The sequence below is a fragment of the Chiloscyllium plagiosum genome, unplaced genomic scaffold (genome assembly GCF_037043375.1).
Source record: "Chiloscyllium plagiosum isolate Xiang-an unplaced genomic scaffold, Cpla_swu_hap1 HiC_scaffold_16, whole genome shotgun sequence".
Taxonomy (NCBI): domain Eukaryota; kingdom Metazoa; phylum Chordata; class Chondrichthyes; order Orectolobiformes; family Hemiscylliidae; genus Chiloscyllium; species Chiloscyllium plagiosum.
The window spans coordinates 65,438,955-65,511,043 of NW_028270154.1; the positions used below are offsets into that span (position 1 = coordinate 65,438,955).

At 41.2% G+C, this 72,089-nt stretch overlaps 1 protein-coding gene across 1 annotated transcript; it reads right to left on the bottom strand.

The window, feature by feature from the left end:
• Nucleotides 1-12,874: 12,874 nt before the first annotated feature.
• Nucleotides 12,875-43,485, bottom strand: LOC122556761 (alpha-1A adrenergic receptor-like). The gene is made up of 2 exons (XM_043703888.2): nt 42,304-43,485; nt 12,875-13,555 (listed from the first exon to the last, which is right to left on the bottom strand). The coding sequence occupies exons 1-2, from the start codon at nt 43,262-43,264 to the stop codon at nt 12,996-12,998; spliced, it is 1,521 nt and encodes a 506-aa protein (XP_043559823.1). The 5' UTR covers nt 43,265-43,485; the 3' UTR covers nt 12,875-12,995.
• Between the last annotated feature and the right edge of the window lie 28,604 nt (nt 43,486-72,089).

The window sequence follows — 72,089 nt, forward strand, 5'->3', positions numbered from 1 at the left end:
CTGGTGGGGTGAAAAATGAGAACAAGGGGGACGTGATCACTCTGTTGGGAGTGATAGGAAGGAGCAAGGGCAGAAGCACAGTTAATAGTTTGGAAGCAGTTGAGGGCCCTGTCAACCACAGTAGGTGGGAAACCACGGTTATGGAATAAGGAAGCCAAGTCATCAGCGCTGTTCTGGAAGGTGGCATCGTACAAACCGATATGATGTAGGGGAAGGAACTGGGAGAATAGGATTTAATCCTTGCAGGATATGGGGTGGAAAGAGCTGTAGTGAAGGAAGCTATGGGAGTCAGAGGCTTTGTAGTGGATGGTGGTGGACAATTTATTCTCTGAAATGGAGACAGAGAGATCAAGGAAAGGAAGGGAAGTGTTGGAAATGGATGATGTGAAAGTCATAGTGGGGTGGAAATTGGAGGCAGTATGATAAAAAATTTTCAAGGTTGAGGCAGGAGCATGAAGCATCAACGAAACAGTCATCAATGTACCAAAGAAAGAGTTGTGGGAGGGGCCTACTGTAGGACTGGAAAAAGGATAATTCCACATACTTCATAAAGAGGCAGGTATGGGACTGAAGTGGCCATAGCCACTCCTTTGACTTGGCAGAGTGAGATGCATAAAAGTAGAAAATGTTCAGCGAGAGAACAAGTTCAGCCAAGTGGAGGAGAATGGTGGTGGATGGGGATTGTTCAGGTCTCTGTACGAGGAAGAAGCCAAGAGCCCTCAGACCATCTACTAGGGAATGGAAGTATAAAGAGATTGGACATCCATGGTGAACAGAAGACAGTTAGGGCCAGAGAACTGGAAACTGTCAATATGGTGGTGGGCATCAGTGGAATAGTTGATGTAGGTGGGCAGGGTCTGGACAAGTGGAGAGAGGATGGAATCACCTACTTAGCTTGCTTTCTCCACATAGACTCACTGGAATCTCCAGCACTTTTTGTTTTCAGCATGTAACCTCATGACCTGGCAGATTCGTACAGATTCATTCATACCTGGTCCATGCCAGTAGGTGACAAAGAGACGAAGATAGGTGAGGACTTGGAAACAATTATTTTTAAGGAAGAGTTAGTGTTGGGAACCTAATGGAGCTAAGGATAGATACCCCTCTTGGTCCTGATGGAATGCATCCCAGGGTACTAAAAGAATTGGAGGGAGAAATACCAGATGGACTGGTGGTAATTTTCCAAAATTCGCTGGATTCTGGGACAGTCTCAGCAGATTAGAAAATAGCAACTGTGATACCACTGCTTAAAAAGGGAAGTAGACAAAAGGTGGGGAATTAAAGACCAGTGAGTTCTATAATGGGGAAGATGTTTGAGTCTATTATCATGAAAGAAATAGCGCATCTCAAAATAAATTGTCCCATTGTGCAGATGCTGCTTGGGTTCATGAAGGGCAGGTCATGCTTCACAAATCTTTTGGAATTCTATGAAGACATTTCAAGCAAGGTGGACAACGGGGACCCTGTTGATGTGATGTACCTAGATTTCCAAAAGGCTTTTGACAAGGTGCCACACATGAGGCTGCTGCATAAGATACGGATGCATGGTGTTTGGGTAGAGTATTAGCGTGGATAGAGGATTGGTTGGCAGACAGGAAGCAAAGAGTGGAGATAAGTGAGTGCTATTCTGGCTGGCAATCAGTGACTCGTGGTGTGCCTCAGGGATTGGTGTTGGGACCACAATTAGTTCCAATTTATGTAGATGATTTGGAGTTGGGGACCACGTGTACAGTGTCAAAATTTGCCAATGACACTAAGATCAGTGGCAGAGCAAAGTGTGCAGAGGACTGTGAAACTTTGCGGAGGAACATAGATACATTGAGTGATGGGCAAGGGTCTGGCAGATGGAATACAATGTTAGTGAATGTGAAGTCATACATTTTGGTATAAGTAACCGCAAAATAGATAATTACTTGAATGGTAAAATGCTGCTATGCAGAGGGACCTGGGTGTCCTTGTACATGAATCACAGAAGGTTGGTCTGCAGGTACAACAAGTAATTAGGAAAACAAATGGAATTTTGTCCTTCATTGCTAAAGGGGTTGAGTTTAAAAGCAGAGAGGTAATGTTGCAGCTGTAAAAGTAGCTGGTGAGGCCACACCTAGAGTACTGTGTGCAGATTTGGTCTCCTTACTTGAGAAAGGATGTACTGGCACTGGAGGGGGTGCAGAGGAGGTTCACTAGGTTAACTCCAGAGTTGAGGGGGGTTCGCTTATGAGGACAGGCTGAGTAGATTGGAATTATACTCATTACAATTCAGAAGAATGTGGGGGGATCTTATAGAAACATTTAAAGCCATAAAGAAAATCAATAAAATAGAAATAGATTGGATATTTCCACTGGTAGGTGAGATGACGACAAGAGGACGTCAAGATTAGAGGAATCAGGTTTAGAACTGAACTGAGAAGGAACTTCGTCACCCAAAGGGTTATTAATCTATGGAATTCCCTGCCCAAGGAAATAGTTGACGTTACTTCAGTAATCGCTTTTAAAGCTAAGGTTGATACTTTTTTGAAAAATAAAGGAATTAAGGGATAAGGTGAAAGCACAGTAAGTGGAGCTGAGTCCACGAAAAGATTAGTCATGATGGTATTGAGTGGCAGATCAGGCATGAAGGGCTGAACAGCTTACCCTTGCTCCTAGTTCTTATGTTCTATTCCCCATTTAACCTTTACCATCAAGTATCAATGCTAGTTCAATAGAGAGTGCAGGAGGCCATGCCAAAAGCAGCACCAGGAATACCTGAGGTAATGAGGTGTCAACTTGGTGAAGCCACCAAACAGGACCACTTGCACGCCAAACAGCTTAAGCAATAAATGATAGACCAAATTATGTGATCCCATAATCAATGGATCAGATCTGGTATCCTGCAGTCCTACTACATCCAGCCATAAATGGTGGCGAATTAAACAACTCACTGGAGGAGCAGGCTCCACAAATACCCCCATCTTTAATGATGGAAGAGCTCAGCAGGTCAGTGCAAAAGACAAGGCTGAAGCTTTTGCAGCAATCTTTAGCCAGAAGTACCAATTGGATAATCCAACTTGGCCTCCTCCAGAAATACAGATGTCAGTCTGCAGCCAATTCGATTCACCCCACATAATATTAAGAAACAGTTGGACGCACTGACTACTGCAAAAACTCCATGGACCCTGGCAACATTTGGCAACAGTACTGAAGACATATACTCCAGAACGTGCTGCTCCTCTAGCCAAGCATCTCCCAGTACAGTTACAACTCTGGCATCTACCTGGCAATTGGAAAATTGCTCAGGTATGTCCCTTACATAAAAAGCAGGACAAATCCAATGCAGCCAATTACTGCCCCATTAGTCTACTCTTGATCATCAGTAAAATGATGGAAGATGTCATCAACAGTGCTATCAAGTAGCACCTGCTCAGCGACACTTAGTTTGGGTTCCGCCAGCACCACTCAGCTCCTGACCTCATTACAGCCTTGTTCAAACAGGGATAAAGGAACTAAATTCCAGAGGTGAGATGAGAGTGATAGCCCTTGACATCAAAGGTGAAATAATTATTCAGTTTCTCAGCCATTTCCTTATTCCCCACTACTATCTCTCCAGCATCATTTTCTTGTGGCTCTATTTCCACTTTTGCCTCTCTTTTATATATCTAAAGAAATTCTTAGTTATATTACTGGCTAGCTTACCCTTGTATTTAATTTCTCCCTCCTTATTTCTTTTTTTGTTGCCCTCTGTTGATCTTTATAAGTCTCCTAATCTTCTGGTTTCCCACTGCCCTTCACCACATTATATGCTTTCTCTTTGCTTTTATGCTATCCTTGAATTCCCTCGTCAGCCATTGTTTCCTCAGCCTCCCTATATTATGCTTCTCTTTTCTCGGGATGAATCTCTGTTGTGTCTCCTGAATTATTCCCAGAAACTCCTGCTATTATAGTTCCACTGTCTTTCCTGCTAGGCTCCTCTCCCAGTCAATTCTACCCAGCTCCTCCCTCATGCCTCTGTGGTTGCCTTTATTCAGCTATAATACTGTTACCTCTGATTCCATCTTCTCACTCTCAAATTGCAGAGTAAGTTCAATCATATTGCAAAGACTGCCCCATAAGTTTTCTTTCGCCTTAAGCTCCCTTATCAAGTCTGCCTCATTGCATAACATAAATCCAGCATTGTCTGTTCCCTAGTGGGGTCCATCACAAATTTCTCCAAAAAGCCATTTCGTAGACATGCCACAAATTTCTTTTCTTGCAATCCACTACCAACCTAATTTTCCCACTCCGCCTGCATATTGAAAGCCCCCATGATTACTGTAACTTTGCCTTTCGTATTCATCTTTTCTATCTCCTGGTGTATCTTGCACCCCAGTTCCTGACTACTGTTTGGAGGCCATAACTCCACTTATGGTCTTTTTTTACCATTGTGGTTCCTCAATTCTACCCTCACAGATTCTACACCATCTGACCCTACTTTGTTTCTTACCACTGATTTAATTTCATTTCTTACTAATAAGGCAATCCCACCCCTCTGCCCACCTGCCAATCTTTTCGATAGGATGTATATCCTTGAATATTCAGCTCCCAATCCTGATCCCTTTTGCAGCCATGTCTCCATGATGCCCACCACATCATACTTGCCAATTTTGATTTGTGCCACAAGCTCATTTACCTTATTCCTTATACTGTGTGCACTCAGAGATAAAACCTTCAGTCCTGCATTAACTTTCCCTCTTCTCATTGCTTAAAGCTTGATTGCTAACACTTTTCATACACTCAGTTCTATTTCTGTCGGTGCTGGAGATTTTAATTACCTCTCCTGAGTTCTACACTCTTACCTCCTCTTTTAAGTTTGGTTTTCTAATTTCCCCTACAACTGAGCCCTACACCCACCCCCCCCCCACCCCCTCCCACATTTAGTTTAAAGCCTTGTCTATAGCCATAGTTATGCGATTTGCTTGGACTCTCATCCGAGCGCAGTTTAGTTGAAGACCATCCTTCAGAACATGTCCCTTCTTCCCCTGTACTGGTGCCAATGTCCCATGAATTCAAGCCCATTTCTCCCACACCAATCTTTGAGCCACACATTTACCTGCTTAATCTTATCAACTCTGTGCCAGCCCCAACAGGACTTGCCTGGTCCTCAGCTTTCACCCCACTAACCTCCGGATACAGTGCATCATCCTCCGCCATTTTCACCACCTCCAACGGACCCCACTACTAGAGATATATTTTCCTCCCCACCCCTAACTGCATTCCGTAAAGCCCACTCCTTCGCGGCTCTCTTGTCAGGTCCACAGCCCGTCACCAACCCACCCTCCTCTCCCGGCATTTTCCCCTCCCACTGCAAGAATTACAAAACCTCCAACCACATCTCCCCCCTTATCTCTGTCCAAGGTCCCAAATAAGCCTTCCACCTTCATCAGAGATTTGCTTGCACTTCCACAGATATCATTTACTGTATCCATTGCTCCTGATGCAGTTTCCTCTACATTGTGGATACAGGATGCCTACTTGCAGAACGCTTCAGAGAACATCTCCAGCAACCCCACCGCCCTGTGGCCAAACACTTTAACTCCTCCTGCCACTCTGCCAAGGACATGCAGGTGCTGGGCCTCCTCCATCGCCAAACCCTAACCACCCTATGCCTGGAGGAAGAACACCTCATCTTCCGCCTTGGGACCCTCCAACCTCATAGGATTAATGTGGACTTTACCAGTATCCTCATTTCTCGTCCCCCCACCTTATCCCAGGTCCAACCTTCCAACTCAGCACCACCCTCATGATCTGTCCTATCTGTCCATCTTCCTTCCCACCTATCCGCTCCACCCTCCTTTTCGACCCATCACCATTACCTTCATCTACCTATTGTACTTTGAGCTACCTTCCCCCCAGCCCCACCCTCCTCCCATTTACCTCTCTACCCCCTTGGCTCACAGCCTCATTACTGATGAAAGGCTTATGCCCGATTCTCCTGCTCCTCGAATGCTGCCTGACCTGTTTTGCTTTTCCAACAACATATTCTCGACTCTGAATAGATTTGTAATGAAGTAGTCCCTTTTGACTTTCATTCAACAATATTAAGACTGTATCAACTGAATGCACACATTGCTTGGTGTTATGTACTTTTATACATTATATTTTTTGAAATATTTTGGGCACACTCCGCATGGTTTGTGATATTACTTTACATCGTAATCTTTTGAATTTGTTTTCTATTGTATAGTTTTAAGGTCATGAATATTTATTATTTGTTAAAAAGTAACTTATCCCAATATCTATAGCCAGTAGTAAAAAATATACTTGCTAACAGATGGCTTTTAAAACCAAATAGTCACTGATAAGGTGTTTGATTTAATCAGGGATTCTCACCAATTAAGTAAATTGAAGACAGTGACCTCAGAGTATCAGTCATGAGAACATGATGACATGCATCCTGCTATTCTGAAATAATGACTAAGAATATATTGTAAACTATGAGAAAAAGATAATGAATGGAAATAAGCCATGATGAAGAGGACTATGGACTAAAAGGATAAGAGGGTAATGTTCAAGACCAGGTGCTGAGGGGTGCACTAAAGTTTGGGCGCAGCTGCTGTCAAGGCACAGTATGGAAAAACTGCCATATCGGGTCTTTTTTGCCAAAGTATAACAAGGGCCCATTAACTTGTCAGACCCTCTCGGTGTCACAAATGAACATAGTGTCCTGTGTAAGGAGAAAATGCCTTTATTTTGCAATCAAAGCAAAGCTCAAGTGTCAAAATTCTAATATTTAGTTTCTTTTCTCCTGCAAAAACTGCACAGAATGGATTTAGAACATCTGTTTGGAGTTATAGCTGATTTCTGAATAAAGCATACTTTTGAAATAAAAAAATCTATTTCCTTGTTTTAAAACATGTAATAAACTTGTGAAATTTACGAAAACAGACATGCATCTGAAACGGTTCTTGTGATTAATCAGAACCAATCAACCTTTACTGTGGCTGTCTTAACTCAGTCTATGATTGTAGTTGATTTGAATCTCACAATTAGAGTCAATCCCAAAATTTTATACCTACAGAACTGCATGCCTTCAGCGCCTTGAGAATAGCTATGGGGAAGGGTACAAGGGGATCTATTTAAGGTAATCTTGGACAATAAACAAGAACGAATCCGGAAATAATACCTATTCCCCACATTTTGACATAGACATATTTAACTAAAATCTAACTAATGCCATTGCTACTAAGCCAATCGGTCTCTAACATTTCCATTCCAGTTTTGTGGTAATCATCAATATGCATTTCCATTTGATCTCAAGAGGTACTATGGCCAGGAGCAACACCTTCATTTCTGCTCACTCCCTTCCTGATGTTCTCCTGAGAGTCCTATTTCCATGGTAACATTAATTTTTCAGTATCCCCCCACTTTTCCATGAGCTCTGTGACTGCAGACAGCTGTTTCATTGACTCCTCCCTAGACGAGCTTTGTCCTAGTCTTTGGTTCTTGAATTCTTGGTTTCTAATTGGAATTATATTGTCCCCTTATTTTGAAGACGCTTTATGTCTTGGCATCCTGCAGTTTGGCACTGTCTCTTAGTACCCATCAGGTTTGGGGATTATCTCCCTCCTATTTCCAGGTGACTATTCCTGCTCCTATTGTTCTTTCTTGCCTGGTTGTTCCAAATTCATCATATTTTTCTTTTACAGGATCTGAAATGCTTTCATACATTAATGTGTCATTCCTACCATTTCATCCCCTGTCCTTGAAATTAAGGTCCTCCATTTCCTGGATCTCACTACCCCTTTTGACTGATTTCAACCCGGTTCTCCACAGTTCTGAGCTGCAACTGAAGCAAAATGTTCTAGTAACCTCTTTAAGGGGTGAATTTTATCAGGGGACATACTCAGCCTTCTGCAATCCCTTCCACCCCACTCTTATGAACAAGTGCTCATAGCAGCAATACACTGGGGATGGCCTTAAAGAGATTTGAAGGGACAGAAAGTGCTACCCTCAACAGCAACTGGGCAATCCATTTCTGTTCCTGCTCATCACCTACAATCAATGATAGAGCTCTCAATTATCTTAGTCCCTGTAATGTTTATAAATCCTTTACATTTCTATTTCTCCCTTCTCCTCCAAAGTCCTTTCTCTTCTTCCATACCTTTAGTCTCTCACCCCAACTTGTCTGCTTTATTGTTTTTCACATCTGTAAAATACTTTGGAATATCTTCACACATAGAAATGTTGTTTGAATGCCACTTGTTTCGTACAGGTCTATTTAAAGGATAGCTGTCTGAAGGATTCAACAGTTCAAGTTACTCATAAATTTGCATCTGCTGCCATTGGAAGAAGAAAATCTAGAAGGAAAATTATAAAGATGATTACAATTCTGAAAGTCTTTTATAAGGTTGATGAAAGTTAGGAACTTAATAGTTAGACTATTGTTAAGATTTTACCAAAGGGCAAAAGAAGTAGCTGCAGTATAATGTCAGGGAGCTGCAAAGAAAATGCTCCCTGCCTTTGCTGGACCATTTTAACAGCAGGAGGAACAGCCATGACTTGGTCACCCGCTGAACACAAGCCAGAAAGCCTTATAAAGAACCATTTTTGGGGTTTATTAACCAGACCATGAGCAAAAAACAAATGGTATGCAACCTGCCCTCAACTCATGAGAAGGCCATTTACCAGACACAGCCTTCCAGTGACTTCTCAGTATCCACAGGGAGGGTGTATGACCTTTGTTTTCAAGGTCCAAGAAGGGAGCCCTAGGTCACAAAACATGGTTAGCAGCATTGATGCCATTGCTGGAGAGATTTCCCTCTAATTGCTAGGACCACCTACTAGCCAAGACACAGAAAATAATCTGTGGGATTCGATGACCTAGTGATATTATTGTTGATCCAGAAACTCACCGAATGTTCTGGGTGCCCAGGTTCAAATCCTACCGAGGCAGATGGTGGAATTTGAATTCAATATAAATCTGGAATTAAGAATCTAATGATGATCATGAATTGATTGCTGGAAAAACTCATCTGGCTTACTTACTTCCTTTAGGGAAGGAAACTTTGTCTGATTTACATGTGACTCCAGGCCCACAGCAATGTAGTTGACTTTCAACTGCCCTCTAGGCAATTGGGAACAGGCAATAAATGCTGGCCTAGCCAATAACGTTTCCATCTCATGAATGAATAAAAAAAAGAGAACTGAACAGATTAAGCTGTCAGCATGGAGGACCCAATAATGGACGTTTAGCTATTCCTGGTCTGGAACCCACATTTCATTGTAGGAACTTGCCTTGTATTGGCAAAGTTCTAGCCTATGATTATAAAATGGACATTGCAAGTACAAAAAGGGGATCTGAATTGAATTGAGAAAACAATTCACGTAATTGTTACAGAAGAGGCAGAAAATGATAAATCAATCAGTTCCTTTGGAAAAAAGCTGGACAAATATGTAACTCACCTCTTGATTCCCCAAAGCCTGTCCACAGTCTCTAAAATGCAAATCTAGAGTGTGATGAAATACCCTCTGCTGATTTGGAGTAATGCAGTCTCCACAAAACTAAAGACGCTCAACAGTCTCCAGGACAATACAGAGATGAAGGGCTTTTGACCGAAATGTCGATTTTCCTGCTCCTCGGATGCTGCCTGACCTGCTGTGCCTTTCCAGCATGAGTCTGATATAAACTCCAGGACAATACAGCTCAGTGGAGCTCATCCATTATCTTAAATCTTCACTTTGTCCCCCCAACAGTGTATAGTGACTGCTCTGTGTACTTTATACAAGAAGTACCACAACAACTTGTCACATTTCCTATAACAGCACCATCAAGCCAGAAACGTTTAGCATATAGAAAGACAAGGGCAGCAGATCCATTGAACACTACCAAGGGTGATTTGATTGACTTCATTGTTCACAAACCTCTGCCTGGAGTTATTGAGCACATGGTCATCCAGAGGGACTGCTCTAAGATAACACCTAGCTTATATACAAAAAATACATTTGCATGCTGTATGTGGATTTTCCAAACATCTTGTGGCTTATAAAACAGAATTTTTTTGTTCACTTACTTCTTTCTCCATTAATGAGATAACGAGAGTCCAGAGAAAGTATATTCCTGTTAGGGTGAAAGGAAAGGCTGATAGGTATAGGGAATGTTGGGCGACTAAAGAAATTGAGAGTTTGGTTAAGAAAAAGAGGGAAGCATATGTCAGGTATAGACAGGATAGATCGAGTGAATTCTTAGAAGAGTATAAAGACAGTAGGAGGATACTTAAGAGAGATATCAGGAGGGCAGAAAGGGGACATGAAAGAGTTTTGGCAAGTAGAGTTAAGGAGAATCCAAAGGGGTATTATAAATGCATTAAGGACAAAAGGTTAACTAGGGAGAGAATAGGGCCCCTCAAAGATTGGCAAGGCAGCCTTTGTGTGGAGCTGCAGAAAATGGGGGAGATACTAAACGAGTAGTTTTGATAGTATCTACTGTGGAAAAGGACATGGAAGATATAGAATGTGGGGAAATAGATGGTGACATCTTGAAAAATGTCCATATTCCAGAGGAGAAAGTGCTGGATGTCTTGAAACACATAAAAGTGGATAAATCCCCAGGACCTGATCAGGTGTACCCTAGAACTCTGTGGAAAGCTAGGGAAGTGATTGCTGGGCCTCTTGCTGAAATATTTGTATCATTGATAATCACAGCTGAGGTGCCGGAAGACTGGAGGTTGGCGAACATGGTGCCATTGTTCATGAAGGGTGGTAAGGACAAGCCAGGGAACTATAGAAAAGTGAGCCTGACATCAGTGGTGGGCAAGTTGTTGGAGGGAATCCTGAGGGACAGGATGTATATGTATTTGGAAAGATAAGGACTGATTAGGGATAGTCAACATGACTTTATGCATGGGAAATCATTTCTCGCAAACTTGATTGAGTTTTTTGAAGAAATGACAAAGGGGATTGATGAGGGCAGAGTGGTAGACATGATCTATATTGGACTTCAGTAAGGCGTTCGACAAGGTTCCCCATGGGAGACTGATTAGCAAGGTTAGATCGCATGGAATACAGGGAGAACTAGCCATTTGGAAACAGAACTGGCTCAAAGGTAGAAGACAGAGAGTAGTGGTGGAGGGTTATTTCTCAGACTGGAGGCCTGTAACCAGTGGAGTGCCACAAGGATCAGTGCTGGATCCACGACTTTTCATCATTTACATAAATGAATTGGATGTGAGCATAAGAGGTAGAGTTAGTAAGCTTGCAAATGACACCAAAATTGGAGGTGTAGTGGACAGCAAAGAAGGTTACCTCAGATTACAACAGGATCTTGATCAGATGGGCCAATGGGTTGAGAAGTGGCAGATGGAGTTTAATTCAAATAAATGCGAGGTGCTGTATTTTGGGAAAGCAAATATTGGCAGAACTTATACACTTATTGGTAACATCCTAGGAAGTGTTGCTGAACAAAGAGACCTTGGAGTGCAGGTTCATAGCTCCTTGGAAGTGGAGTCGCAGGTAGATAGGATAGTGAAGAAGGCATTTGGTGTGCTTTCTTTTATTGGCCAGAGTATTGAGTACAGGAGTTGGGAAGTCATGCTGTAGCTGTACAGGACATTGATTAGGCCAGTGTTGGAATATAGCAAGCAATTCTGGTCTCCTTCCTATCGGAAAGATGTTGTGAAACTTGAAAGGGCTCAGAAAAGATTTACAAGGATGTTGCCAGGTTTGAAGGATTTGAGCCTGAACAGGCTGGGGCTATTTTCCCTGGAACATCATAGGCTGAGGGGTGACCTTATAGAGGTTTACAAAATCAAGAAGGGCATGGATAGGGTAAATCGGCAAAGTCTTTTCCCTGGGGTGGGGGAGTCCAGAACCAGAGGACATTGGTTTACTGTGAGAGGGGAAAGATATAAAAGAGACTTAAGGGGCAACTTTTTAAGTAGAGGGTGGTATGTATATGGAATGTAACTTTTAAAAGGCATTTGGATAGTTACATGAATTGGAAGGGTTTGAAGGGATATGGGCCGGATGTTGGCAGGTGGGACTAGATTGGGTTGGGATATCTGGTTGACATGGACGGGTTGGACCGAAGGATCTGTTTCTGTGCTATACATATCTATGACTCTATGACTCTAATCTTGCTATCTCAACTATTATATAGTAGAGTCAGTGCCAGTGCAGTCTACTTCAATGAACCCAAATCAAAACAAAACTGATCATTCATTTTGGAGAAGTTTTTTTTAAAAAAAGTTGTTTAATGATTTTCACAGAAAAACATGATGCATCATAAGCTTGCCAGATTTTATGAAGACGAAAAGTCTGTCAGATCGATGTTTAACAACCTTTGTTCATTGTTATTCTCATTTTAAAGCTATATTGAATTGTCCCTCCTGTTCATTCTTGACTCTGATTAAAATGTACAGATGACCTGCCTCTTCTCTCCAGCCTCTACCATTAACAATCAATAGCCAACTACAGGCAATGGTGCGCAAGGTGATTCAATGTCTGTCTATTTCTTTCTGGCCTGGTCTCCATTCATCACTCTCTGTAACAACACACAATATGGCTTCTTGTGAAATTCAAATTGATTTGGTGAAAGGAGGAATTGTGAAAACAAAACATTATGATCTAACACCAGTCGTTCTACAGACATATTTTTCTCAAGTATATCATATTTTGGTCATCTGCAAAAGTCCTTGTTTCAACCCAATTCTCCAATAATGTCCATTTCCAATTTTCTAGGGGACACTCTTTATTCAACATGGCCTTTAATACATAGACTGAAATATAGACTAAATCACTGACCTAATACAAACAAAACACTTTAGTTCAAATGCAAACTATGCATTGTAGGCAATAAGCATCTTCCTGAGGATATAAGGCTTCCATGGTAATATACATCTGAAATAATAAATAAGTACACATATCGAACTGAGAATAAAACGTTTATGTAGGAATTATATTACGTGTATTTATACCACTGTAAACAATATAACATACAGCAACACAGCATTATCACAAGTCATTACAAATGGAAATGTTGGCTTTTGTTAAATATCTGTTATATCATGACTCTGAACATTCTGTTGAAATTCTTCCGCTATTGCTTGTTGTCCAAAATTCATGTTTTGCGTTGAAAGTGTAGTTGAAGTAGCACAGACTCCGTACTCTCCATTGATTATATTTCTGGGTGAATCATATTGTTCTTTTGGTCCATTGGCCTGCAAGGAAGAATGGCCAAAGGTAGGGAACAGCCTCCAGTCCCTAAGGTTCCACATCTCTAAGCTCTGTGCCTTACCCTTATCACTGAAGCAGGGATTGGAATTCAATGATGACCTTCTGTCATTGCCATTGAAAATAACAGAGCCACCATCCACTGAGTCTTTCCTTTGCTGATCAAGAGAATTAATCTTCCAGTTGTAATTGTAAACCCTCCAAGCTGGTCGCCTCCTGCGATGACACTGGCATTTCAGAATCCGGATAAAAGCACGTTTAAATTCTTTACTATTACAAGAGTAAATAATAGGGTTTACGCAACTGTTCGAGTAACCCAGCCAAAATACTACTTTGAAGACAGTTTCAGTTGGCCTCAAGGACGGAAAGAATGAACCTACAAGAAAAAAAGTAGATAGAAGTTATATTCCCATAATAGTAAATAAGCAAATTAATAATTAATACTGGATAGTCAACTTTTAAAGTTAAACTAGAGTTATATAGCACTTAAGTTGCAACCTGAAATTGCATTCCCTTTTTAGCTTACTTACTTTTCTCATCATGAAATTTGTTAAATGTATTCATCTTTGATATTCATGAGTTGAAACATTTTGTGTTCTGCATTAATTTTGTCCTATCTTAGGGTGGGGACTTACAAATCTCTTTAAACATCCAAAGGTAAATAGAGTCATAGAGTGATAGAAATGTACAGCACAGAAACAGACCCTTCAGTCCAACTTGTCCATGCCGACCAGATATCCTAAATTAATCTAGTCTCATTTGCCACTCTTGGCCCATATCCCTGTAAACCCTTCCTATTCATATACCCATCCAGATGTCCTTTAAATGTTGTAATTGTATTAGCCTCCACCACTTCCTCTGGCAACTCACTCCATACACGCACCATTCTTTGTGTGAAAAATCTGCCCCTTAGGTCCCTTTTAAATCTTTCCCCTCACCCTAAACTTATGACCTGTAGTTCTGGACTCCTCCAACCCATGTCCTTCATGATTTTATAAACCTCTATAACGTCACTCCTCAGCTTCTGATGCTCCAGGAAAAACAGCCCCAGCCTATTCAGCCTCTGCCTATATCGCAAACCCTCCAATCCTGGCACCATGCTTGTAAATCTTTTCTGAACCCTTTTAAGTTTCCTAACGGAGGAAGACAGACTTTCATTCCTAATGAAGGACTTTTGCCTGAAACATCGATCCTCCTGCTCCTCGGATGCTGCCTGACCTGCTGTGCTTTTCCAGCACCACACTCTCAACTCTGATCTCCAACATCTGCAGTCCTCACTTTCTCCCAGACCAGACTTGCACACAATATTCCAAAAGCGGCCTAACCAATGTCCTGTACAGCTGCAACATGACCTCCCAATTCCTATACTCAATGTTCTGACCAATAAAGGAAAGTATACCAAATGCCTTCGTCACTATCCTATCTACTTGAGACACCATTTCAAGGAACTATGAACCTGTACTCCAAGATCTCCTTGTTCAGCAACAGTCCCAGGACCTTATCATTAAGTATATAAATCCTGCTCAGATTTGCCTTTCCAAAATGCAGCACCTCACATTTATCTAAATTAAAATCCATCCGACACTTCTCAGCCCATTGGCCCATCTGATCAAGATCCAGGTTGTACTCTGAGGTAACCTTCTTTGCTTTCCACTACACCTCCAATTTTGGTGTCATCTGCAAACTTACTAACTATACTTCCTATGTTCATATTCAAATCATTTATATTAATGATGAAAAGCAGTGGACCCAGCAATGATCCTTGTGACACATCACTGGTCACAGGCCTCCAGTCTGAAAAGCAACCATTCATTACCAAATTCTGTCTTCAAGCCAGTTCTGTAACCAAATAGCTAGTTCTCCCTGTATTCCATGTGATCTAACCTTGTTAACCAGTCGAATCTTGTCGAATACCTTACTGAAATCCATATAGACCATGTCCACTGCTCTGACCTCATAAATCCTCTTTGTTACCTTTTCAAAAAGCTCAATCAAGTTTGTGAGACATGGTTTCCCACATACAAAGCCATGTTGACTATCTCTAATCAGTCCTTCCCTTTCCAAATACATGTAAATGCTGTCTCTCAGGATTCCCTGAGGGGAATGCTTTGAAACTTTCTATATCTGACTCTTGTTGATGGTAAGAACATGTTTTTGCAGTGGGAACATGTATCTGTTGTACTTGTAGGTGGCATGGTAATGGGCATTTACAGTGTTAAATAACTGTCAAAGTAATGAAAAGCTGGTATGATGCTTTGGGTCTGGGAATCAGCCTTGCAATTTGAGATTAGAGCCATTAGGTGTCAGCACATATATATATGTGAGTGTATAATTGAGACTGTGATTATCATTTACCATTAACATAGAGCTGAAAAAATAATATTACAAAAAGAAATGAAATCTAAATATGCGTGGCTGAAATGAGTCTCTATTCAGTAACATTATTTAAAAGCTGATCTGTTTATTAATCAGCTCTGATAATTTCACCCTGTGACATTTTCCATAGTTGGTCAGCCTGAAACTCAGCAATCTTCCAGGCCAAGTATACTCACCTGGCAGGGGCCAAAGACTAGATTTGCTGTGGAAATTATTGATTGAAGATCCCTCTTTACCAAAAATATGGTCACAAAGAAATGGTTTTGGGCCATTCTTCATCATAACTGTTTGGAGATTCCTCTCCCATTTCTCATGTGAGATCTTACTATGGAAAATCAGCTCCTCCTACTGATCCCACTCTCCTGAATCATGCCAATTTTAATATTGCATTCACTGAAAGGTGTAATTTAGGATCCTGAGAATTGCTTATCCCTGAGTTGGCCACCAAAAATTTTCATGAATTTTAGTTTTCCTGAACATCACTACTCCAACTTCCCCAGCTTTGCCAGCCCACCCCCAAACACATTACCATCTCAATTATAACCTGAATTAGCATGAAATTTGTTCATGCTTATCAAAACATATACCTTTCTAATCAGTAGAGATAATGAAATATGCAAAATAGCTCACTGACTGACATGTAAAATCAAACCAAGGAGCCTCAGAACCATATGCTTCACGACTTTCATAATTTGATTACATTCCATACCCAATCACTCACAAAGAAACTTTAAGATTGACAACAAAGACTGGCAGCACGGTGGCACAGTGGTTAGCACTGCTGCCTCACAGCGCCAGAGACCCAGGTTCAATTCCCGCCTCAGGCGACTGACTGTGTGGAGTTTGCACATTCTCCCCGTGTCTGCGTGGGTTTCCTCCGGATGCTCCGGTTTCCTCCCACAGTCCAAAGATGTGCAGGTCAGGTGAATTGGCTATGCTAAATTGTCCGTAGTGTTAGGTAAGGGGTATATGTAGGGGTATGGGTGGTTTGCGGCTCGGTGTGAGCTTGTTGGGCCGAAGGGCCTGTTTCCACACTGTAAAGTAATCTAATCTAATCTGCAGTCTGACACAAATCAAAGATTTTCCATTCAGTAATGTTGGAGCTTGACATATGAAGTTATGTGATAACATCAGTGTTAAAATTACCCACTGACTGTCATACTGAATATGTACGCTAAAACAGGATTTTAAAAAATGTATGGTGCCTCTGTATTGTTTTTAGGTGTACTCAGAATGTATGTCTAAAGGAGCTATTGCACCACAATTTAAAGCTGACATTTATGCTGCACATTGAATTTTGAGAAAAACGTATGCTGAGATAAATTAGATTTCGCGTTTAGTCCACTGATTTGTCCTTGAGTTTATTGTAAATGCCTTGTGTTTATGCTGACAGCTGGTTGCTGTGTTCTGTTGGAATTTGGAGCAGCTGTTTACAGTCACAATGTATCCAAATAATAGCATAGAGAGCAGCACAAAAGCATGTAGGCAATCAAAATGAAAGTCAAGTGGAAATTGTTAAACAATGCAATTGTAATCTCTGGTTTCACGTGAGTTAAATGCTGTTAGAATATTAGATTTTGAAGATAATGCATCCAGAAATAGATGGGTGAGGGAATCAAATCTTCTATCAGGATTCATTAGTGGTCAACTTTAATTCATAGCTCTGCCCTTGTATTGGTTAACACATAAGCATTTCAAATAATGTAACAATAAATTTTAAACATGATCATCTGTGACTGGATGACTGCATGATGCCATATACTCGATTTCCTTGATTGGTCCAGTCAATTCAGGCATATTTAAAATGTAATAATTTCCAGTGGAGGGTGCTATTGCTTCAAATAGCCAGATCTCTTAAATTATCAGTGAGCTACAGCTATCGGAAACAATACTGTACCCATTTCTGATACTGATGCCTTTAGTTATTCCCTATAAGGAGATCTACTGACATGATATGTCTGTATGTTCTTATGCTTTGCACCATCTTCACACAATCACTGCAGATTGTTTGTAATTGTTCTGCGGCTTCAGTCAAATCGATCAACTCCTCTTTATGCTGATTTCTACCTTGTCTTCTGGAAGAGATCTCTGCAGCTTTTTAGCTCTGATCAAATAGCCAAATACTGACATTTCTTTTCTCAGTGTGATGTTTTAAAAGTTATTTTTGTGCTTGCATTTTTGAGTAATTTTTAATTTGTGTTGTGTTTGTATGTGTAACTTTTAGCATACATCATAACATTTATATTTCAAAAGCGTCTGCTTTCTTTATAGATCCTTACGTTAAATCCTAATGAATAGGATTTACATGTACTTGGATATGTACATGTACATTCCTGAAGAAGGGCTTATGCCCGAAACGTCGATTCTCCTGCTCCTTGGATGCTGCCTGACCTGCTGCGCTTTTCCAGCAACACATTCTTCAGCTCTGATCTCCAGAATCTGCAGTCCTCACTTTCTCCTATGTACTTGGATAGGCAAGGACTGATTAGAGGTAGTTAACATGGCTTTGTGCATGGGAAATCATGTCTCACAAACTTGATTGAGTTTCTTAAAGAAACAATGAAGAGGATTGATGAGTGCATGTGGATGTTATCTATATGGACTTCAATGAGGATTCGACAAGGTAGACTGATTAGCAAGATTAGATAACATGGAATACAGGGAGAACTAGCTATTTGGTTACAGAACTGGCTCAAAAGTAGAAGATAGAAGGTGGTAATGAAAGGTTGCTTTTCAGACTGGAGGCCTGTGGCCGGTGGTGTGCCTCAAGGATTGGTGCTGGGTCCACTGCTTTTTGTCATTTATATAAATGATTTGAATGTGAACATAGGAGGTATAGCTAGTAAGTTTGCAGTTGACACCAAAATTGGAGGTGTAGTGGACAGTGAAGAAGGTTACCTCAGAGTACAAAGGGATCTTGATCAGGTGAGCTAATGGGTTGAGGAGTGGCAGATGGATTTTAATTTAGAAAAATTTTGGAAAGGCAAATCTGGACAAGACTTATATACTTAATGGTAAGGTCCTGGGGAGTGTTGCTGAACAAAGAGACTTTGGAGTGCAGGTTCATAGTTCCTTAAAATGGAGTATCAGGTAGATAGGATAGTGAAGAAGGCATTTGGTATGCTTTCATTTATTGGTCAGAACATTGAGTATAGGAGTTGGGAGGTAATGTTGCAGCTATATAGGACATTAGTTAGGCTACTTTTGGAACATTGTGCCCAATTCTGGTCTCCCTCCTATATGAAGGATGTTGTGAAACTTGAAAGGGTTCAGAAAAGATTTGCAAGGATTTTGCAAGGGTTTTGCAAGGGTTAGAGATGCTGAATAAGCTGTTTTCCCTGGAGCGTCAGAGGCTGAGGGGTGACCTTATAGAAGTTTATAAAATCATGTTGGGCATGGATAGGTTAAATAGACAAGGTCTCTTCCCTGGCATGGGGGAGTCCGGAACTAGAGGGCATAGGTTTAGGGTGAGAGTGGAAAGACTTATAAGGGACCAAAGGGGCAACGTTTTCATGCAAAGGGTGGTGCGTGTATGGAATGAGCTGCCAGAGGAAGTGAATGAGGCTGGTACAATACAATATTTAAAAGATATCTCGATGGGTATATGAATAGGAAGGGCCAAGGATATGGGCCAAGTGCTGGCAAATGGGACTAGATTAATTTAGGTATCTGGTTGGCATGGATGAGTTGGATCAAAGGGTCTGTTTCTGTGCTGTACACCTCTAAAACTCTTTGACAAAGTGTCAGTTAGACTCGAAACGTCAGCTCTTTTCTCTCCTTACAGATGCTGCTAGACCTGCTGAGATTTTCCAGCATTTTCTCTTTTGGGTTCTAAAACTCTATGACTCTATCTTTATTTTTTGTTCAGGTTTCTGAGGCATACAGAATGTATAGAGATAGAATGTAAAATGTTTTGTGGTTATATCCCTTGTTGTTTGTTTGAGTTTTCTTGTTAGCACTATTTATTTTCATAAAATTACTATCGGTTATCTCTATCCTTTTTCTAACTTCTGTATTACATCTATCACTTCCTGTAATTACATGTCATACATATGATGTCGAGCATGAACACTACCAACTGCTAGCTCAAAGTGGAGAGAATCTCCAAGAAGATCGCACACATCAACTAGCTCCTTGATGAAGGAGCAGCTTGTACTACCTGTTAGATGATAACCTGGAGAAAATGATGACTGTAACCTGGTGTAACTATGTGCTAGATAGACTAAGTTTTTGACTTGTTTCAGTGTGATGCCATCCACTTTAATCTTCATTCTATTTTTGTCTAATGCACTTTTCCTGACTACCATTAATTTGGCTTACTGGTGTTGATTCTCAACCCATATGCAAAACTTTTAAGTTTTACTTGATCTGTGACATATCAGACCTGTGCCACCTACAGCATTATGGCAAGGTTACCTATTATTATTTTGAAGTCACATACTAATGTTTTAACTACTGCTATGATATTTCATTTCTGTGAGGATATTATGCACTAAGAACAAAATATTGAACCTTTGGAGGAATAATCATAAAATTATTGAATTGTTTGGCAGAGGAGGCTAGTTAGCTCATTTTCCAATACTGGCTCTCTGAAAGAGTTGTCCAAATAGTTCAACTCTGCTGTTCTCTCCCCATAGTTCTGCAAATCTTTATATATATATATATAATATATATATTCAGTTTTCTTTTAAAACTTTCTTTTAATTTCTTTATACATACATAAAACCCTGGCATACTGTTCTATATTTGTAAGATCCACCCTACTATCCTTTTTTGACACCATCACCTTGATAACTTGTTATGATCTCTCTACCTTCATTAGTTTGTACAGATTTGGATTACTTGCTACTTTGATTACAGGAGGTCTGCAGATGCTGGAGATCAGAGCTGAAAATGTGTTGCTGGAACAGCGCAGCAGGTCAGGCAGCATCCAGGGAACAGGAGAATCGACGTTTCGGGCATAAGCCCTTCTTCAGGAGAAGGGCTTATGCCCGAAACATCGATTCTCCTGTTTCCTGGATGCTGCCTGACCTGCTGCGCTGTTCCAGCAACACATTTTCAGCTACTTTGATTACACCCTTGGAATGCGACTGTTACACGTATCTTGTTATTCCAGCCATTTGGTTTGTCTTCAGCACCATCTTATTTTAAATATTTTGTAATCATCTCTATGCCTCAATTCATGTGACCATAGGTCATCCCATCACTTGCTATTCAGCTGTTGATACTTTACTCACACCATCTGACACTTTCGGTCACCTGCAGAGACTTGTTATTAAGCCTGTACACTCCACTCACACCATTCATATGATCTTCTGATCTCTCTGCCTATATATGCTGTGCCTGTATGCTTCTCTTTACCTGACAAACAGGCAGTCCTCCAAAAGCTTGTGGTTTCAAATAAACTTGTTGAACTTTAACTTGGTGTCGTGTGACTTCTGACCTACAATTCTTCCATATGATCTAGCTACTTGCTACATTAAAACTCTCCTCATCTTGCCTCTGATTATTTTATCAATTATTTAAATCTATGTCATCTTATTATCAATTCTCTTGCCAATGGAAAGAGTTCCTTCCTGTTCACTCTACTGAAAGTGTTCATAACTTTATAATTTAAAACATCTTTATTAAATCTCCCTATAACTCTTTATGTTTTGAGAGAACAATCTCAGTTTCTCAAGTCTCTCCCTATAACTGCTATCCATCATCTCAAGTACCAGTCTAGTAAACTTAACCTGCACCATCTCTAAGGCCTAATGTTGAACAGAGGCACAACATTTTGTTCAAGATTACTAACACATGGAATGTCCAATCTCAGATTCATTGCCAACATCATTGGAGTTATTACTATTTATTAGTCCAAACTCAGTTGAGGACAAGAGGAACAGAGAGAATTGTGCAAATCATGGCATGGGTTGGGATATCTTTCCATCATAAAGCAAAAAGGTAAATGAGATACAAGGGACTTGTATTTCAAATTAAAGTATGTCAAAACAAAGTTTTCACGTCTTGTTAACCTTTTCCAAAATTTCCAGACTGCATGCTCTCAAATCATAGTATTAAATTACAATACTAATATCAAACATTGGTTGGAAAAATGTTGTAATTTCCAGCAACATGTATTACATCTTTGCAATAATTTAGAAACTGAACAAAAATAAACAGATATTAGACAATGTGATTAATTGTAAGATAAAACATATAATCAAATGAGAACAAACAGCTACCATACAAGCAAATGCCAGGCAACAGGAGGAGGAACAACAGATCCAACAGGAAAGAGGCAATTATGGTTCTGGGCGCTCATTTAATGAACCTAGTAATGGAAATGTGCCAAATCTTCATTCACAATGGGTATCTACTTGCACGGAATTATTCATAATTTTGGTTTTTAAATGAGACACTTAAATGATCTGAACAGTAACTAAATCAGAACATTTGAAAATTAATTGTGTGCCTGTTATCTTTGTGTGAACAGAAGTAAGACAATGAAAAGCATCCAAAGAAACTTAAAACAGAACTGTTTTACCACCACATTTTCCATTTTTGACATGTACAGCAGCTATTTGCCGACTTTGTAATTCACGCCTTCACTGACACTCAGCAGCCTAGGTAGATTGACTCAAGATGTTATTGATTGTCGAGATAGCGAATTGACACTGCGCAAAAGACAATGCACAGGAAAGCCAAATAATGAGGTACTGCAAATGGATAATGAAACTCTGATTTGGAACATCAGTATGTATTTGAATATTGAATGCTAGTGTCAAGGGTTCTGAAAAGAAAAGCAAATTGAAGAGGGCAGAGAAGCAAATGAAATGTAAAGACTCTTCAGAAGATTTGTAACTGGTAGAACAGAGGAATTCAAAATAATTACAATGAGAGAAGATTATAGGTGAAATTTAAAAAACTAAAAGTTGATAAATTTCTAAAAACGTGCTGGCTTACATCCTAAAAATATAGCTGAAGAGGTATTGAATACTCTGGTTTTGATTTTCTATAATTCCATAGTTTTAGGAATGACTCCAGTAGGTTGGAAGAAAGTAAATGTAATGCTGCTAATTGAGAAAGAATCAGAAGTCACATGACACCAGATTATGTTTATTTGAAATCACAGGTTTATTTGAAATCACAAACTTTCGGAGCGCTGCTCCTTCGTCATGTGGAGTGAAGAGAAGCACATAGGCACATAATTTATTTAGCTAAAGAGATCAAAAGATCATACAAATGGTGTGAGTGGAGTGTTGACAGGCTGAATAATAAGTCTCTGCAGGTAACAAAAAGTGCCTGTTTCAAGAGGGCCAACATCATCCCTGTGCCTAAGAAGGCTCATGAGCATGTCTCAATGACTACCGCCCAGTGGCCTTAACTTTGGTAAGTACTTTGAAAGTACTTTGAAAGACTGGTCATGGCATTAATCAAATCCAGCCTCTCCACTACTCTTGACCCACTCCAATTTGCCTATCGGACTAACAGATCAACGTCAGATGCCATATCACTTGCCCTTCACTCCTCCCTAGAACATCTTGACAACAAGAACAGCGATGTAAGAATCCTACTTATTGACTACAATTCAGCCTTCAACACTATTATCCCCTCGAAACTGATTAATAAGCTTAGTGATCTCGGACTAAGCCCTTACTCTCTGCAACTAGATCCTCAGTTTCCTGACCCACAGGCCACAATCAGTGAAGATTGGGGACAACATTTCATCCTCACTAACACTCAACACTGGACCCTCCCAGGGGTGCGTACACAGCGCCCTCCTGTATTCACTGTATATTCATGACTGCGTCACCAAATACCAGACTAATTCCATTTACAAGTTCTCTGATGACACCAACATAAATGGTCGAATCTCAGATGGCGACGAAACAGACTACAGATGGGAGGTGGAAGACCTGGGAAAATGGTGCACTCAATGCTGGCAAAACTAAGGAACTCCTTTTTGATTTTTGGCAGGATGTTATTCATGCTCTCCTACACATTAACAGCACAGAGGTGGAACGAGTGGAGACTGTTAAGCTCCTGGGAGCGGTCATCCACAACAAGCTTTCTTGGACTCTTTATGCGGATGCACTGGTTACAAAATCCCAACAATGCTTCTTCTTCCTCAGGCAGCTGAGGAAATTTGGCATGATGACAGATACTCTTGCCAACTTTTATAGGTGCACCATCAGGATTTTCTGTCTGGATGTATCACTATCTGGTATAGCAACTGTACCATTCAAGATCAGACACGGTTACAGAGAGTGGTGAACTTGTCCTGAACAATCACAAAGGCCAACCTCCCATCTATAGACTTTGTCTACCAGGTCCATTGTCAAGGGAAGGTCGCCAACAATCTCAAAGACCATCCCACCCTGGCAATGTTTTTCTACAGCCTCTACCATCAGGGAGAAGGTACAGAAGCCTAAACACATGCACCAGCTAGTTTCAAAACAATCTCTACCCTCTTGTTGTTAGAATACTGAATGGACTCACAAACTCTTAACATTCACCTGTACCTGTGTTTTTGTTTTTGCTGCTGTTCCCTTTTATTTACTTATTTATGCTACTTAACGCTGTGATCTGCCTGTATTGTTCGCAAGACAAAGCTTTTCACTGTGCCTCGGTACAAGTGACAATAAATTCAATTCAATTCAATTTAGTGTCAGTGTGAATAAAGTGTAGTGCTGACTAGCAAGTGTAGTGATGATGCATAATCTGATTAATTGAGGCAGAGAGATACTTATAAAACATTAAAAAAAGGTGGTGCTGGATGTAAACTGAACAGCTGGAATAACATGATAGGTACATGCCATTGGTCTAACCATTTGAGAAAGGAGGGAGAGATAAAACAGAAGTACAGGTCATTTTAATCTATATCGATCATTTTAAAATATTAGAATATATGGATGTAGGTTTGCTTGCTGAGCTGGAAGGTTCATTTCCAGACGTTATGTCACCCTACTAGGTAACATCTTCAGTGGGCCTCAGGGCAAAGCACTGCTGATAATTCCTGTTTTCTATTTATATGTTTGGGTTTCTTTGGTTGGTGATGTCATTTCCTGTAGTGACATCATTTTCTGTTCTTTTTCTTAGGGGGTGGTAGATTGGGACTGACTCGATTTGTTTGTTGATAGAGATCTGGTTGGAATGCCATGCTTCTAGGAATTCTCATGCATGTCTCTGATTGACTTGTCCTCAGATGGATTTGCTGTGCCAGTTGAAGTGGTGTCCTTCCTTATCTGTATGTAAGGATACTAGGCTCTCACTGTCCACCCAATCTGATTATCTTGTAAGCCTTAATTAAGTCATTTGTCAACCTTCTTCTCTCTGACGAAAACAGTCTCAAGTCTCTCAACCTTTCTTTGTAAGACTTTCCCTACATACTAGGCAACATCCTTATAAATTTCCTCTGAACCCTTTCCAAAGCTTCCACATCTTTCCTATAATATGGTGACCAGAACCGTATGCAATATTCCACGTGTGGCTGCACCAAAGTTTTGTACAGCTGTGGCATGACCTCATGGTTCCAAATCCCAAACCCTCTACCAATAATAGCTAACACATCATATGCCTTCTTAACAGCTCTATTAACCTGGGTGGCAACTTTGAGGGATCTATGTACATGAATGCTGAGGTCTCTCTTCTCTGCTTACCAAAAATCTTACCATTAGCCCAGTACGCTGCATCTCTGTTACTCCTTCCAAAGTGAATCACCTCACACTTTTCTGCATTACATTTCATTTGCCACCTCTCAGCCCAGCTCTGCAGTTTATCTATAACCCTCTGTAACCCACAACATCCTTCGGCACCATCCACAACTGTACCGATCTAAGTGTGAGCTGCAAATTTACTAACCCATCCTTTTACATCCTCATCCAAGTAGTTTAAAGAAATAACAAACAGCAGTGAACACAAAACAGATCCTTGCAATACACCACTAGTAGCTGGACTCCAGGATGAACATTTCCCATCAAACACCACCCTCTGGCTTCTTTCAGCCAGACAATCTCTGATCCAAACCATTAAATCGCCCTCAATCTCATGCTTCTATATTTTGTACAGTAACCTACCATGGGGAACCTTATCAAATGCCTTACTGAAATCCATATACACCACATCAATGGCTTTATCCTCATCCACCTGTTTGGTCACCTTCTCAAAGTACTCAATAACGTTTGTGAGGCCAACCAACCGTTCGCAAAACCGTGCTGACTATTCTTAATCAACTAATTCTTATTGAAATGATTATAAATCTTATTTCTTACAACCTTTTCCAACACTTTACCCACAACAGAGTAAGACTCACTGGTCTATAATTACCAGTATTGTCTCTACTCCCCCTCTTGAACAAGGGAACAACATTTGCTAACCTCCGGTCTTCTAGTGCTATTCCTGCAGACAATGATGACATAAAGATCAAAGCCAAAAGGCTCAGTATCTCCTCCCTGGCTTCCCAGAGAATTCTAGCTTCCAGCCAAGGGGATTTATCTATTTTCACACTTTCCAGAATTTCTAACACCTCCTCCTTGTGAACTTCAATCCCATCTTGTCTAATAGTCTGTGATTTGGAACATGAACTGCAAAGATTCACAACTGAAGATTTTTCACTTGAGTGAAACATAAAAATGCAAATAGCACTCCAGAAATTCACTGCCATCCAGGACAAAGCAGTGTCCATGATTGGTACCCAAGCATATACTTAAAAATTAACTTTCTTCATCACTGATTCATCACAGTTATACACCTTTACTCATGTTTGCACATAGTTATTCTAACTTTGTCAGTGCAACAGATAGTCATAGAGTCATAGAGATGTGCAGCATGGAAACAGACCCTTCGATCCAAATCGTCCATGCCGATCAGATATCCCAACCCAATCTAGTCACACCCGCCAGCACCCAGCCCATATCCCTCCAAACCCTTCCTATTCATATACCCTTCCAGATACCTTTTAAATGTTGCAATTGCATGAGCCTCCACCATTTCCTCTGGCAGCTCATTCCATACCCGTATCACCCTCTGTGTAAAAAAGCTGTCCCTTAAATCTCTATTATATCTTTCCCCTCTCACCCGAAACCTATACCTTCTAGTTCTGGACTCCCCCACCCCAGGGAAAAGGCTTTGTTTATTTATCCTAACGATGCTCCTCATGATTTTATAAATCTCTATATGGTCATCCCTCAGCCTCTGACACTCCAGTAAAGGAAAGCATATTAAACACCTTCTTCACTCTACCTTCAAAGAGCTATGAACCTACACTCCCAGGTCTCTTTGTTCAGCAACACTCCCTAGAAACTTACCATTAAGTGTGTAAGTCCTGCTCTGATTTGCGTTCCTAAATTGCAGCACATCACATTTATCTAAATTAAACTCCATCTGCCACTGCTCAGCTCATTTGCCCATCTGATCAAGATCCTGTTTTCCTCTGGTGTATCCTTCTTTGCTGTCCACTACCCTTCCAATTTGATGCCATCCGCAAACTTACTACTCTCTTATGCTCACATCCAAATAATTTGTAAATGACGAAAAGTAATGGACCCAGCACCCATCGTTGTGGCACTCCACTAGTCACAGGCCTCCAGTCTGAAAGGCAATCTTCCACCACCACCCTCTGTCTTCTACCTTTGAGCCAGTTCTGTATCCAAGTGGCTAGTTCTCCTCGTATTCCATGAGATCTAACTTTGTTAACAAGTCTCTCATGGGGAACCTTGTCGAATGCCTTACTGAAGTCTATATAGATCATGTCCACCGCTCTGCCCTCATCAATCCTCTTTGTTACTTCTTCAAAAACCTCAATCAAGTTTGTGAGACATGATTTCCCACACACAAAGCCATGTTGACTATATCTAATCAGTCCTTGCCTTTCCAAATACATGTACATATTGTCCCTCAGAATTCCCTCAACAGCTTGCCCAACACTGACATCAAGCTCGCTGGTCTATAATTCCTTGGCTTGACTTTACCACCTTTCTTAAACAGTGGCACCACATTAGCCAACCTCCAGTCTTCCAGCACCTCACCTGTGACTATCAATGATACAAATATATCAGCAAAAGACCCAGCAATCACTTCCCTAGTTTCCCACAGAGTTCTAGGGTACACCTGATCAGGCCCTGGGGATTTATCCACTTTTATGTGTTTGAAGACATCCAGCACTTCCTCCTCTGTAATATGGACATTTTTCAAGATTTCACCATCTATTTCCTAAATTCTATATCTTGCATGTCCTTTTCCACAGTAAACACTGATGCAAAATACTCAATGTCTCCAGTCTTAGGTGCAGATCTTTATTCACCCAAGCAATATCCCTTATCTTGTGCAGTAGTGTATACTATATGCAAGTTGGACTGCAGCAACTCATCAGAATTTCCTCAACAGTATCTTCCAAATCACAGACCTCTACCACTGGCAAGGGCAAGAGCAGCAAAAGGATGGGAACACTTTCACGTGAAAGTGTTATCTTCTAAGCTGCAAACCATTCTGACTTGGAACTATATCAATGTTCCTTTATTGTTGCTGGATCAAAATTGTGGAATTTCATTTCTATTGATACTCTGTGTGTACTTCAAGAAGTCAACTCACCACCAGGTGAAGGGCCGTTAGGGATGAACAACAAATTTTGGCCTTGTGAGCAATCTCCGTAATCCATAATAGAATTGTAGTTCATTTTAAGTGACTACCTCAAAGAGAGGAAAGGAGAAACAATGCAGACCAGATAAGACATTTCAAACATCGGAATGATTACCACAAAGATAGTGGAAATTAATCAAAAATCCTTGCAAAAGTAAGCAATATGTTTGTTAACAGCTCCATTGGCTAATTAAATATTCAACCAACAGATTACAACTAGAATTTAGTTGTCAAATGTTGGAGTTGTGAGTGAAAAATATTATCTGCTCAACACATTCACATTATTTTAGAGGATGACATTGCGTCTATTTAATGTTTAAGGAATATAGAACATAGAACAACATAGCACATTACACAGGCCTTTTGGCCCTCAATACTGTGCCAACCTTTTATCCTACTCTAAAATCAAATTAACCTGCATACGCTACATTTTGCTACCATCCATGTGCCTGTCCAAGAATTGCTTAAATATCCTAATGTCTCTGACTCTGCTCCCACTGCTGGTGATTCATTCCATGTATCCACCACTCTGTGTAAAGAATGAACCTCTGACATCTCCCCTAATCCTTCCTCCAATCACTTTCAAATTATGCCCCCTCTTGATAGCCAATTCTGCCCGGGGAAAATGTCTCTGGCAATGCATTCTATCTATGCCTCTCATCATCTTGTACACCTCTATCAAGTCACCTCTCATCCTTCTTTGCTCCAATGAGAAAAGCCCTAGTTCCCTCAACCTTTCTTCATAAGATATGTCCTCCAGTCCAGGCAGCATCCTTGCAAATTTTCTCTGCATCCTTTCTAAAGCTTCCACATCTTTCCTATAATGAGGCAACCAGAACTGAACACAATATTCCAAGTGTGGTCTAACCAGGGCTTTATAGAGCTGCAGAATAACTTCGCAGCTCTTAAACTCAATCCCCCTGCTAATGGAAGCCAACTTAACGTATGGGTGGCAACTTTGAGGGATCTATGGACATAGACACCAAGATTCCTCTCTTCCTCCACACTGCCAAGAATCCTGCCTTTAGCACTGTTTTCTGCATTCAAAGTCAACCTTCCAAAATGAATGGCTTCATACTTTTACAGATTGAACCCCATCTGCCACTTATCAGCCCAGTTCTGCATCCTGTAAATGTCTCATTGCAACCTACAACAGCTCTTCACACTATTCACAACTCCACCGACCCGTTGTGTCATCAACAAACTTACTAATCCACCCTTCCACTTCCTCATCCAAGTCATTTATAATAATCACAAAGAGCAGAGGACCCAGAACATATCCCTGCAGAACACGACTTGTCATTGAGCTCCAGACTAAATACCCATCTACCACCGCTCTCTGTCTTCTATGAGCCAGCCAATTTTGTATCCACACAGACAGGTTTACTGTATCCCATGCCTCCTTACTTTCTAAATGAGCCTACCACGGGGAACCTTATCAAATGCCTTACTAAAATCCATTTACACCACATCCACTGCTCAACCTTTATCAATGTGTTTTGAGGCCTCCTCAAAGAATTCAATAAGGTTTGTGAGGCACGACCTTCCCCTCACAAAACCATGCTGACTATCTAATGATTTTCGAAATCATCATAAATTTTGTCTCTCAGAATCCTCTCCAATACTTTGCCCACCACTAATGTAAGACTGACTGGTCTGTAATTCGCAGAATTATCCCTATACCCTTTCTTGAACAAGGGAATAACATTTGCTACCCACCCTACCACTCTAGTGGACATCGAGGATGCAAAGATCATTGGCAATGGCTTAGCAATCTCTTCCCTTGCTTCCTGTAGTAATCTAAGGTATATCCTGTCCACCCCAGTGGATTTATCTATAAATATGTTTTTCTAAATTTTGAGCACATCCTCCTTTGTAACATCAACCTGTTCCAGCATATCAGTCTGTTTCTCACTGACCTCAGAAATGTCAAGATCCCTTTTAGTGGTGAACACTGAAGCAAAGTACTCATTAAGGACCTCCCCTACCTACCCCGACTCCAGGCGCAAGATCCCTCCATTATCCCTGATCGGTCCGACCCTTACTCTGATCATCCTCTTGTTCCTAACATAAATGTAGAATGCCTTAGGGTTTTCCTTAATTCTACCCGCTAAAGCTCTTTCATGCCCCCTTCTAGCTCTCCTAAGTCCATTCTTCAGTTCCTTCCTGGCTACCTTGTAACCCTCTAAAGACCTGTCTGATCCTTGTTTCCTCAACCTAAAGTAAGCTTCCTTACCCCTCTTGACTAGATGTTCCACAACCCTTGTCACCCAAGGTTCTTTCACCCTACCATCTCTTCTTTGCCTCAGTGGGACAAACCTGTCTAGCACTATCAGCAGGTGGTTTCTAAACAACGTCCACATTTGTGTCATGCATTTCCCTGCGAACAGTTGTTCCCAATTTAGGCACTCCAGTTCCTACCTAACAGCATTGTAATTCCCCTTCCTCAAATTACATACTTTCCCATATCGTCTCTGCTCATATCCTTCTCCACGCATATGGTTAAAAGTCATGGAGTTGTGATCACTATCATCGAAATGTTCTCCCACCGAAAGGTTTGATATCTGGCATGGTGGCCGAATCCAATATGGCCTGCCCTGTATTTGGCCTAATTACATATTGCATCAGGAACCCTTCTGAAATAAACTGCTCTGTCCAAACTATTTACACTAAGTAGGTTCCAATCAATATTAAGGAAGTTAAAGTCTTATGGGCACATAACGGTTTTCACATACACTACTGAGGTTGTTACCATCTCCATTTACAGTGACTTCTAGGCAAAATCTCATAAAATTTAAATAACAGGGCAAAATGGAATTCATTTGCTGGTACCAGAAATTTCCAATGCTATTCACTCATGCTGTAATGTACATTTATCATTTATGCTCTCAGATCTTCTACTGTTGCAGTAAGCACATTAAAATGGGCTCATAACGGTTAAAGAAATACAACTATTCCATTGTTACGTTACACATATTATTATGAATTTTGATCACAAAGCATTAACAGTAAGGAAAAAGTGCAATTACTGTATATATCTGAGTAAAAGTTGATCTCAAATAACAGTTGACATCCTATTTTTGGCCAAATATTCTGGAATTTTCCATATATCTCATATAAACGTCGACACTAGTTCTTCACAGATAACAGATCAACATTTGTGAGTCAAGGTATTATCCTGAACATAAATGCTATGATGAGGAAATGTATTTTGTTGTGCTGTTGTGTATTTTGATATATAATTCACACCATTTGGCATGAAAGTTTAAGATGCATCAGGTCAGAGTAAGGTGACAACCTCCCTTTGTGTGCAGCTCAGCTGAGCTCAGTTCCCAGTGGAATACAATCATAAACCTAAATTAGGTTTTGAAATGTCTTCATCATTTTGTATAAAAATGCCCTCCAGATTATGAGGTTTATTCACAGCTGAAGATGTTTAACAGTGTGATTTTGCAGGAGTTTAATAAACATTTTGATATACTTAATTTAAGATGTGCCATCTAATTGTAATTTAATGCCATATTATATTTCTACTTCATTTTTTGTATGTATAAATAAAAACTTAGTAATTTCTTCTTGTTTCTATTGTCTTTATCTGGTAATTACTGTAATTTGTTGTGTTTTTTATTCATTTCATGATCAATTGGGCTTTTGCTAATGATACAGCATTGTGGACTGTAGTATGAAATTCAGCCCCTCAAAAGTAATAACCATGTAATTGTCAACCCCATAAATTTAACCTTAAAAAGTAGTTTAAAAAATTGATCTTTACACAAATATATATGATACTTTAAAATCTTTGGGGGATCTATTATTGTTTTTAAAATATTTGAAGAAGATTTTAAGTGTTCGTATCAATTATAAAGTTGGATGATAAGAAAAACTAGTCCACATGATCTGGGAACTCTTGGCCTGGAAGCAATGCCCAAAATAATAAAAAATAATTATGTGGAAGGTTGAGGTAATGCAGAAATACAGAGAAACTACTTAAGGATTTCTTCAAAGTTATTTCCTACCTCGGCTTCAATTATTTCAGCTCCGCCTAGGATGTTAAAAATCATCAGCCCATGTCACTAGTAAATCAATATGGGGGTGGGAGGCAGTCCTCTGATTTTCAGAGTTAAAGATCACACCAGGCTATGGTCCAACAGGTTTAATTTTTAACTCTGTCCACCCCAGTCCAACACCGGCATCTCCAAACTCTGATCTTTACTGATCTATGCATGATTGTGGGCTTGAATATGAAGCAGTGGGGTGAGAACTATTCCATGCTCATTCTGACCCCAGTGGTCCCTCTATTCCTCTGGTCTCCATCCTTTAAGAAAGTCAAACAAACACACCTGTTCCCTAGGTCACATTTCTATCTTGGGAATCTGGAGAATGTTGCACAAGAAGCAGCCAAAACCTCCTTGTAGCACTGCTGAGTGCTACAGCTGCCAGCTTCTGATTGGCCAGCAGATCCTGGTGTTCCTCAATAATTATCCTAAGCCTGTTTGAAAGCCAACCAGTGACCAGTTAAGTGCCTGATTTCTGGAAGATTCAGTCAGCTATCTGGGCATGGCTTTCTCCACACGAATGTCTCCCATTTTTGGATATATTTTTGAAAATGTGAAGAACAGCAATACATATTTTCATAATAATGGGTCTAGTGCTGCAGTAAGATTTATTCTTTCATTCAAACTCATTCAACAGTAGCATGTAACAGCATAAACAACTCTATAATTACAGATATGCACATTACAATTAGGACAATGCATAATTTTTGATATACATGTTCACATATTTTGCATGACTGAAGTATAGTCACACATCAAATTACAATACATCCTGCTTTCTATATTTAATGGTACACATTACATTATGCCAATATAATTTATTGATAGACAATTCTGTATTGGCAGCATTTATATTGATCCCACACTGTTCTATAGTTAGAGAAATGTATGCATTGCCTTCATTATTATATCTCAGGAAAGAGTTAGCTTCACAGTGACAAAGACTTACTCCACAGTTATATATTTGAACATATAGTAAATGAGTAAATGTATTTTGGAAGATTTCCTTTTGAGCATTCATAGGCAAGGAATAATGTCATTATTTGAAATTATGCTCATGATTTTGTTCAAAATACTGAAGGAAAGAAATCCTTGACCAATATATTATATTTCTATGCATACTGTTAGAGAAATTCATATTCTGCTGTATTTCTGTGTGATGATAGGTGTTCTTGCACATTCGCCTTTGTGACAAAATGAATAAGTTATGGCATATGGTGAACAATCTGTTAACCTGTCATCTGTCCTTCATTTCAGAACAAAAGGAAGAAATGATTTACCGTATTTAAATTGTATTACAATTGTTGCTGCTATCTAACTCCAAATGCAATGAACTTGCCAAAGATGGATATTATGATAGGTAAATGTCAGGTTTATTACGAGACATTAGTTCCACAAAGGCTTATCTCTCCCCCATTTAATAAATCTAAATTGGGATTATTTTCATTGAGAGCTTTCAATCAGCCTGTATGGCACCAGACATGCCCATGTAATCATGCTAATTACTTAAAATGATTTAACTTAATTTACTTCTATTAAATTATCCACCAGCTTCAGATACAACTATGCTAAAGATGTCTTTACAAGTTAAGAGAAATAAAATAAAAGCCGAGAATGTGATTATATAAATGATGACAATCATAAATTAAAATAATAGACAAGAATATTGCAAACAGATCATGCATATAGTCACCATTAAGTTTTTTGAAAATGACACAGTCTAAAATGGTCTCAGAACAGTATTATGGAAAGAGGGAAAAGAAATAAACATAATCATGAGTAAATATCGATTTTTATGAAGTAAATTTTACTTTTGCTTAAAGTGAACACTGTCTTTATGAACAATTTGCTTTCTAATTTGCATAACCACAGAATCATATCTTCTTATTAACATACATTGACTTATGGCACAAGTTGTGCCTAGCAAATTATGGTTCATACAGAAAGGCACCCTGTTCCTCTTTAACAGCTGTATGCTATTTCTGTACTGTAACTATATACACTTCAAACATTTACTCTCATGCTTAGGGGTCATTTGTAACAGAATTTGCTATGATGTAAATGGATTGTTTGGATTAAAACTCAAAAGTTAATTGTAAAGATCACTGAATTACATAATAAATTATATTATGTGACACCTACTTTTATAATGACTAATACAAGGTTACTTTCTTTACTATTTTGTGAATCAAATGTTGCCATAAACAAAAATAAAGTTATCACAGCATGTAGTGTGGCTTTATAGTGAATCCAATACTTACAGTGTGTATTAACAACTGACAAGTGAATTACAGAAGAAAGCAAGAAGCTCGAGTATCAGGAAAGAAAATTAATATTTGGGTTTAATCTATTTGTTACCATTTAAAGTGTACCTTTCTCTTTAATATGTGTTTGTCTGCTAGCATCCTAGACATGGGCCAGTTTATTTTCTTAAAAGTTAAAAGCACAGTCTGTGGCACAGAAACAGACCACTGGGCGAATTGGTCTATACAACTGTTTATGTCGTGCTTTAAGCATACATTTCTATTCCATTTTCTATCATGCATGTGTCTAGATTTTTCTTAAATACATTGATGTTGATTTCCTCAAATGTTCCACACGCAGTGAGTTCCACATTCTACTCTCACTGGGCAAGAAGCTTCTTCCTGAATTCCTTAATCCTTATTTTGATTGAAGATTCATCCCCAGAAATTCAACGCTCATTCTTGTGCCATGAATGAACAGCTCCAACCCAAATGGGCTTTCTATATTAGCTCCATCGTGACTTGACAGGAAGGGCTTGCATTTTAATAAAAAATAATCGCTCAGTGAACATTGATCAATTCATGGAAAGAGTCTGGCACGCCTTGTAACAATGTGACAGATACCAGCATTAGTAAGGGGGATCTTAATGTTGTTTCTAGCGTATTGGTTGGAAGGTCTCTGAAGAGGCGTTTTACCAAAATTCAGATATTATGATATTAAATTTTGGAGGTCTGTGTCGCTTTTACTAACTAAACACTACAGTGTTTCTGGGGATTGTGCGAATTTGGGCTGGGAGTTCTGATTTGCAACATCTGGAAAAATCGCTGCAGCAACTAAGACAGGGAAGGGACAAAAAAGTCCATCACTGGTAAAATCCGTAGACCTACTTTAGAAAACGACAGTTCTTATTTTGTTGCTGATACTTCACTTCAGTTTTCAAATTTTTAAAATGATCTTAGCGAAGTAGACTTCCAACTATTTGCCTCTGGCCGGAAATTGTTGTTATAAATTAACCAGGAATTTATGATTTTTTTAAAAACAGAAAAGAAGGAACCAACCTTGAAGTTGTCGGGTGGGGTGGGTGGAGAGAGAGGGGGAAAGCGTTTTTACAAAATGATTGAATGTGAAGCTAATGGGAAACTCGCTTAAGAACGGCCCAGGTGCCGGAACCTGACCAGATCCGTCATAGTGGCTGCAATTATCCGCAAAATAATGCGTGGAGTATTAAATGGAAAAGAAACTTGTTCTAGCCAAAGAAATAAAGATCTAAAGTCGATTAACCAAATGTCAACATTTTTTGAAATATCCCGTATATCCTGGGTTCGTGTCCAAATCCTCATTTTGATTTTCTTCCCCCCCCCCCCCCCATATTCAGTATCAGGCTGTTGCCTCTACCAAGATAAAGAAAAGCTGGGAAACCTCCCGTCCTGTTTGTAACATAAAGCATTATCAAGTAAAATAAGCGCTATTGTGAAATGAATTACATCACTGATGATCTCCGTGGCAACTATATTTCTATTTCTATCGCTGTTATGTGTGAGAAAACTTCCTACGGATGGGATGAAAGCTGAAATAACTCAAAGTTAAACATCACACAACACCAGGTTATAGTCCAACAGGTTTAGTTGGAAGCACACTAGCTTTCGGAGCACTATTCCTTCATCAGGTGATAAAGATGAAGGAGCGGCACTCCGAAAGCTGGTGCTTCCAAATAAAATCCGGTTGGACTATAACCTGGTGTGTGATTTTTAACTTTGTACACCCCAGTCCAACACCGGCATCTCCGAATCAGAAATATATCAATACATTGAAGTCTACGGTACCGGATTTTTTTTTCCCAAAAAGGCCTTGGTAGAGTTTTGGTTCCGAACCTTCTAATCTGTTAAATCGACAGAATTCCTTCTAGGGTTCCGCCGAACTACTGAGGTTTGGTCCAAAGTCCCAACTCTTAATAGTTCTGACTTTTAACTGTTAATACCGGTGTAATGTAAATGTAATTTATGGTTACATCTTCCTTAACGAGTTCCAACATTTCTGCGCCATGTCCAAAGGCAATTTCGTAATTTAATAACAGCAAGATACTGCGGATGCTGGAGATCTGAAATACGAGCAGGCAGTACTGGGGCAATCAGTTGCCAAGAAGAGGCACATTGGGTGTTAACTCTGCTCCTCTCTGCACAGACGCAGCCAAAGCTGCTGCGTTTCTCCAGTAATATAATAGCTTAAGGTCTCTACAGAAACACATTCGCCCACTTACTACAATTACTTCATTCCCATTTAATTTCATAACATGCCTGTTTACTTTTTACATCCCTGTTGTGTTGGAGTGTGATTATTCTCAAGATTAAAGTACCTATACTTGAGATATGAGTAACAAAACACAAATCAAAAATAATTGAAGTTTGGAATAGGAGACCATTCAGCAGTTCCAGCCAACTTACCATTAAATTATGACTGACCTCTTTTTTTGTTCTATAATGCTTTATATATTGCCAAATCTAGCGAACTCAATCTGCCAGTTTCTCTGGATCTATTTCACTGAGTTACTTTGTCATTTTAAATAGCTCCATCGGATCACCACCTGATCTCAATGGGACTTGAATTGAATTGATTGTCACATGTATCGAGGACAGTGAAAAACTTTGTCTTGCGAGCAATACAGCAGATCATAGAATTAAGTAGCATAGATAAGTGAATAATAGGTAAACAGCGGCAAAGACGAAAACACAGGTACAGGCGAATGTTTAGAGTTTGTGAGTCCATTCAGTATTCTAACAACAGAGAAGCAATTCTGTCATTTGATCATTTTATATTTGCCTACGGGGTGATGAATGGATTCATATGATGCAGTGGTAGTGTCCCTGTCTCTGGGCTGAGTTCTACACCCTCCAGAGGCTGTCATTATATGTCTGATCAGCTTGATTATCTACAGGGTTTTTGGGTAACATTGATCAGTGAGACAAAGGGAGTGGTGTGGAACCCACTTAGCAGTAAAACAGTGATCTTCCGGTTGTATTCGTGAATACAAATAGAATATATTGAAAGAGAATTCTGGAGAGCAAGTATATAAAGTCACCATCATCCCACTCTCATAGAGACAATTGGTGGTGAGTTTAACCCGAGGGTCACCAAACCTCAGGCGAGGGGCAAGGTTGAGAAGGTAAGATCACCAAACCTAAGGCAAGGTAGAATCTTCATGAAGACCTCATCTGCTGCGAGAATTGAATCACATGCTATTACCATCACTCTGCCAAGCAAACCAGCCATCCAGCCAAATGAGCTAATCGACCACCAACTCGGGGAAAGACGGTGGAGCAGGAGACAAAGGTTAGGCTTATGCAGTAGGAACAGAGTGCAACATGGCCAGGGGTCTGGAGTATTTTTCAGGCGTAGGAAGGTGTGAGGCTAAAGAGGATGACCACGAAGATGTGAATCGTAACGAAAATAAAGAACTGCAGACACTGGAAATCTGAAACAAAAACAGAAATTGCCAGAGGAACTCAGCAGGTCTTGCAACATCTGTGGCGAGAGATAAACGGAGTTAACCTTCCCAGTCTCGTGAACTTCAGAACTCTTCTTCAGAACTGTTCACAAAATGTCAACTCTGTTTACCTCTTTCCACCGATGCTGTCAGACCTGCTGGGTTTCTTCAGCAACTTCTGTTTCTGCTGTTGAGAAAGTTAAAGTCAGTCCTCTCGTCAGGAGTTACAAATGAAACTTCGTAAGGTTACCTGGTAAGACTGTAAAATAAATGCAATTAGAGACTAGGAGATTTTTCCCCCCTCTCTCTGTTCATGAAAAGTGTAAATGGAGGAAAGTGAGAAGACGCTTCATTGCATATGTACGTGTATTCGAACAAACACCTTTGGTATACTTTATCCTGCACCTTATGTGAAATATCGACAAACAACATGATATTTAAAGGAAGCCGAAAAACAGAGACTTTGATACGTTTGTAGCGGAGCAGGGGGCTCCAGATAAAGGGAGGAGAAACGCTGTGGAAGACTGTGAACATCAGAAAGCCAACATTGTGTTTGCGGTTTGGGGAAACTGCCAGGCATTGTAGGTCAAGAACATTGGAATGACGGACGTGGTGTTGGCAATAGCGTTTTGGATGGACTAAGATTTATGGAGACTGGACAATGCGACAAAGCAAAGATCATTAATTTCAAGTGTTCATGTAAAATACAGGAATGTATAGTCTTAACTGGCATTTTTAATTGTTAAATATAACTTTTGACATTCTCACGTGAAAAAATTCACATACGCTGTTAATATTTATCAAACAAGCTACTAATCGGTGCAAAACGATATAATGATTTGGAGACGCCGATGTTGGACTGGGATGTACAAAGTTAAGATTAGAATAGATTACCTGCAGTGTGGAAACAGGCCCTTCGGCCCAACAAGTCCACACCGACCCGCAACCCACCCATACCCCTACACCTAACACTACGGGCAATTTAGCATGGCCAATTCACCTGACCTGCACATCTTTGGACTGTGGAAGGAAACCGCAACACCCGGAGGAAACCCACGCAGACACGGGGAGAATGTGCAAACTCCACACAGTCAGTTGCCTGAGGCGGGATTTGAACCCAGGTCTCTAGTGCTGTGAGGCAGAAGTGCTAACCACTGTACCAATCACCTAATACCAGGTTATAGTCCTGATGTGGAGATGCCGGTGTTGGACTGGGGTGTACAAAGTTAAAAATCATACAACATTAGGTTATAGTCCAGCAGGTTTAATTGGAAGCACACTAGCTTTTGGAGCATCGTTCCTTCATCAGGTGGTAGTGGAGGGCTCAATCCTAACACACATAATTTATAGCAAAAATTTACAGTGTGATGTAACTGAAATTATACATTGAAAAATTGATTGTCTGTTAAGCCTTTCATCTGTTAGAATACAGTGATAGTTTCACTTCTTTCTTGTATAAATCACAAAACCTTTTTTTAAAAGTTGCTTTCTCGGGTTAGCTGTTAACAATGGTGATAGCTAGACAATATGTTGAAGGTGTTGGCCCTCTGTGTTCTTTGTCTATGATATATTCAACATATTGTCTAGCTATCACCATTGTTAACAGCTAAACCGAAAATGCAACTTAAAAAAAAAAGATTTTGTGATTTATACATGAAAGAAGTGAAACTATCACTGTATTCTAACAGATGAAAGGCTTAACAGACAATCAATTTTTCAATGTATAATTTGAGTTACATCACACTGTAAATTTTTGCTATAAATTCTGTGTTAGGATTGATCCCTCCACTACCACCTGATGAAGGAACGTAGCTCCGAAAGCTAGTGTGCTTCCAATTAAACCTGTTGGACTATAACCTGGTGTTGTGTGATTTTTAGTTTTATCAGGAATGCAATCAATTGTATGTAATGAAACAATTCAGTGCTGCAGTCTTGAGATTGCAATTGTCGAGATTCAGGATTGCTGTGTTTAGCTCTTTACCACTTCCCTGCCTCCTACAGTAATTCACACTTTACCTTTTATGTTTATACTGTATATTAAATTCTCTCATTGCGTGCTGCACTGCCGTATTCAGCTTAGATCTGCCGTTTCACCACCTTCCGTTTCCCACTCAAGCCATTAACAAGTTATTATGTCCCTTTATTAAGTGGGTGCACTTTCACCTGCCACCGTCAAAACAACTCTTTTCCTTTGCCTAGTTCCTCTTACAATGCTGTTTGGGTTTAATAGAGTTGTTTCAACAAGCATTCTTTCCAAATTGTAAACGCCTCTGTTCTCTTCCCAAATACTGTCTGAACCGTGGATTCCTTTTGTTTCCCTGTTCACGCTTCAGACATTCAGATTGCGCAGTTTTTTTCCCCAACTTTTGTTCAGACTCTTTACTGATGTCTCTGCATGTATCAGTTATGTTTGTGTCCGTGCTTAGCGTGTTAAACAGAATGGGTATCACTGAGTTCAGTACGGTTATTCCAGTAGAACTGACAGAGTGATTAGTTTAATACCTTCCTCATGCCAGAATCACGCAATTAGCATCATCCGATTGTGTGAAATATTTGAGCTCACGTTACCCTGAGCTGGAAACAAAACATTCCTTTGCGACAAATGCAATTGGTCTCTCTTAGGAAACACCGGAATTAACTCTGCATATGAAAACGATCTTGAGAGTCCAGTGATGCTATCCGTACCTCTATGTGCGAAGGTCTCGGTTCAACTTCTGGAAGTGTGTGTCATCCTGCCCAGGCCAGCTGTATTGGAATAACTGAAATCTAAATCTGCTTTGATGGGAATGTATTTGATACGATGCTGTTGACCTCTTGAAGCTAACTTGGAAACATAACTGCAGATATCTAAGTATTGGGGTTTAGGTTTAGATAACTAAGTATTGTTTTCAACTGGAAATTCTCTTGATTGAAAATCCAGTCAATGCTTAAGCATTTTCTAAAACTTATTATTTTACTTCATTCTTATTTCTTCTACTGTAATATGTTCTGGTTCAATAATAGCAAGGTATCAACTTTTAGAATGTATTATTATTGGCCTCATAATTCTACCGAAACAGTTCTCAATTCCGATCCAGTTTCGTATCAACATTAACGCAGCTTCAACCTGTTGTTTCCAAATTAGAATCCCCTCCTCCGTGCATTAGCAATATATGTGTATTTTCCATCATAATTCAGATAGAGAATATGGAACGAAGGGAAATTTAATGCAACATTTTGAAATGAAAGTTGTCATGTTGAAATTAGCAACTTCAAAGACAGTTATTTTCAGAAGGTTTTGTCCGTCTGGATTGACCGCCTCTCACCAAACAACTGTGACTGTAACTTGCCCGATCTAACACTATTTTAACGAAAGTGCCGCTCCAATAACGATCACGTCCCCAGTATCGATAGGAGCGAGTTCCATGAGCACCCGAAACAACTTGTTTAAGGTAATAAAGGACTAATCTGTCATCTATTACCCTGAACAAGACTCAACAATATGGTCGAATATCCCTTACACGTGTCAAAAGACATACGCCACATACTGCAGTTGCTGGAAATCTGAAAACAGAGAAGCTTGAAGAACTCAGATCCGTATGAAAGGTCATCGACCTGAAACATTATCTCTGTTTCTCTCCATTGATGCTGCCTGGCCCGGTGAGCTGATCCATACTGTTCATTGATTTCGGTAGCGGGTGCAAACCTCTCCGCTTCCGTCCCCATACTTACGACCTTTTTACCTTTTCTAAAACTTTCTTTTTTTTAATGAATTAAATGCTTAATTAACGTCAGAAAGCAAATGTAATTTGATTAAAGCCCGGGGTGTATCAATAGGAGAGGTGTAGCGCCGTACGAAACTTAATTTTGGCCCCTAAGCCAATTGTTGTGCAGTCAAAACCCATGGTCCGATTAACTAGCCGGAAGTGGGTACACGGCAGGATTCAACTTCGAAAAACAAAGTGCGGTTAGAAACTTGGAGACAAAAAGAAATGATATTGATAGAGAGAAAATTCACCTGACTTTTTGAGGGTTTAAGCTGTTCAACAGATTAGCTAACCCCTAAAATAAAGCCTCCCCTGAAATGCGCTAACATTCAAAAGTCGATGCTGTACAATAAACGGTCATCCCTAAAGTGTAAGGGAGCGATTGCAATACTTACATGTACTGGACCTACATCGGTCAGCAAGGTCAAACCTGTAAGTCGCTATTTCAAATATTAAAAGTTGGGAAGCGTACTGATAGCTTATCTCCAGAATAATTTCAGTGATAGGCATTGGATTTTCTTCACAATTCAATGAAGAACAAAAGTGAATCATAGCTATGCAAATGTTGGCGAGGTTAGCCTGCATGTGAGCTTCTACTCACCAAGGGGAAGAGCGATGAAGAATGGCAGCCAGCACAAGATGAACATGCCCATGACAATGCCAAGCGTCTTCGCGGCCTTCTTCTCTCTAGAGAACTTGAGAAGGCGGACAGAGAGGGAACTTCTAATGTGGTGCCCTTTGGACCGGGAGACGATGGACTCGTCCTGAATATTCCTGCAATGGATGCGCAAAGCTCGCTCGCTGGAGTTTGATGTCTCCCTCATCACCCCAGCCTCGAGGTTCTTGGTTGTCCGCTTGGCTACAATGTACACCCTGGCATACATCACCAGGATGACAGTCAAAGGGATATAAAATGAGCCAAGGGACGAGAAGAGAGCGTAGCCAGCATCTTCCGTGATTTGGCACTCAGTCTCATCAGGAGGCGCTGGCTGCTTCCAACCCAAGAGGGGGCCGATGGAGATGACTATGGACAAGACCCAGACCCCAACCACGACCAGCACTGCTTTCTTCTCGGTCACAATGGAAGGGTAGCGCAGGGAGTACCGTACCCCGATATAACGGTCTATTGAAATGGCACACAGGCTCATGATGGAGGCAGTGCAACAGAGCACGTCAACTGCAGCCCAAATATCGCAAAAAATCCTTCCGAATATCCAGTAGCCTATGATCTCCAGTGTAGCTGAGAAAGGCAACACGGTGGTGCTGAGGAGCAAGTCTGCGATCGCTAGGTTGATGATAAAGTAGTTAGTGGTTGTCTGTAAGTGCCGGTTGAAAGCTACCGAGAGGATGACTAAAATGTTACCGACCAGCGCGAATAAAATGAAGAGAACCAGGACCAGCCCGAGCACAGCGCCTTTACTCGGGCTCAGCGAGGTGCCGTTCTGGGAAGTCCCGTTTGAGAGATTACTGGTAAAGTTGGTATCGTAGAAAAGGGGCTCCGGAGATGATCGGTTGTCGCCTCCACCGCCAGCAGAGTGCACAGAATTCATGTTAACGACCATTCTCCATTTCAGCTCATGTGACAGCCAAGCACCGAAGTCCCATCACAAACATAGCACCCGCAGTCAGGACTCGGAGGGAGAGAGCTGTCCGGCGCAGAAGCGGCTCCAGTTGCCTTTCTGGCAAGCTACACTTATCACCAGGGAGTTCGCAACAGCACAGCAGTCTCACAGTCATTTGGAGAGAACCCGAGAGTATGTCTCTCAGCTCCTCTGTGTTAGCGCCTCCCTCCTGCTCTCCGCTTTTTATATTCACCGCTTCAGGCAAAACACACACACACACACACACACACACATGTCAAAGGTGCTGGCTGACGTCAGGATCCGGCTGAAATAATCACTGAACATTTTGTGAAAGATCAGAGCAAGACCCAAACCGGGGAGGAGGGTCAGCACTCATTGTGGGAATGAGGGGTGGGCGAGATAGACACAGCGTGGGTGTCACACTGGCAGGATGTTCGTGAGGCACAGATAGACAGAATGGGTGTATAACACTGACAGGGTGTACCTGGGTGAGCGGTAACCGCAATGGGGGAGATAGACAATGTGGACGAATACTACTGACAGATTTCTCGGGAATGGGGGAGGGGGGGGGGTGTGCGGGCGGGTGTGGGAGGATAGACAGTGGGTGCAAAGTAATACCAGGGTGATAGTGGGGCAGGAGTTGGCACAATGGTAGACAGAGAGTGTATAACACTGAAAGGTTGTTCCTGAGACACAAATAGACGCTGTGAGGTATAATTCATTATTAACGGGGTAGATTGGAGGGTGGATATAAAACAGACGATTTGAGAAGGACGAGGTGGTGTGGCTTTTGCAGAATAACGCTGCAAAGAGCGGCGCTGAGGGAAGGCCTTCACTGAGTTTTGCACATTCTGCCAAACGAAGTAGCAATCACTCATTAAAAGGCAAGGGTTAAAGTTTTTAAAATTCTAATACATTATCTTCAGAAAACAGCGTCCCGAAGGTTTCAGATTTTTTTTCTCTGTTAAAAAGGACAAGTTCACAATCCTGAAAGAAAAATGAAGAAATACAACAGGATAAATATTATATTCCAGGAGATTGCCTTTTTGAATATTTTTGACAGCATGTGTCTGACAGGATTGCATGGCGTAGAAATATTTTATTCACTTATCACGAGTGCATTTTCACTTGTTACAATCAATACAAATGATATTATTTAAAGAGTTTTACAATAATCGAAAAGTGCTGTTAAGTGTGGATTAGGTCGTCCATATCCCAAATTAAATCAATAAATATCTACATTGTTATCGTTTCAAACTACGCCTTGCTTTGCACACTGTTCACACCATGACAGTTCATTCTTAAAACTACTTAACCAGTCTGTAACTTAGAAATAATTTTGAAGATGGTCAAACCTTCATAAATTATCAGGGAGAGGTCGTAATTGTTGCTGTTTTTACTCAGGGCCGTTCAATCCAGAGAAAAAAATGCCAGACTCGGCATCTCCAGCGCGCTGCTTCCGAACACAGTATTAACAACTTTCTCCCTCAAAGAAAACCATGCCGCGTTCTTAAAGTCAAGCAGTAATTATTCTTCAGAATTCAAACTGATTCTGTCATTGGATAACTTTCGCACAAGCTTTTAAAGTCAATACACTGAATTTTAAACCAGGTCATTTGCAGCGTGTAATTACAGTAGTTACAATCCAAGCAGGGAGCTAGAGTTGAAATCCTCTGCATGCATTAACTCAGAAAATTACGGTATTAATCCTTTACGATCAAGCAGTTTTTAATATTGTGGGCAGACGGGCCGCTCAAAATGGCAGACTTACAAAAAAAACCGCACGATAAGTAAAGCATGCTGGGAAATGGAACCAAGCATTGGTCAAAAGTACTTCTGTTAAAAACACTGAAATAAACCAGCTACAAACCCATCTGCAGTCCTCACTTTTGCCAAGTTACCGACCCAGACAGGCTGTAGCTGCAGACGGCACAATATACCAGCACCTCTCCCCACCTCTTCCTCCACTACATTGATGACTGCATTGGCACCACCTCGTGCTCTGGTGAGGAGGTTGAGCAATTCATCAACTTCACCAACACATTCCACCCTGACCTTAAATTTACCTGGACCATCTCTGAAAGCTCCCTCCCCTTCCTGGACCTCTCCAACTCCATTACTGACGACCAACTTGACACTGACATATTTTACAAACCCACCAACTCCCACAGCTACCTGGATTACACCTCTTCCCACCCTACCTCTTGCAAAAATGCCATCCCATATTCCCAATTCCTCCACCTCAGCCGTATCTGCTCCCAGGAGGACCAGTTCCACCACAGAACACACCAGATGGCCTCCTTCTTTATACCGCAATTTCCCTTCCCACGTGGTTAAAGATGCCCTCCAACGAATCTCGCCCACATCCCGCACCTCCGCCCTCAGATCCCACCCACCCAGCCGTAACAAGGACAGAACGCCCCTGGTGCTCACCTTCCACCCTACCAAACTTCGCATAAACCAAATCATCTGCCGATATTTCCGCCACCTCCAAAAAGACCCCACCACCAGGGATATATTTCCCTCCCCACCCCTTTCCGCATTCCGCAAAGACCGTTCCCTCCGTGACTACCTGGTCAGGTCCATGCCCCCCCTACAACCCACCCTCCAATCCTGGAACCTTCCCCTGCCACCGCAGGAACTGTAAAACCTGCGCCCACACCTCCTCCCTCACCTCCATCGAAGGCCCTAAAGGAGCCTTCCATCAAAGTTTTACCCTGCACATCCACTAATATCATTTATTGTATCCGTTGCTCCCAATGTGGTCTCCTCTACATTGGGGAGACTGGACGCCTCATAGCAGAGCGCTTTAGGGAACATCTCCGGGACACCCGCACCAATCAACCACACCGCCCTGTGGCCCAACATTTCAACTCCCCCTCCCACTCTGCCGAGGACATGGAGGTCCTGGGCCTCCTTCACCGCTGCTCCCTCACCACCAGACGCCTGGAGGAAGAATGCCTCATCTTCTGCATCGGAACACTTCAACCCCAGGGCATCAATGTAGACTTCAACAGTTTCCTCATTTCCCCTTTCCCCACCTCACCCTAGTTCCAAACTTCCAGCTCAGCACTGTCATGACTTGTCCTACCTGCCTATCTTTTTTTCCACCTATCCACTCCACCCTCCCCCCGCCCCGACCTATCACCTTCATCCCCTCCCCCACTCACCTATTGTACTCTATGCTACTTTCTCCTCACCCCACCCTCCTCTAGCTTATCTCTCCACGCTTCAGGCTCTCTGCCTTTATTCCTGATGAAGGGCTTTTTCCCGAAACGTCGATTTTACAGCTCCTTGGATGCTGCCTGAACTGCTGTGCTCTTCCAGCACCACTAATCCAGAATACAGTTCATTGACCCAGCCCATTCCCAGGACAATAGGAAACACTGAGTTGTTTTCTAAAACAAAGGATGCATCACACCTTTATTTGGGTAAGGTTACCTCACCTACGTGCCCCAAAACCTTCAGAGTGGAGGCCTAAGAACCACTCCACCATCCAACACATCAATGCCTGATGGGGTCCGATCGAACAGAGTGATCAAGCCCTGATTATCCATTCCTAGTATTCGAAGACCCTCCCAAAGAAATGCAAAATCTTGCAGGAATAAGAATCACCGCAACACCACCCTCATGAGTGGTAACTCTAGACCAACAGCCATAAAGAGGAGAGGACCCTGGGACTAGCGGAAGAAGAAGAGCAGATGATTATTGCCAAATGGATCAAGGCCAAGATCTGGTATGGTGGTATTTGATCATTAAAAGTTAAGTTAAAGGATAAGATAGTTAATTTCATTTATAATGTTAATTGTTAGTTTGTAGTTTATTTGTTATTATTGTATTCATTATGTTGAAATGAAGATAGTTTCTTATTACTGTTAAGAGTGGACTCGCAGTCCTTTGCTTAATATGAGAATCAAAACACATTGTTTGGCAGGCGCAACAAATTGGCACCCTAGACAGGACTTGATGAAAGGTGACTTCGTTGCTCCAAAATCAAACTCTACAGAACCTAATATTTCTTAAAATTTTCCCTGAGCCTGAATTAAGAGGACAGAGTCCTATGAGACAGCCAGGAATTCAAGTAAATTGAAGGGAATATAAAGATCTACATTGGACTGTTCTTTAAAGGATAAAGCCAACAAGTGTTTACTCCAAATCAAGCAAGTGACGATTTCTTTGTGTGTGTGTATGTGGGATCCTTTGTGGGATAGGTAAGGTTGGTAAAGACCCGGTGGGATTAGAACTGGAAGATATCAGTTTGATATGGGAGACAGTGAGGTATGCACATGCTGGAGATCAGAGTTGAGAGTGTGTTGCTGGAAAAGCACACAGGCAGCATCCAAGGAGCAGGAAAATCGACATTTTGGGCCGGAGCCCTTCATCAGGAAGGAGCAGGAAAATCAAAATCCTGATGAAAGGTTCCGGCCCGAAATGTCAATTTTCCTGCTTCTCGGATGCTGCCTGACCTGCTGTGCTTTTCCAGCAACACACTCTCAACTCTGATCTCCATTAGTTTGATCCAACCACTATACCCCTTAGTTTAATCAAGAATGACAGAGAATGACGCCAGAGTAGAGAATTGTCCCATATGGGAATAGAACTGATGACAATATATCAGTAAGAAACAGTGAACCATGTGGACAAAAGTTTGATGTAATGATGAAACAGGATCAGGATTCCTAGGACAAAACTATTGGGAGGATTTGAGGAAAATTCAAGGGAACCAGGTGTCCAAACTTGAAAAACACACAGCAATAATATGCTGTTTGGGGCAATTGCTTCGTGTTCAGGATCAAGAGGAGGGACTGTGGCCAGATGGCCACTCAAAATGGCAGACTTATGACAAACTGGATAATAAATAAAGCATGCTGGGAAAACAAGCCAAGCATTTGCCAAAAGTACCTCTACTAAAACACTGAAATAAACAAACTATAGACCCAAACAGGCTGCAGCTGCAGACAGCACAATTGACCCAGCCCATTCCCAGGACAAAAGAACACATTGAGTTTTCTAGAACAAAGGGTGCCTCACACCCTTATTGGGAAAGGCTACCTGACCTATGTGGCCCTAGCACCTTAAGGAATGGAGGCCCAAGGACCAATCCACCATCAACACATCAATGCCTGATTGGATCCATTGGATCACCCTGATCAATCTATTGGTAGGAATCGAAGACCCTCCTGTGGAAGGCACAAAAGCTTCCACGTAAGAGAATAGCTGCAACACCCCCCTTGTGAGTGGTAACTCTAGACCAACAACTGTAAAGTGGAAAGGACCCTGTGACCATCGGAAGACGAAGACCAGACAATCATCACCACATGGATCAAGGCCAAGATCTAGTGTGGTGGTATTTGAACATTCAAAGTTAAGTTAAAATTAAGATAGTTAATTAGGTTTGTAGTTTTAATTGTTAGTTTGCAGTGTATTTGTTATTTTGGTATTAGTTGTGTTGAACTAGATAAAGATAATTTCTTATTACTGTTGAGAGTGGACTCGCAGTTCTTTGCTGAATTTCAGGGTCAAAACACACTGTGTGGCAAGTGCAACAATATGGTACAGAATATGAACATTTTCATTTCATTTTTGCAAGGTTTGTGAAGGTTTGTAGCTCAGGTTGAGGTTTAGGGTGTAGGTTTGCTCGCTGAGCTGTAGGTTTGATATCCAGACGATTCATTACCTGGCTAGGTAACATCATCAGTGGCGACCTCCAAGTGAAGCAAAGCTGTTGTCTCCTGCTTTCTATTTATATCTTTTTCCTGGATGGGGATCCTGAGGTTTGTGGTGATGTCATTTCCTGTTCCTTTTCTGAGGGGTTGTTAGATGGCATCTAGATCTATGTGTTTGTTTATGGCGTTGTGGTTGGAGTGCCAGGCCTCTAGGAATTCTCTGGCGGCATGTCTTTGCTTAGCCTGTTCCAGGATGGATGTGTTGTCCCAGTCGAAATGGTGGTTTTTTTCATCCGTGTGTAGCGCTACGAGGGAGAGAGGGTCATGTCTTTTTGTGGCTAGCTGGTGCAATTCCATGCAAGGACTGCCACAAATACTACGTAGGACAAACAGGAAGAAAGTTAGCCACCAGGATATACGAACACCAGCTAGCCACAAAAAGACACGATCCTCTCTCCCTCATAGCTCTACACACGGATGAAAAAAAAACACCATTTCGACTGGGACAAAACATCTATCCTGGGACAGGCTAAGCAAAGACATGCCAGAGAATTCCTAGAGGCCTGGCACTCCAACCACAACGCCATAAACAAACACATAGATCTAGATGCCATCTATCAACCCCTCAGAAAATGAACAGGAAATGACATCACCACAAACCCCAGGAATCCCATCCAGGAGAAAGATATAAATAGAAAACAGGAGATAATAGCTTCTCTTCACTTGGAGGTCGCCACTGAAGATGTTACCTAGCCAGGTAATGAAACGTCTGGAAATCAAACCTACAGCTCAGTGAGCAAACCTGCACCCTAAATTCTCATTTCATATCGAGCACACTAGAAATATACACACAGAGATTTCCTATCCATGTAACATGGCTTCTTGTTCATACATATTTGTCACACTCTCTATCAATCATTTGTCCTTGCCAGAAACTTGTATGTTTATTTGTGCAATAGACTTTCCTGATACCAATTAAAAATTTCTCTTTCCACTACCTTGTTCCAAAATGTTTTATAGTTTTCTTTCTGATCAACCACTTTATTTCCTTTGCAAGGGAATATATTTGTGTTGAAAGTAAGACTTTAAATAAACTGAACATAAAATATTTTCCAATAATACCATTAGAATCATTTGTTTAACGTCCTTGAGTGTCATTAAATGGCATCACTGAAGGTTTTACTTGAAGACCCTAGTCTGCGTCTGGAATTTGGATGCTTATATTCAGATCTCCTTCTGCATTCAGGTGCAGTTCTTATCCAAGTTGCATCACCACTGCTAAACTGATTAAACATTTTGCTTTACCTCTTAACACTGCTCAGCAGCTTTTCTTCAAATCTGTTTGAAAAGCAAGAGATCACAATTCTAAAATGTTACGGTAAGGTAAAATTTATATTAACTTTTTAGCAGATAAATGTCAGGCACATGACTGTACGTGTTAGACAGAACAATGACCAGTGTCTGATTACACAGATGTTGTTTTGTTATTGCTTAAAGAATGATGACCCTACATGAAACCGGACATGCAAATGAGCATGCACCTAGATGTCATAATGTGATCAAAGGCCACGCTCTGCATGGTAACACCTTGGGCACAGGGTGTGCCTGGAGATCACTCTATAATGTTTGTATTGGATTAGCTGTAAATAAAATCACCAGAGATATCCAAGTAAAACAAATCTGTACACCTAATTTGCGTTAAATATAGCTAACACAAGAATGTTATTACATGGTGGCAATGGCAGGATATTTGCACTAGCTTCCATGTTAATGGGTTTTGAGTTTGTGTTTGCCAGGCTTCTTTGGGCAAATTATGTTGATCATGGCAAAACCTTCTGACTTTGTACGTTCGATATGTTACATTCACACTGTGCATTTGTTTGAGCTCAGGTTGAGATTGTTCCGTTCTATATCTGCCATAAATGCTGCCCACTGCGAATCTTATCAGATCGAGTGGATCGGTTGGAGAGACAGTTAGAAGCAATGAGGAATTTGCAACAGCAACAGTATGCGATGGATGGCAGTTGTAGGAAGGGGGGAGAGTCTCAGATAAAGTCATATAGATGGGTTAATTCCAGGAAAGGTAAGAGAGGTAGGCAGCTAGTGCAGGAGTCTTTTGTGGATATACCCATGCTGTGTTGGAAAATGTAGGGGGTGATGGATTCTCCGGGGAATGTAGCACGAACAGCCAAGTTTCTGGTATGGAGACTGATTCTAATGCAACGAAAGGTACGTCGAGTTCCAAGAGATCAATTGTGTTAGGGGATTCTCTAGTTCAAGGTACAGACAGACATTTCTGAGACCAGCAGTGAAAAAGCAGAATGGTGTGTTGCTTCCCTGGTGCCAGAATCAAGGATGTCTCAGAGAGGCTGCAGAATGTTCTCATGGGGGAGAGGGGCCAGCAAGAGGTCATTGTCCACATTGGACCCAACGACCCACATTGGAAGGGAAAAGGTTGAGACTCTGAAGGGAGATTACAGAGAGTTAGGCAGGAATTTAAAAAGGTATCCTCAAGAGTAGTAATATCTGGATTACTCCCGGTGCTATGAGGTAGTGAGGGCAGGAATAGGAGAATAGAGCAGATGAATGCATGACTGAGGAGCTGGTGTATGGGGAAGGATTCACATTTTTTGATCATTGGTATCTCTTTTGGGGTAGAAGTGACCTGTACAAGAAGGACGGATTGCACCTAAATTGGAAGGGGACGAATATATTAGCAGGAAGATTTGCAAGAGCTGATGGAGAAGAATTTGTTAAGTGTGTACAAGACAATTTTCTGATTCAGTATGTGAATGTACCTACTAGAGAAGGTGGAAAACTTGACTTACTCTTGGGAAATAAGGCAGGGCAGGTGACTGAGGTGTCAGTGGGGGAGCACTTTGGGGCCAGCGACCATAATTCTATTAGATTTAAAATAATGATGGAAAAGGATATACCAGATCTAAAAGTTGAAGTTCTAAATTGGAGAAAGGCCAATTTTGACAGTATTAGGCAAGAACTTTCGAAAGCTGATTGGGGGCGGATGTTCACAGATAAAGGAACGGCTGGAAAATGGGATGCCTTCAGAAATGAGATAACGAGAATCCAGAGAAAGTATATTCCTGTCAGGGTGAAAGGAAAGGCTAGTAGGTAGAGAGAAAGCTGGATGACTAAAGAAATTTGTGGGTGGCACGGTGGCACAGTGATTAGCACTGCTGCCTTACAGCGCCAGAGACCCGGGTTCAATTCCCGCCTCAGGCTGCTGACTGTGTGGAGTTTGCACATTCTCCCCATGTCTGTGTGGGTTTCCTCCGGGTGCTCCGGCTTCCTCCCACAGTCCAAAAATGTGCAGGTTAGATGAATTGGGCATGCTAAATTGTCCGTAGTGTTAGGCAAAGGGGTAAATGTAGGAGAATGGGTCTTGGTGGGTTGCGCTTCAGCTTGTGGACTTGTTGGGACGAAGGGCCTGTTTCGAGACTGTAAGTAATCTAAATTGAGGGGTTGGTTAAAAAAAAGAAAGAAGCATATGTAAGGTATACACAGGATAGATCGAGTGAATCATTAAAAGAGTATAAAGGTAATAGGAGTATACTTAAGAGGGAAAACAGGAGGGCAAAAAGGGGACATGAGATATCTTTGGCAAATAGAATTAAGGAGAATCTAAAGAGTTTTTACAAATTAAGGACAGAAGGGTAACGAGGGAGAGAATAGGGCCCCTCAAAGATCAACTAGGCAGCCTTTGTGTGGAGCTGCAGAAATTGGGAGAGATACTAATTGAGTATTTTTCATCAGTATTTACTGTGGAAAAGGATGTGGAAGATATAGACTGTAGGGAAATAGATGGTGACACCTTGCAAAATGTCCATATTACAGAGGTGGAAGTGCATAAAAGTGGATAAATCCCCATGATCTCATCAGGTGTACCCTAGAACTCTGTGGGGAGTTAGAGAAGTGATTGCTGGGCCTCTTGCTGAGATATTTGTATCATCGATAGTCACAGGTGAGGTGTCGGAAGACTGGAGGTTGGCTAACGTCGTGTCACTATTTAAGAAAGGTGGTAGGACAAGCCAGGGAACTATAGACCAGTGAGCCTGACGTCAGTGGTGGATAAGTTGTTGGAGGGAATCCTGAGGGACAGGATGTACATGTATTTGGAAAGGCAAGGACTGATTTGGGATAGTCAGTATGGCCTTGTGCGTGGGAAATCATGTCTCACAAACTTGATTGAGTTTTTTGAAGAAGTAACAAAGAAGATTGATGAAGGCAGAGCATAGATGTGATCTATATGGACTTCAGTAAGGCATTCAACAAGGTTCCCCATAGGAGACTGATTAGCAAGGTTAGATCTCATGGAATACAGGGAGAACTAGCCATTTGGATACAGAACTGGCTCAAAGGTAGAAGACAGAGGGTGGTGGTGGAGGGTTGTTTTTTAGACTAGAGACCTGTGACCAGTGGAGTGCCACAAGGATCGTTGCTGGGCCCTCTACGTTTTGTCATTTATATAAATGATTTGGATGTGAGCATAAGAGGTATAGTTAGTAAGTTTGCAGATGACATCAAAAGTGGAGGTGTATTGGACAGCGAAGAGGGTTACCTCAGATTACAACAGGATCTTGATCAGATGGGCCAATGGGCTGAGAAGTGGCAGATGGAGTTTAATTCAGATAAATGCGAGGTGCAGTATTTTGGGAAAGCAAGTCTTAGCAGGACTTATACACTTAATGGAAAGGTCCTAGGGAGTGTTGCTGAATAAAGATACCTTGGAGTGCAGGTTCTTAGCTCCTTGAAAGTGGAGTTGCAGGTGGATAGGATAGTGAAGAAGGCATTTGGGATGCTTTCTTTTATTGGTCAGAGTATTGAGTACAGGAGTTGGGAGGTCATGTAGCAGCTGTACAGGACATTGGTTAGGCCACTGTTGGAATATTGCGTGCAATTCTGGTCTCCTTCCTATCGGAAAGATGTTGTGAAACTTGCAAGGGTTCAGAAAAAATTTACAAGGATGTTGCCAGGGTTGGAGGATTTGAGCTATAGGGAGAGGCTGGGGCTGTTTTCCCTGGAGCGTCGGAGGCTGAGGAGTGACCTTATAGAGGTTTACAAAATTGTAAGGGGCATGGATAGGATAAATACACTAAGTCTTTTCCCTGGGATCGGGGAGTCCAGAACTAGAGGGCATAGGTTTAGGGTGAGAGGGGAAAGATATAAAAGAGACCTACGGGGCAACCTTTTCATGCAGAGGGTGGTATGTGTATGAAATGAGCTGCCAGAGGATGTGATGGAGGCTGGTGCAATTGCAACATTTAAGAGGCATTTTGATGGGTATATGAGTAGGAAGGGTGTGGAGGGATATGGGCCGGGTGCTGGTAGGTGGGACTAGATTGGTTGGGATATTTGGTCGGCATGGACAGGTTGGACTGAAGGGTCTGTTTCTGTGCTGTACATCTCTCTGACTCTATGACTCTGCCATGCACTTTGCTATTCTTGCCATATTTTTTCTGTGTTCTGTTTTATTATTCCCTGCTATAGCCTGTGTATACATCATCACACAGAAACATTGAATATTCTAAGCAGATTGTCAAGCTCAATTCAGGCTAAAAACGTTCCACTGGATTTACAAATCAGCTGCAAAGACATTGAGATAATCTCAAAAACACTCTATTGCATTTGGTCAGCATAAATGTGACTGTGTTCAATTGGAAATGGCAAATGACTTGCATGTAAAGGCACTGTGAAAGGTTATCATTGACAGGTGGTGTCACATGATGAGAAAAGTGCCAGGCACACTCAACTGCTTTCGACCTCACAGAGGTGATCTCGGCACAGCAAGAGGTGTTAAGTTCAAAGGAAAAGAAATATCATGTTTGAAGCCATTTGTCAGGATACACTGTTGCGATGAAACCAGGAACATATGTGCAGAAAGCAGATGAAATGATTAGCACGTGACACAGTCTATTGGACAGTGACATCAAAAAACTTAGTGATGGTGGGTAAGGCATTTCAGTCTCAACAACATGGAGACCTGCATGAGATTCCATCAGTCCATTAGTTCAAGATCACCATTATCTATTTTCTTGTAAATTGTCAGGTAAAAAACATTTCAAGTGTGTCCATAACAGACACCATGAGTGCTATATTCAGTTTGTTCGATGCATCTGATTAAATCATTTTTGACAATAGATTGTAGTCGACAGACAGACCTTCCAGGAATGTGTGTCAAATAGGGTGTGAACCATAAATACCTCAGATCAAATAGTCTCACTGAATAAATATTTTGCACCATTAAATTTCTCATTCTGTAGGACAAAACAAAGTTCATATGTCTCATATTACAAGTCATTATATTATGTCTCAGAGCAAAACCACTGAATATTTGGTTGCTAATCAAATTCAGAAGATAAGTGAGAACTTGCCAGGACACCACCAATCCACATTCTGCAAGATGCAGGACATACTTCTCAACAAATAAGGGAGATTGAAAATGATGCATAATTGGCATGCAGGTGTGGAATTACCTCAAGTACATGGAGGTCAATAGATTGGAGTCACAGGCTCTACAATGGGAACATGGTAATTCAGAGATGCTTCCAAAATGCATAGTGAGCCCAGGTCTTATGAAGTCATAACACCTAACAGAGTCGTATTGTGAAGTATCAGAAGCAAGTCACGGAAATATACAATACACCAACTGTACATAATAAACATGAATGAATACATCTAGACACTGACAGTAGAATGGAACACCAGGGCATCATCAAAAGATTGATGACACTTCTGACAGCTGAAGACAGCCAAAATGGAAATCCATACTTCCATACAATTAGACAATAAGAAGATCTGGAAGAGTTGTTAAGCCACTGAACAATGTATGCACTCTTAGACTTCTGTACTTGTAAATTTTATGATCCTGGTTTTGTAAAATCCATTTTTTATTAACCAATGCTTATGTCCTGTCACTTTTAGCATACAAGGGCAATCTCAGAGAAAATTGAAATTAGTTATTGTATTATTACTTAAGGTGTGATGTCCCTTTAAGTAATGCACATGCAAATGAGCCTGATGCTGGATGTTATCATGACACAAAAGGTCATTATCACTTTGCATGGTAATATCCTGGATACAGAATCTAGAGATCACCCAGTAATGGCTGCAACAGTTTAGCCATAAATAAACCCGCCAGAGATGTTCAGTTAAACAGAATCCACATCAGTCATTTGTGTTTCAGTTGGCACTTTGATTTAATGCTCTATGAATTTAGGAAGTGCAGTAAGCTTGATAACTCAGTTGGCTGGGCAGTTGCTTTGAAATGCAGAGTGATGCCAATAACATGGGTTTAAATCCCACACCAGCTGAGGTTGCCAGGAAGAGCTCTCTTTCTCAATCTCTCCCCTCAGTTAAGGTGTGGTGCTCCTCAGGTTAAACCACCATCAGTTGCCCTTGTCTAATAAGTAAGCAACCCTATGATCTGGTAAGACTGTGGTGAGTTTAAATATTGTCTTGTGACCATCTGTCAAGAGTTGAATGCATTCTTTCTGCAATGTTCATTTTCTGATCAAAACCACAAAATGTACACAAAATTGCAACAATATTAAAATCTATAACCATCAAGTTGATACACATTTCCAATTTCAAACATTTTGTTGAGTTCACTCAATTTCATTGACAAATTATGCATATTAAAATTATTGTTGGTGGCATAGGTAAGTCTTTTTCATCAGATTTCAAGACCAAAGAAACATTGAAATGCTTCATTTAAGATTCATAATCAAGGTGATCTTCTGGAATCCCATTGTCATATCAGCTGTAATCCTCTGCAGAATGTCATTAATTCATTTTTATCAATGCACATCAATTTCTGATGCTCCTTCCAGCTTTCTGCTTTTCGAACTTCATGACATACAAAAATACTTAACAGATTGAATCAGTTAAATTTGTGTGCCAGTGATTGCTTTACTTTAAACAAAGAATTCAGGACTTAGTTAAGCAAAACAACATTGCAGAATCAATGAAGGGACATTCTCTGGAATGATTCCTAATTACAACAAACTGGGTTATATATACTGATTTGTTTTCAGTGTATAAGAGGCATAGTATTGTGGAATAACATTTCTTAAATTAGTTCCTTCATTAGATTGAAGAACTGGTTAACCCCTGTTTATATTTATACCCATTTAACCACTCCAAATATTCTTCAGCAATATAATTCTAATGTTTGTAACATGCCACAGCTGATAAAATAAAACAACATTCAGCAAATAATGGATAGGAAAACTAGAGTCATTAGCCCAAAGTGCAACAAACTCCCAGAAACTAAGGCCAAACAAGCTGCCTTGGCTCTGACCTGTATCACTCCCAACACAAACACACTCATGCCAAGAAGTCTGAATGTCAAGATACATTTCTCTCACAAGCAGCATGCAAACCAGGATGTGCAATGACTTCATGAACCATAGTTAGGGATGTACATACTTCTAAGATGTGTGTGTGCATGCGTACAACTGGATATATAATAACCTCAGAATGTTGATGTAAACATACTCTAATTCACATGGTTCCTTGCTAGAATATATTCCAGATGGTAGAATGGCATCATAAAATATGAATACAGCTTCTTGAGATCCCAACAGATAATTGAAAAAAAATTCAGTTGGAATGAACAATGAACAAATATGTTTTAAAAATAATAATTTCCTGTAAGCTTCTACATCTATGTGAAATTCCAAATTTAAACCAGCAAGCAGGATCATTAGTAACAGTCCATTAGTTGTTTAGTCTATTAGTTTGATACAAAAAAAAGGTGTACAATTCAACACCAAAAAATTAGCACAATATGTATTAATCGAGAATCAATCCTGGGAAAGGAGGAGGAGGCAGTGACATAGTGGGAATGCCACTAAACAAACATTCCAAGGCCCGTGCTAATGCTTTGTGGGTAAGAGGATGAGTTCAAATGGCAAATCATTGAATTTGAATTTAATTAATAAAGCATCTGGAATTTAAATTGAGACTAATGATGACCATGATTGTTGTAAAAACTCATCTCATTTACTACACTCTTTTTAAAGAAGGAAATTTGTCATCCTTACCTAATAGGACCAAAATATGATTCCAAATCTTCAGCAAAAAAGGTGAATTCTAAATACCGTCTGAAACATAAGCTTTTCAATTGTATCAAGCTAGTAAGGAATGTTAAAATGAAAATTGAATCAGACAGCCTACTTGACGTAGACACTGGAAACAGCAATGGTAAACCTGGCCATATCAACCATTCTCTACCAACAAAATTGAGAGAGCAGATAGGACAAGCAACACCCTGACATAGTCATACTCTCAAAATATATCTTACAAATGGTGGCCGAGATATCAACATCACTTTCCCTTCTTGTGTCCTGCCCCTTTGGCAGAACTGACTTACAGATGGTGACATAATAGCTTAAAGGTGAAAGTAAATTGTCCTGACAGTCCTCAACTTTATTTCTGGAAATGCATTGTTTCATGAAATTTCATGACATCTGGTCAAATAGAGACAAGGAATCCTCCTGAAAGTGTTTGTTAGCCAGACAGATCTCATTGAATGTGAGTTCCCAGATAGAAGCTGTTAACCTGGTCCAATCAGAGAGCCCTGGCTTACAGATATAAACAGGAGTGTGATCACACAGCATTGCCTTTTTTGTGAAGGGCACTACTTGTCACTGGCCACTCGGGTGTTTTCCTATCTTCCTGGTGGTGGAATTTGAATAAAGATTCGTGCACTTTGTGTCTTTCACTGTGTCTCACACCTGCACACACACACACACACACAAAAAAAAACAGGACGGTGGGGTTTCTGTTTAAAAAAAATAAAAAAAATAAAAAAAAACAAACAAAAAAAAATAAACAGGAGTGTGATCACATAGCATTGCCTTTTTTGTGAAGGGCACTGCTTGTCACTGGCCACTTGGGTGTTTTCCTATTTTCCTGGTGGTGGAAATTGAATAAAAATTCATGCACTTTTTGTCTCTCACTATGTCTCACATCTGCACACACACACACACACGGGTGCTGGGGAAAAAATAAGCACTATTGCAGTTAGGCGGTAGTGTGGGGCTAAGGAAAAGGAAAAAAAAACAGGACTGTCAGAGGGTTCTGAGAAAAAAATATAAAAAAAATAAAAAAAATAAACAGGAGTGTCTTGAATAAAGATTTGTACACCTTAAAAAAGGAGTGTCAGGGGTTCTGTCCACTCTGAGAGCTGGCTCTGAGGGAGCAGACCAGTGTTAAATACTATTTATATATTAATAAAGGGTGACTCAGTGATGCTTTTGTGGAGTTATTTCAGTACCTCAGGGCTATACTATGGCAGGATATCATCCCACTATTGTGCCCTCTTTCCATGTGGTTATCTGCAATTCTATTGGGGCAATTTAGTTAAAGATTTGACTCCAGTTTTGAGTTTGTACACTCTCTTGCCTGTTTTTCTGTCCACAAAATAAAACAGGAGTGTCAGAGGTTCTGTTCAACCTGAGAGCTGGCTTTGAGAAGCTGGATCAGTGTCAAGTACTGTGCAAGTGTAAATAAGGGGTGATGGGATACCAACCTCCATGGAGTTATTTCAGTGATGACAAGAGAAAAGTATGTTCCTGAAGAAATTCGCTCACAACAGTCTTTGAGTTGGGGTAAGCATTTCTGGCATTATGCCGTTACTTAGGAACTTGACTTGTTCAATCCTAACATCGAAGACTGGGCCCAATACGTGGAAGCTATGTGTATTTCTTTCTGGGCAAATGACATTGGAGTAGATGAAAAGCAACAAGTAATTCCTCTGAGAGCTTGTGGACCCACAGCTTTTCAGTTATTCCAAACCTAATTTTCCCTGAAGCACCAGATACTAGAACATTTCAAGAGGTGACAGATTTACTTAAGGAATATTATGACCTTAAGCCTCCACTAATTCTGAGATGTTACCAGTTTTACTCAGCAATTCAAGAACCAGGGCAATTTGTTTTTTGGATTTTTGGCAAGGTTAGGATGACTGGCAGAAGCAATTGATTTTGGTTTAACTCTTAATGAGATGCTGAGAGACAGTTTGGAATGTGGGATTAATGATGTAACCATGCAAAAGTGCCCACTAGCTGAAGCCCAACTGGACTTCAAGCAGGCACTAAAACTGGCTTTGTAATTGGTAAACGTGGCAGTGGGGCATGTGAGTTCCAATAGAAGTGGACACTTGCCAGTCTGACTGAGCTTGGAGAACACCACTTGAGTGAAGGCAATTACTCAGCCTCACTCAGGACATATCCTGGACAAAGGGACTTTAAGTCAGCCCACAGCAAAACCCCAAAATAAATCTGAGCCTCAGCCAAATTGTTAACATTTTCTTTAGGATCTGTCCAGTAAACCATTGTAGTTGCTGTTGGTGTGTGGACTTGAGTTAGCAAAAGAGTCCCACTGGACCTAAATTGAACAAGAGAACCTATAGGCTGACACTCTTGAAAGTTCACCAACATCTGATTTAGAACAGTTGAATTGTTTAGCAACAGCCAATTCAGAACCAATCTGGTTAAATGGTCACCTTGTTCAAATGGAAGTCGACAAGGCTGCGGCCTTTTCAGTGATCGCAGAACCGCTCTTGAACAGAATTTTCTCTGGACTCCTATCCTTAAGTTTGCTTAAGACCTTGGCTAGACTGAGAACCTATACTGGGAAATCTTTACAGATTGAGTGTAGAACTTCAGTTTTGGTTTGAGAAATAGCTGGTCCTAATTAAGTACCTGGAAATTTTCCAACAAAGTCGAGGAACTATCAAAGGAGACAAGTTCATGTTGCAAGTTGACCAGGAAGCAATTCCACAATTCTGCAAGGTCTGCTCAGTGTCATTTGCATTATGAGCAAAAGTAGAGGCAGAAATGAGAAGGCTGGATAGTGAAAGAATCATCAAACCAGCCCAGTTTGTGAAATGGACAGTACTGGTAATACTGATTATGAAGCTTGATGGATTAAATGGTAAACTGCCTTTCACAGTTGGTTAAATACCCAATCCTTTGCATAGAGAATTTATGTGCGTATCTGGCAGGGGTCTGTTCTTCATGAAGCTTGTCTTGAGCCATGTATACTTGCAATTGCAGTTAGACGAAGATTCACAGAAGTATGTTACAATTAATACCCATAAGGTTTTTTCACCACTATATGAGACCACCATTTGGGGTATCATCAACATGTGCAATATTTCAGCAGACGATGGAGAACGTTTTACAACGTTTACTCCAGGTTGCCATTTATCCAGATTACATACTAATTACAGGGAAGACCAATAAGGAGCACTTAGTCAGTCTTTCCAGTCAGACATTCACCTAAGAAGGGAAAACTGTGTGTCCCAGGCTCCTTAAGTGACATACATGGGCTAGCATCAACAAGAACAGATTACAAGCATTGGAAGATAATGTCACGGTGATTAAAGTATATCTGGCTCCCACATCTGTACTGAAGTTTAGGTCTTTCTTTGGGCTGATGAACTATTATGGAAAGTTCATACAGAATCTGGCCTCTCATTATGGCACCTTTGCATTAAATCCTAAAAAAGGGTAAGCTTTGGAAACAGCTGTGTAGCCAAGCCAAAGCTTTCATGGAAGTGAAGAAACAGCCGTCATCTCTTGGGTGTTGGCATACGATGATTGCAGCCGGGTTCTGCTATTGATATGCAATGCCTTTCTGTATGGCATCAGGTAGAATTAGTTCACAGGTGGTCCAGCAGAGAGGAGTGCACAATAGCGTATGCTAATGTGGAGTGTAGATATGCCCAGATAGAGAAGGAAGGTTTGGCCTTCATATTTGGAGTTTGGAAGCTCCACCAATGCCTTTATGGATGTAAATTTGTAATAATAATGGACCACAAATCTGTTAGGTATACTAAAAGAGGACAAGGCAGTGCTGCCCATAGCTTCAGGCTGAATTTAGCGGTGGGATCTAATATACTAAGTTCATATGATTACAGTTTGGAACACCGTTAGGGAGACCAAGTAGCAAATGTAGATGGCTTGAGCCATCTTCCGCTGGCAGATACACCGCCAGTGGACCTGCCACTGGAAGAGCCACAAAGGTTTTAAATTTCCTGGAAAGACTTCCAGTCATGGCTGACAATATCAGACCATGAGTTAAAGAGTGTGAGTGCTGGAAAAGCATAGCCAGTCTGGGAGCATCCCGCATGAGCTCTTCATCGGGAATTAGTGAGTGGCCCAAGGGGGTGATGAGAGATAAATGAGAGGGGCTGGGGCTGGGGGGAACGTAGCTGTGAATGTGATAGGTAGATAAGAGTGAAGGTGATAAGCCGGAGAGGAGGGTGGCGTGGATAGGTGAGAAGGAAGATGGACAGATAGGACATTCAAGCGGGTGGTGCCAAATTGAAAGGTTGGATCTGGGATAAGGTGGGAGAAGGGGCAATGAGGAAACTGGTGAAATCCACATTGATCCCATGTGGTTGGAGGGTCCCAAGGTGGAAGATGAGGCTTTCTTCCTCCAGACTAGAGTTTTGCGGTGGAAGAGGCCCAGGACTTGCATGTCCATGGCAGAGTTGGAGGGAGAGTGAAAGTGTTCGGCCATAAGGTGGTGGGATTGCTTTTTGTGGTGTTCCAGAGATTTTCTCTGAAACTTTCCACAAGTTGGCATCCTGTCTGCCTGATGCAGAGGACAGCAATGGACACAGTAGATAATGTGTATGGAAATACAGGTAAATCTCTGTCAAATGTGGAAGGAACCTTTGGGGCCCTGCACAGAGGTACAGGGCAAGATGTGAGCGCAGGTTGTGCACTTTTTGCAGTGGCAGGGGAAGGTGCCAGGAGTGGAGGGTGGGTTTTGTGGGGGGTGTAGACCTAACAAGGGAGTCGTGGAGGGAATGGTCTCTCCAGAATGCAGATGGGGGGAAGGTGAATATATCTCTGGTGGTGGGGTCTGTTTGTAGGTGGTGTAAATGTTAGAAAATGATGCGTTGTATCTGGAGGTTGATGAAATAGAAGTTGAGGACCAGGGGGTTCTGTCTTTGTTATAATTGAAGGGGTGGGGTTCAAGGGCACAGGTGTGGGAAGTGGAAGAGATGCCCTAGAGGACATTGTCGATCAAAGTTTGAGGTTGCAACACGTGTTGAATTCATTGATTTGGGAGGACTCGGGGATGAAGGTAAGGCCTTTATGGAGGACTGATTATTCATCCTCAGTGGAGGAGAGATCTGGGCGGGATGGTAAAAACATGGCAGGGCTGCAGCTAGGACCTAATGTGAGGCTGAAGTTGAGAGTGGGAGCGGAGACTGTCTCTGGAGTGGGTGTGGGAATGGGATCGGGGTTACATCATCAATGGAAATGACATTCACCCTGGGGGTCAGGGGGCAGAAGTGGTGCCTTTGGTGGCATCCGGTGGGGGTGGAAGTGACGTAACACGTGACGTTAGTGATGTCGTCAGTGGTGTTCTGATGAGTGACGATGGTGGGAGCAGAAGTGGTTGAGGCGGTGGTAACTATGGGGATGGAAGTAACATACCGGGTAGACTTTGTGATAGTTTCGGTGGCAGTGGATCATGGAAGTGGTTGTCTTGGTGACGATCGCGGAGGCTGTTGTCTTGGCAGTGATCACGAAGGTGGCATAGTTGACAGTGGCTGCAGTTTGAGAGGTGGCAGGGGCAGAAGTGACATCATCATTTGCTACAGTGGTGGTGGTTGGAGCGGCCACATGGCTAACAGCATCCGAACAGTTCAGGAGGCCGGGAAAAGCTTTTGGGATGATTGAGGAAACCTGAGTTAAGTAGATGAGGTGTACTTACGTTCCTTCATGCTTAGGATTGTGGAGAAAAAGCATTTACTGAGTGTGTGGATTCTGCTAAGGATGAAGAATGGCAGAGGTCCTTTGCGGTTCTGGGAGAGTGTGGCCCTGAGCTGGGGCAGGGCTGACTGCAGAAGTATAGGTGGTGGTGCATGGCTGCGAGAGTTGAACAGAGAATCCGGAGGGAGAGCCATTTCTGGAGGTTTTGGCTTTGTTGTAGCTACAGTTGTCCTGGTCAGGTCCAAATTGTGATGGGCTGAATATCGTCCAGAGTCCATGCGGGATCAGTTGGTTCTATAGGCAGGTGCTGAGGAACCTTCCTCCCTACCAAACTGATCCATCCTCTTCTCTGACCTATCACCTTCACCCCCACCTTCATCTACCTGTCGCATTCCCTTGCATACCCAGCCTCACCCCCTCCCATTTATCTCTCAGCCCCCTTGGGCCAGCCCTCATTCCTGATGAAGAGCTAATTCTCAAAATGTCGACTCTCCTGCTCCTTGGATGCTGCTTGACTGGCTGTGCTTTTCCAGCACTACACTCTTTGACTCAGATCCAGCATCTGCAGTGCTCACCTTCTCCTCATATCAGACCATGGATGCAGAAAGCTCGGTCCTGGCAAAACTGAAATAGCTAGTGATACATAGAACATAGAACATAGAAAAGTACAACACAGACCAGGCTCCTTGGCCCATGATGTTGTGCCGAGATTTAATCCTAATGTAAAATATAGTAACTTAACCTACACACCCCTCAAATCACTGCTATCCATGTGCATGTCCAGCAGTTGCTTAAATGTCCCCAATGACTCTGCTCCCACCACCACACCTTGGAACGCATTCCATGCATTCACAACTCTCTGCGTAAAGAACCTACCCCTAACATCTCCTTTATACCTTTCTCCTAATACCTTCAAACTATGACTTCTTATACCAGTCAATCCTACCCTGGTGAAAAGTCTCTGGCTATTGACTCTATCTATTCCACTCATTATTTTGTACACCTCAATCAGGTCTCCTCCCTTCTTCCTTCTCTCTCTCTCGAGAGAAAATTCCAAGCTTATTCAACCTTTCTTCATAAGTCAAGTCCTCCAGTCCAGGCAGCATCCTGGTAAACCTTCTTTGCACCCTCTCCAAAGCCTCTGTATCTTTCCTATAGTAGCGCGACCAGAACTGGACACAATATTCCAAGTGTGGTCTCACCAGAGACTTGTAGCGCTGCAGCAAAACCTCACGGCTCTTAACCTCGATCCCTCTGTTAATGAAAGCCAAAACACCACATGCTTTCTTAACAACCCTATCCACTTGGGTGGCAACTTTGAAGGATCTATGTACTTGCACCCCCAGATCTCTCTGTTCCTCTGATGATATGGGATTTCAAATGTCTGTCACAACTAGGTTTGAAACCTTTTTGGACCTGTAGAGACCAGATCACAGCAGAAGATAGCTTCTCATTTTGGGGGGCAAGAGTGATTATTCTGAGCGAAGGACACTGCCAGATACTGGCTGAACTGTGCTAGGGTCATCCAGAGGTTTTCAAAATGAAGATATTAAAGAGAAGTTATGTCTGGTGGTCAGGATTGGATGCAGACATAGCTGTGCTGGTGGGGCAGTGCTCTGACTGCTGAAAAAGATTTTAAAATTACCACCTGCAGCTTTGCCACATTCGAGGGAATGGCCAGATAAACCCTAGACTCAGCTGCACATCAGCTATTTAGGTCTCCCATGGTCTCAGTGTACTTGGTTATTGTGGACACTCCCTCAAAATGGTTGGACATACATGGAGTTCATTTGTCAAACACAGGGACAATGATAGAAAAATTGCATGCATCTTTTGCAATACACGGACACCGGAAGTATTAGTCACAGATAATAGGTCATCGACTATGAGCAGGAATTTGAGTATTTCATTAAGTTGAATGGTATTCATCATTTATGGACAGCTCCATACCATACTTCATCCAGTGATCTTGCAGAAACAGTAGTCCAAACATTGAAGGCAGGCTTAAAGAAACAGCTTCACTGAAACCCAAACTTTCCCCATTCCTATTTGATTATTGGGATTGCCCCTCATGCAACTACATGGATAGCTCCAGTGGAGTTGTTAAAGGGGAGAAGACTCTGCAGCAGGTTAAATCTGATCTTCCTGGACTTGGAGGTGAGGATGAAACGGAAAGAGGAAAGCCAATACTGGATACAAGACTCTGCTAATTGAGAGACACAGTTTACTTCAGAGGATGAGGATCTGTGGGGATGGCTCTGTCTGTGTTAGAGGTATGGTTGACATAATGTCAGGTCCAGTGACTTATAAAGTTTGAGTAGGTGCCATAAAGACATTGACTATGTTAAAGATGCAAACTTTCAAAATGTACCTGGCTCCTCAACTGCTTTTCTAACTGTTCAAAAGACCATGTGTTCCCCCTCGCTGTCAAGTATTGAAAGTATGTTGTAATCTGTGTTGGACACCGGAAATGTCTCAATGCCTTTAACAACTGAAGAAGAGAATGAATTTCTTCCAATGAAGCTTCAGATGCAAGAGGAGAGCTACTGTGCATTACATACCTCCTGTATCAGAGGCAGATTTAGAGGAATCTGAGTGATGCTGAAATGCTCCAGGAGGAGCTACAAAAAAATAACTGGCCTATGTCCTTGGATTCTGGGGGGGCCGGAGGTGGTAATTGTCATGAGTGGACTTCATACAATATGAGTTCCCTGACTGGGTTTGTTAATCTGCTCTAATGTGGGAACCCTGGCTGATAGATATAAACAGGAATGTCAGAGATTGTGTTAACTCTGAGACCTGACTCTAAAGAAGCTGAATCAGTGACAAGGACTTTCCACCATCTAAATAAAGGGTGACTTATTTCCTTGGCAAATGGTATACCGGTTTCTGTGGAGTTATTTCATTCCTGTAGGAGCTTGCCTACAGCTCCTCCCTCAATTGATGTGTCAGTATTCCTCCACACTGAATCCTACTTATCCAACATAGAACATAGAACATAGAAAAGTACAGCCCTTCAGCCCACCATGATGCAATTCTAACTAATCCCATTTGCTTGCACATGGCCTACATCCCTCTACTCCCTGCCCATTCACATGTCTGTCCAAATGCTTCTGAAATGTTGCTATCAGCTGTGGGTGGGATGCTCTTCAAAGGGTCAATGTGGACTTGATGGCACTGTTGTGATTCTATTCTATGCCTTCTCCTTAGTGAATACCAATGTGATGTACTCATTAAGGACCTCACTCACTTCTGCTGGCTTTATGCGTAAATACCCTCCTTTGTCCTTGCGTGGATCTACCCTTTCCCTACCTACCCTCTTGCATTTGTATAAAATGCCTTGAGATTCTCCTTAATCCAGTTTATGAGGATCATTTCATGGGCTATTTTAGCCCTCTTACTTCCTTGTATATTCCTCAAGGGTTGCATCTGATTTCATTTTCCTAAACCTTACGTATGTCTCCTTTCTCCTTTTGACTAAATTTTCAATAGCTCTTGTTATCTAGGGTTCCCAAAATCTTGCCACTTTTATCTTTCATGATTTGATTAGATTAGATTCCCTACAGTATGGAAACAGGCCATTTGGCCCAACAAGTCCAGACTAATCGTCTGAAGAATAACCCACCTAGAGCCACTCCTCTACCCTATATTTGCCCTTAACTAATGCACTCTAATACTAATGGTAATTTAGCATGTCCGATTCACTCAACCTGTACACCCTGTTTTTTGGATTGTGGGAGGAAACCAGAGCAAGCCCATGCAGACGCAGAGAGAATGTGCAAACTCCACACAGACAATTGCCCGAGGTGGGAATCGAACCCAGGTCCCTGGCGCTGTGAGGTAGCATTGCTAACCACTGTGCCACCAAGCCACCCCTCAGAGGACCATGATAGTCCTGAATTCTCACCAACTGCTCTTTAAAAAACTCCCACTTCTCAAATGTGGATTTTCCCCTCAAACAGCCACACCAGTTCCTGCCTAATTCTGTTTAATTAGCATTGTACTTTAGCACTTTCACCCAAGGACCAGTTTTATCCTTTTGCGCTATTATCTTAAAACTTGTGGAACTATGATCACTGTTCCCAAAATGATCCCCCACTGAAACTTCCATCATCAGGCCAGGATAATTTCCAACACAAGGTCTAGTATGGCTCCTACCCTCGTAGGGCTATGTATATACTGCTTCCAATTACTCACTTGGATGCACCTGTCAAATTCTGCCTCATCTAAGCCTCTGGCACTAAAGGAATCTTAGTCAATATTGGGGACATTAAAATCACCCACTACAACAATCCTGTTGTTTTTACATATTTCCATGATTTGCTTACATGTCTGTCCCTCCATCTCCTATTGGCTATTGGGAGGTCTATAGTCTAAGCCAATCGTAGTGACTGTACCGTTCTTATTCTTACTCATATGGCCTTGCTAGATGACATCTGCAATATATTCTCACTTAGTCCAGCTGTGACATTCTTCATAATCTTGATGCAACTTCCCCGTCCCTTTAACAACCCTCCTTATTATGCTTGAAACATCTAAGCCCTGGAATCTTGAGCTACTAGTTCTGCCCTTCTTTCAACTATGTTTTTGTAATCATTACAACACAATGGTGTCACATACTAATCCAGACTCTAAACTCATCTGCCTTACTCCATGCATTGAAATAAATACACGTTAGACCGCCACACCTGCCAAGTTCATTTACCTGGCCCTGTCTGTTCTTTCTATTAGGCTTACTTGACTTAATCTCTATCTTTACCTCAATTATGTTGGCCTACTGCTCTGGCTCCCACCTCAGACCACATTATTTTAAACCGCCTGAGTGGAACTAGGAAACCTCTCTACAATACTGGGATCCCTCTGGTTTGAGAGTGGCAAGGGCACAGAATGTACCCTGGGTGGGAGACTTTAAAGACCTTCGCGAAAAGTATCTTGGTTGCACCATTGCTGACCAAGATAGCCAAATTCTGAAAGACACAGCTGCGAGATTGGGCCTGTGGCAGGTGGTGAGGGAACCAACAAGAGGGAAGACAAACCTACTGAACCTTGTCTTCAACAGCCTTCCTGTCACAGATCCATCTCAGCTAGACCACTCACCAGCTTTATCTCTATTTTCACACTGAAGATACATTCCACCATATTGTGTGGCACTATCTGTGCTAAATTGGGTGGATTTTGAACAGATTTAATGAATTAAGATTGGGCATCTTGAAGTGCTGCAGGGTCATCAGCAGCATTAGACCTGCATTCATCCACAAACTCCATGGCCCATTACATTATTCACGGTATTGCCATCCAGCAGAGATATCAACACTGGTTTCATGAAGGGTGCAAGAGAACATGCCAGGAGCAGAACCAGGCACACTTGAAAATGATCAGTCAGCCTGGTCAAGCAACAACACAGGACCACTTGTATATCAAACAACAGATGTATCCTGTGACAAAGAAAGACAAACAAATCCCCAACCAACAGATCAGATCTAGTATCTGGAGTCCTGCCACACCTAGTTATTGGTGGCTGTCCAGGTGGCTGTCAATTAAAAACCAACTGGAGAAGGAGGTTTCACAAGTGTTTCTACTCTGAATGATGGGGAGCCCAGCCCGTCAGTTTAGCAGCATTCTTCCTAAAGTGTAGGCAGAATAATAGACAACTATTTAACTTACCCTGACACTTTTCATGACTTGTGAATATGCACTCACAAACTTCTCTGTTTTCGTATTTCAAAATAGTACCAATTGGAACATGTTACTTCTTCATGTTGCTAAAAGAAATTAATTACTTTATATTAAATGATATTAAATTGTCCTTTCATCAGTGTCAGCCTGAAGCCTGCCTTCTGTATGGACATTTATTCACTATTCATGACCTTACTAAGTTCCGTATTATCTGCAAGCTTCAAAATTGTACTATTATTACCCAAGTTCATGTCACCTATATATATAAAATCAAGCAAAGAAATTGGCCTAAGACCAATCTCTGAGGGACCTTTAACACTACCTGTGGTGCTACTCAATTGTAATCAGTGGATTGAATAGAGGAATTAGGGCTACTGCCAAGATAATGAATCAAGCAGCGACTGGTGGAGTAGTAGAGATGGAACAGGAAGAAGAGTAAAAAATGAACTCCAATAAGTAAAATTTTGCATTGTATTCAGAGTTTGAAGATGATGCTGAGCGTGGCAGCACTTTGTGTATAACATATGAGAAAATACTTTTCACTCTATTTTTATATACATGTCACAATAAATGTAAATCTAATCTAAATATCTAATTTGGTTTTCAATGAGTTAAGAATGGTTCCAATGTACCTTCATGTTGAGGGAGTGCAACCTGGTAGCAGTATCCTTCATTCTCAACCACTCCGTGTCTTAAGTTAAAAAATGACACAACACCAGGTTATAGTGCAACAGGTTTATTGGGGAGCACTGATCCTTCATCAGGTGGTTGTGGAGTATAAGAGCATATGACACAGAATTTGCAGCAAAAGTTTACAGTGTGATGTAATTGAAATTATATATTGAAAAAGACCTGGATTGTTTAAGTCTCTCATCTTTTAGAATGAATATGTTGGTTTCGGCTCTTTCATATGTAAATCACAGAACATTTTTAAAGTTACATTTTTAAGTGAATTTTAACAATTGGTGTCATGTTGGCCCAGATAATGAATTTAAGATGTGAGGTGCCCTGTGTGAGACTGTCTGTGCTGCAATGTTCAGACTGATTCTAATCGAAGAAACAGATTTACAGAATCTTACATGGATTCATGCAGTTTTTGAGCAAAATAAAATGTAATTCTGCAAATAAAATTCATCCCATAAACTTATATGTATGTCCGTGTGCATGTGTGTGTGTGTGTATGTCGGGGTGGGAGAGTTTATGAGAGTCTGTGAGAGAGTGTGTGTGTGCAGGTGAGCGTGGGAGTGTATGTGTAAGCGTATGAGAGAGAGCTTGTGTATGAGAGAGGGATTGCGTAAATGTATAGGTCTGTAGGAGTGTGCATGTGTCTGTAGGAATGTGTGTGTAGGAGTGTGTGTGTGTGCGTGTGTGTGTGCGTGCATCTGTATGTGTGTGTCTGTGTCTATGTCTGTGTGTAGTGCATGGGTATCGAACTTGGATATCAGCCTCTGCTTGGCCACTTAGTGCTTTTGCCTGTCCCGAAGTCCGCCTTGGAGGACGGTCACCTGAAGGTCTGAGGTTGAATGTCCCGGACCACTGAGGCTGGGAACACTCCTGTCTGTTAATTGTTGTGCGGTATCCATTCATCTGTTGTCGTAGCCTCTGCTTGGTCTCACCAATGTACCATGTCTCAGGGCATCCTTGCCTGCAGCGTATGAGATAGACAATGTTGGCTGGGTCGCATGAGTACCTGCCACGCATATGGTGAGATTTACATATGAAAGAACTGAAACTAATATGTTCATTCTAAAAGATAACAAAACAATCCAGGTCTTTTTCAATAAATAGTTTCAGTTATATCACACTGTAAACTTTTGCTGTAAATTCTGTGTCTTACGATCTTACACTCCATAACCACCTGATGAAGGAGCAGCACTCTGAAAGCTCGTGCTTCCAAATAAATCTGTTGGACCATAATCTGGTGTTGTGTGATTTTTAATTTTGTACACCACAGTCCAACACTAGCATCTCCAAATCATGACTCCCTGTCTTCTATGCTTAGTGAACACCATCTCTTTAATACCATGTACTTCTCTTTTCCAAATAATATATTATATGATAATTTGTCAAATGCCTTTTAAAAACACAAATGCACAACATCTATTGCACCACCTTCACCAAACCTCTGCAACTTCATCAACATGCTCAATCAGATTAGTCAGACATGACCCCTGACATATCAATTCCGTTGTCTTTTACTGACCCAGGTTTCTCTGGTTGAGGAATAATTTTGTCCTTGACAGAAATTACCAGATGTTAGAAATCAGATTTGGAATTTACGTTTTGCAGCTAATATTTTCTCTCATTCTCTGTGCTTTACCTCTATTTTTCATTCCCCTGTATTTTGTCTAGTTTTCCATTATATTGTGTGCCTATGATTTGGCAGAAATCTTTCTTTGTTCATCATTCAGGAACTTCCATTTTGGATGGCCCATATTTCCTGCTTTGGATTGTACCCAAAATTCTTTAAATTATTAAATATTTAAAGTAGTTAAAGACCTTGCATTGCTCTTTAATCAAGCCTTGGTATAGTTAATGAGAAAAAGAAACTATGGATGTAGGTTTGCTCACTGAGCTGGAAGGGTCGTTTTCATTGTTCGTTGAAAATGAACATTCCAGCTCAGCGAGCAAACCTACACCCAGAACCTCAACCTGAGCTACAAATCTTCTCAAAACTTGCTAAAAAGAAGCTATGTTGGAAGC

Excerpts from the sequence above, each read along its gene's own strand:
- LOC122556761 (XM_043703888.2), bottom strand. The coding sequence starts at position 43,264 with ATGGTCGTTAACATGAATTCTGTGCACTCTGCTGGCGGTGGAGGCGAC. Across the intron at positions 13,556-42,303 it reads CTTCATCGCTCTTCCCCTTG|GTTCATTCTTTCCGTCCTTG; the intron begins GTGAGTAGAAGC and ends TTTTTCTTGTAG.